At 35.0% G+C, this 67,830-nt stretch overlaps 2 protein-coding genes across 5 annotated transcripts in view; one reads left to right on the top strand and one right to left on the bottom strand.

Moving 5' to 3' along the window:
- Positions 1–7,203: 7,203 nt before the first annotated feature.
- Positions 7,204–54,934, bottom strand: LOC110457263. Of its 4 annotated transcripts, none has more exons than XM_021508463.1 (52): positions 54,856–54,934; positions 53,427–53,613; positions 52,335–52,407; positions 51,563–51,673; positions 50,542–50,666; positions 49,803–49,986; positions 49,454–49,522; positions 47,996–48,218; positions 47,330–47,442; positions 46,869–46,994; positions 46,173–46,367; positions 45,527–45,678; positions 44,946–45,079; positions 42,654–42,757; positions 42,254–42,351; positions 41,888–41,989; positions 41,387–41,524; positions 40,784–40,895; positions 40,233–40,355; positions 39,706–39,906; positions 39,270–39,470; positions 38,948–39,085; positions 37,533–37,679; positions 36,960–37,019; positions 36,073–36,227; positions 35,193–35,286; positions 34,485–34,618; positions 33,831–33,996; positions 33,341–33,438; positions 29,969–30,091; positions 29,236–29,316; positions 28,362–28,642; positions 27,643–27,821; positions 27,189–27,340; positions 26,632–26,721; positions 26,107–26,330; positions 25,732–25,900; positions 24,898–25,048; positions 24,345–24,482; positions 23,723–23,913; positions 22,435–22,598; positions 21,683–21,839; positions 21,335–21,435; positions 19,835–19,852; positions 16,310–16,458; positions 15,868–16,038; positions 15,030–15,125; positions 13,802–13,990; positions 12,678–12,756; positions 11,165–11,367; positions 10,773–10,790; positions 7,204–8,785 (listed from the first exon to the last, which is right to left on the bottom strand). In XM_021508463.1, the coding sequence occupies exons 2-52, from the start codon at positions 53,570–53,572 to the stop codon at positions 8,654–8,656; spliced, it is 6,978 nt and encodes a 2,325-aa protein (XP_021364138.1). In that variant the 5' UTR covers positions 53,573–53,613; positions 54,856–54,934; the 3' UTR covers positions 7,204–8,653. The 4 variants fall into 4 exon arrangements, with proteins under 4 accessions (XP_021364138.1, XP_021364139.1, XP_021364140.1 ...); XM_021508466.1 differs by lacking the exon at positions 10,773–10,790 and adding an exon at positions 9,569–9,590 and having other exon boundaries at positions 8,698–8,785; XM_021508464.1 differs by lacking the exon at positions 10,773–10,790.
- A 12,542-nt stretch (positions 54,935–67,476) lies between these two features.
- The window catches only part of LOC110457268 (G patch domain and KOW motifs-containing protein-like), a 10,750-nt gene continuing 10,396 nt past the window's right edge, over positions 67,477–67,830 (top strand). The window contains exon 1 of the mRNA XM_021508471.1: positions 67,477–67,674. Coding sequence (XP_021364146.1) covers positions 67,526–67,674 — 149 coding nt within the window. The 5' untranslated portion in view covers positions 67,477–67,525. The remainder of the gene's footprint in view (positions 67,675–67,830) is intronic.

Below are 67,830 nucleotides of genomic sequence, written 5' to 3'. Positions count from 1 at the left end.
CCCCCACTCTCCCTGCCCCAATCCCCCCTCCTCTGGCATTTTCTCTCACTATCAAACTTCTCTGACTTCAGAAATATGATGTGCTGCATCTTATCGACTAGCACACACGGTTTTGAGGTTGTTATTCAAATGAATTATTTACGTAATGAAAATATGCCAGGAAAACGTAATTTCTGTTTATCATTTTTAAGCACCTAATTATTTTTTTCCTGCTGTTTATTCGAAAAAATATTTCCCTAAGCTGAATTCTCCTATGTGGGATTTTCACTTTCTGTACATCAATTTGAAAAAATGAATTATATTTTTTCAACATTTCATGAGATACAATATATACAAAAAGGATTTTTAAAAAAATTGAGAAAGTTTTGTAAGTCTGTCATCTTTTAAATGTTACTAAGGCAAGCAGGCAGGAACTGCATGATCATTTGGAGAAATGAGGAGAGAAGAACAGTTAGAGAAGACAGAATGTCAAAAAGGAAGTAGATGAGGAAGACAGGAGCAGATAAAAGGAATCATCTAGATTGCCTGCAGCAAGATTACAGTATTCCATTTTGTTAGTTATCCTCATTTTATATCCGACAAATATCGTAATCATCTTGAGTCTATTTTCACAAATTTCCAAAAATTATTAACATTTCTTTATGATATCATTAAAATTGGTTACGTTTTCACATTTTGTTATTCAGGAATATTTTCGTTTCATTAACTGAGGGATCACCATTTTACATTTCTTCACCTGTGTTAATTAATTCGTACCTTGGCTTAAGGTTAAGGAAACTCGCCCCACCTTAGTACATTTTGATTTATATTAAGGTGTCATATTCCTGTCTGGAACTCTACAGAGATTTTAATCATGTCAGGTTTTTACTGCCATCACATGTAAAGCATATTCTAAAATCAATCTTGAAGACGTAAAGTCTGTATTACAATTAATTGAAGACAATAAAACCAGTATGATGGTCGAAAACGAAGTGGGTTGAATTCATGGCGTTTAAAGTACAACCTGACAACTGGGATGATAAACATGGCCGATTTACGAGATTAAACGATAAATTATGACAGGTGACTTATACAGGCACCACAAGCCTCTTTATCTACGTATAGATACACAGATCTATGATATGGCAGGTGGGTGATACAGGTTTGTGGCGTGCATCTCCTGTTTATAGGATAAATCATTGGCTATGACAATTGAAATTATACCAAACAGCCTGCTATATTTTCTGTCTAAAACTGGAAAATTTGATATCCTCTGGTACATGTGAGATATTGTAAGTGTAGATTGTAAAATAGCTAGTGACCCCAGACTGTGGGGAAGTACCTTTTGTAGTGTAACTGTCTATATAGGATCTTACATGAGTTTCCATTTCATGTGCGATTTATGAAACGAGTCTTAAGGATTTTTCAATCTAGCGAGCTTTTAGCAAGCCTCTGGCGAGCAAAAATGAAAAAAATTGTGACGAGTTTCATAAACTTCATTTGAAACAAAAACGGGTGTAAGAATATTTTTATTACATAAAGTCAAGATTTGTGTCATTTTTTCGTGTAGTACGACAATTTTCATGCAACCTTGAAATGTAAAAGGCCGCCATTTTGACTCCAGTGCGTAAGTCTGTAACATCATGTGGTTGTCCTAGGCGTGACGTCACAATTAGAACAATTGAAACTTACAACCAATCACAGGGCTGATAGATCATATTACATGGGTTAATACACAAACAAAATATGACATGGACATGTTCACTGGATCTCTTTCAATAGTTACTTGAGTACTGAAGAAGATTGTTTCAAGTGTTTTCAGAATGAAGCACTTCATAGAAGGAAGGAGGAGTGTGAAAATACTGGATCACAGGAGCCTGAAGTTCTGTCAAATTTTTTATAACAACAGTACATGAAATACAAATAATACCTATAATATATGCTAAAAAAATGGTCTATTTTTTAAGCATATTATAGGTATTTTTTTGTATTACCGTTATTATTATTTTTTTACAGAACTTCATGAGGCTCTTGTGACTGGATTGATCAGCATAGACCAGATAAACCTAGCTCAGAGTTCCATTGTTGACACAACTTGGTACCGCAGACATTTCCCCCCCTTCTATTACACAGGGAACCACACATGTCAATGGAGTATTAAATGTCACTGGTGTTCCAGCCAACACATTCTCAGTGATGAACATATGGCCCTGTACTTTAAGAACATCTGGTTTTTCCTGCACACTTCACATTCAGGTGTATCCACTCATTTCCCTACAATTAACCCTCCACCCCCCCCACCCCCCACCCCCCTCCCTTCTCCTAGTGTATAGAATATAAATATACCATATTTATCCTGCAATAGGCCCATGTTTATTACCAATAAACCCACATTTACATTTGGAAATGTCAACATTTTATTTCATTGTCGAGTGGAGATAATGACATTTACTTTGAGTCAGAGGTTATTTTTTGGCTCCTAACTGGCTTATTGAAGGATTTAAGGATTTATATATAGATACATTCTTGTAAGGTTAATTTGTTGATTTCCAAAGTCATGTTTTTAAAATAAGAAATGCCATTCAGAGTTTTTGTTACAAACTTCTGTTGATTATTTCTTTCTTTTGATTTATCGTAAATATATTAAGAATCTATCAGCTGACATCTCTGATGTAGCATAAGTATAAATTTGATTTGAATAAAATTTACTTTGTTTCATGTCGATTTTAAAATGAAGTCTTTCACTGCTGAACATACTCCATTAAGACATGTAATTTCATGATTGCAAATTAAACGAACTTATTTGTTTTAGACAAAAATACATCTTAATGATAGAGCAAATATTCAATAATTAGAAAAACACCCGTGTTTATTCAGCAACTGCAGTTCCTGTAAAATTCATTTTCTTTTAATCTTAAATAATTTCGTGTGCTCCTCAAGTTAACCCTCTACCTTAATTAAAGTTCCGTTTCAATCCCAGGGGATATTACCAAACCTTTAAAGTTCAAGTAATTTCGTGGAATATTTGTCCCCAAAGAACTTATATTAATCCATCTGAAAACTGTGTGTACTTTTAAAGTCTAGTAATCTCCTTCAGGTTTTGCCGCAGAATATTTTTGGGACAACCAGATTAGTGGTGGCTGGATAGCAGGACAACCAGATTAGTGGTGGAAGGATAGTGTGACAACTAGGTTAGCAGTGGCTGGATAGCAGGACAACCATATTAATGGTGGCTGGATAGCAGGACAACCATTTTAGTGGTGGCTGGATAGTAGGACAACTAGATTAGCAGTGGCTGGATAGTAGGACAACTATATTAGTGGTGGCTGGATAGCAGGACAACCATATTAGTGGTGACTGGATAGTAGGACAATCATATTAGTGGTGACTGGATAGTAGGACAACCATATTGGTGGTGGCTGGATAGTAGGACAACCATATTGGTGGTGGCTGGATAGTTGGACAACCATATTAGTGGTGACTGGATAGTATGACAACTAGATTAGCAGTGGCTGGATAGTAGGACAACTAGATTAGTGGTGGCTGGATAGTATGACAACTAGATTAGCACTTGCTGGATAGTAGGACAACCATATTAGTGGTGGCTGGATAGTAGGCCAACCAGATAAGTGGAGGCTGTATAGCAGGACAACCAGATGAGTGGTGGCAAGATAGTGGGACAACCATATCAGGGGTGGCTAGATAGTGGGACAACCATATTAGTGGTGGCTGGATAGTAGGACAACCATATTAGTGGTGGCTTGATAGTGGAACAACTAGATTAGTGGTGGCTCGAGTGGCACTACTAGATAAGTGGTGGCTTGAGTGGCACTACCAGATTAGTGTTGACTTGAGTGGCACTACCAGATTAGTGGTGGCTTGAGTGGCACAACCAGATTAGTGGTGGCTTGGGTGGCACTACCAGATTAATGTTGACTTGAGTGGCACAACCAGATTAGTGGTGGCTTGAGTGGCACAACCAGATTAGTGTTGACTTGAGTGGCACTACCAGATTAGTGTTGACTTGAGTGGCACTACCAGATTAGTGGTGGCTTGAGTGGCACAACCAGATTAGTGGTGGCTTGGGTGGCACTACCAGATTAATGTTGACTTGAGTGGCACAACCAGATTAGTGGTGGCTTGAGTGGCACAACCAGATTAGTGGTGGCTTGAGTGACACTACCAGATTAGTGGTGGCTTGAGTGGCATCACCAGATTAGTGGTTGTCTGTTTTAAGATGCTCGCCTGCTGTAAAGGTTTATCCCCTGAATATATCCTGTACTTATCTATTACCAAAGGTCAGGTGTTGTTCTTAGCACTAGCTGATTGATTTTTTATTTCGTTATTACTGTATACCAGAAAATTGTTTGCTGCAGTTTGATTTCCAGCATTTTTGCCCTTCATAATCAGGGCAAATTAGTTATCCCCGTGATTTCTGTTATCAACACCATGTAAATATAATCTAATGTGAAGGGCGAAATTAACACTGGGTGGAAATAGATTTCAGGGACGATGGGCAGAATTTTCTTGGTACACAGTAGAAACTCAAGCTTCCAAAATATTAAAGTCGTCTAGCTAGGTTGCAGAAATCCTGTGCATTGTTAGTGTGTGAGGCGTATATTTCTTATTGAAACTGACAACTGTAATTACATTTATAGCGAAAAAGGAAAGATACATCAATATATGTCATTGCTCAATCATCAATATGTCGGCTGTAACGTTGGCGACAAGATCAGTAAAATATTACTTTCACTCCACAAATAGAATGTCTGACTTCTGAAAGCTGAATGGTTTCGAGGCTTAAATCCAGTATGGTCGACGCTTATCATTGTGACAGTAAAAATTGTCAGCGCTTGAATCGTCAGCGGTGGACTTGTCATTGTTGGGGTTGATAGTGTCGGTAGTAATTGTAGATTCATTTTCCCATAAAAAATATCAAACATGAAACTGATTAGGATCATATAGCAAAACCAACAAACTTTTGATACGTAAAGTGGCACCAGACTTTTTATATGCAAAGAAGCCATTAAAGATCTATATTTGTCAAAATTTAAACATTGATTTCAATTTCAATAAAATGGAAATTATATTATTCTTAAAAATATCATACGAAACAAATTACAGAAACAGAAAATATCCTATATACTGTATGTACCGGTACATGTAGTTGTATTAAATATCTGATGTTTTTTCTTGGTTATTTTCAGATTAATAATGTATAATGATAACTAATCACATGTCACATGACACACTCTAAACCAATCAATGTAGTCCTTTACCTGTTTCCTTGTATAATGATATATATGTCCCTTTACCAGATCTTTTACAGATAGACGTTTTGAAACCCGTGTGACAGAACTCTGTGACCGTGTCTGATAGATCTTTACTCTACAGGTTTGGTGATGAACAAGCGACTAAATATATCACTGTATTATTGAAAGAGGCAACTTATGGTACTGGAGTCCCTTTGTAATCTGATTTTTATCTCATTGGCTGGGAATATCTAAACGTGACTCTGTCCATGCAGACGAGTGGGAAGGATTTTCGCATCCATCTTTGCATAAATGCTTGCATCCTGATGCATTGTGGGTGATCTACAGAATGCATGTTACGGAAGCTGAATTTTACACTTAAGTGATTATTACGTTAAGAAGAAATTATCTCTTGCTATTTCTATCTTTCTATAATACAGGTAATTAATTCAAGACAGTCTTTGAATTTGACCTACTTTTTAGACAAGATTGACGCCTTTAAGAAGAATTGGCGAGAATACTACAAAAGTTTACACCATGCAAATTGTGGCTTTATACATTTAGTTTGAATGATTCTTGCGGGAATAAAGAAATATGAGCTGAAATGCCCCGTATCATTCACGAATGTAAAATATGCTACATTATAACTGGGCATCTCATCATGAACTGTCTACCTACCTGGGAAGTTGATGAGGGTTATTTCTTGTTTTCTGTATCCTCTGTTTCAAGTGACCATAATTGTTCCACTCACGACATTGCAACACTCAAAATTTTATTTTTTTCCCAACTTTTTCTGCTGCTATCTTCCATGGAGTATCTACAGGGACATCCGTCATGTTTGACCTTTATGTGTTGACAGGAAGTGAAACCTCCAGAAAACAACCAAAAAGATCCTTCACATCGCTCAAACTAACTAGTCTCCATAAAATAGAAATCAAAACTACAGTGGTAAGATTCACATTTGTTTATTAAATCTGTAGTACAATATACATTCTAAAACTGGAATGTTTTCTCTACTCCTATCACAGCAATAGCCAGGCCTATAATCAACATATGCCCTACGTTAGCTTTGTAAAATATGTAAAAAATGCATACATGTAGACCATTTGCAAAATGTATCACTTATCAAATAGGATAAAAATCTTTCGTATAATGCTGTAACATGTATCTGTAATTTCACAACTTACAAATGTAGCTATTTTGTTTCACAGATACTCATTAATGCACTTAACTTATTCTTCGTTAATATGGACGGAATGCTGTTGCCATAGTGACCACCTGTCTATAAAGAAAACCTGTATAAGACAGAACTTGTACAGAAGCAGCACTAGTATTTAAATGTCATTATTTCTTTTATATCATGTACCATGGTTACAACTTACAGTTTGTTACCGTGGTTACCGCAGATCATTTCCATGGTTACAAATTACAGATGTTTCCATGGTAACCACTTACAAGGTCATTCATTTCAATGGTAACAAAATAAAGATATTTTACTGACACGACACAACAAATACTTGTATAACAATCTACATTTCACCAAAGTTGATCAAATAGAAAAAAAGATTTGCAAAACTCATTTGGGGAAAAGGCAGAATCTATTGAGAAGAACAAGGGTCGACCCCTGAAATGATGGTTTGAATCTCAGCTATTTTTAGATAATAAAAAAAAGGAAAGAAAAAAACCCTGACAACAACCTTCAAATATTGAATAAAAATACAGTAGTATGTTAGGCAATACCATTTGGCAAATATGATTTAAAGTAAATTATGTGACTATTGCTTACTTAATTAACAAAATACCAACAAATATAATCACAACACAAGTAATATTTTCTAGAACTAGGAGCAAGTACTTATACAAAGCCGATATATTACAAGTACTTATACAACAATCTATAGCTTATTATTTTTAATTTAATCACAGCTGTGTTGAAATATTATCATATTAAAAAAGAATTTCTCTATAATACATGCATAATAATTTCAAGTTATATATTTTTTATTTTTTTTTTCCATATAGAATATTTGGTTCATAAATATTCATAAGATGTATTGAATATTCATTAGCACCAATGTAAAAACAGACAACACCGACTTGAACTGATAGCTGAATACCTTAAAGATGGAATAGTCTGAATTCCTGAGTTTCAGGTAATCCTACATTTTCTCACAATATATCCATTTTTACAAAAAACAAACCATAAGATATTATTTTATCTAGTTAAACTCGCAAATTTTACGAAAATATGACATTAATGTAACACAACAATAACGTCATAAGTTATAAACACCAGACACCGTTAGAAAAGAATACAAAATTATTAATATTCATATCTTGGGTCACAATATTTACTTAAACGTAAATTCTTAACTTTTTGTCACAGGCACAAAAAGGCACAATCTTTGAATATGTTATATTAAAATATATTATCAACAAGTTTAAGCTCAAAATTTCCTTATACCAAAACAATATAAAAAATGTCTATTCAACATTTAAATAAATGTATTTATAGTCACATCTTATTCATACACACTAGCATCTTACTTATTGCATGCATTATATGAATTAAAGTAAAAAATATGTTGTGTTTTACACAAAAATCTGAAAGAACTTCATAAAAGCCACCAGTAAAATCTAGTTCAATATCAACAATGCGTTTTACTGTAGCATGCACGAAGTTTGTGACACTACTGACACATCATTTTGGTATTATTTGTGTTGACAGAAGAGAATTTAACAGACCTTATATTTCTGACCGAGAATTGTTTATAATCATCTTATCCTTAATTTAGTATCATCAAAAATGCAGGTAAATCAAATCACCTGTTTAATTTGAAACAATTATTCCTTCAACTTGTTTACATCTAGTAGGCTGTATCTTAGTACCTCAGTGTTCATCTTGATGCTTTTTTTTATAATCATATCAAATATTGAGAAAGTGAAGTATAACTAAATGTTAAACTTATTACAGGTTTTTCACAGCAACTTTGAATGTTAACTAGTAAAAAGAAAACGTTTCATCTCTCTCACAATATCTTTGCAGGGGAAGTGCTTTCAAAATTCCAAGCAATCAGGAGTTATTTCCCCTTGAACAGTCCTACAAAGTCCTGATTAAAGCATCTTGAACATTGTATAGGAATTTTTGGAAAGCAATAATCCCTGGCATATTGAGACTCTGGAGTGATATCTTTTGTTGCATGGCAGTGCTTGTTTCCCTTGATTCAAAAAGAAAAAAAAAGATTCCACAGAGCAATTTGCATGGAAAGAGCTATTTTTTTTTCAGTTTCACTATCAAGTCACGTGTGAAAAGTAGGAAATCATGTCACCAAATTCACCAGACTGTCTCATCTGTAAGACTGAGTTACGTCCCTTGCCTTGTTTCATTTATAAGACCATGAGTTATGTCCCTTGTCCTGTAATCAGTATGCGGTTTCCTTGGGTCGGCCACTATCTAACTGTAATTTCTCCAGCTGTATGATCGTATTATCATTGTCCAACTCCAGCTCATTCATCAGCTGTTCTGCAATTCTACTCCGCAGTCGACTGTGCACCTAAAAAATCATAAAATATAAGAAACATTAATTTTCAAAAAACCACTTTGATCCTGATTAAGATTGGAAATTACACTGGATAATTGAATTAAATTGGAAAAGTCTTTTAAAAGGATTCACTATTTATATTGAATTAAGGGGAAAACGGGTGAGAATGGAATTGGAGAAAATTGTAAATCACATTAACAAGTTACATGGGATAATAAGGTGTCACAATTAGGCATGGACACGAGTATCCTATTGGTGAGTCGGGCACGGAAACAAATTAAAAATTTCTAAAACTGATAAATCACAAATATAATAACAAATTGACACTGGAAGTGTATATCAAAGGTTCATTAACAAAGATGAACATAAAGATTAATTTATTACAGTTATTCATGAAGTGGAGCTGACCTCTGACCCCTTGACCTGAAGGGTAATTCTAAATCTTCCTAGCCCATCCCTCACAATCCCAAAGAATCATTACATGTGATATATAATACTGTACAGCATGTGAGAACATGTACTTCCCTTCCTTCCTAAGGTCAGAAACTGACCCATTTCAATAGCATATATATTCTTCATTTCTATTTATTAATAAATATATATGTATCATTTGGTTTTATGTTCCAACTTAAATAAACATGCTTAAGTCTCAATTAGATATAACGTTTAAAAAAATAATCATTTGGATGACCAAAAAATTGTAGAAATTAAACTTGAACCAACAGAAAACTTTAATGACAATTAGATTAAACCAAACTGTATGAAACATAAAAGTCTAACATCAGATAAACTTACACTCGGTAGTCTATATGTGTGCCTGAAATTTCAGTCACAAAATAAAATGTGGTTTAATTCATACATTCATTTCTGATGACAGGACTGTACCCCTTATAAAAGAGCACCTTGTCTTATCCCTTTATAAAACTAAAAGTGGATAAATTGTTAATACACACACAGAAGGTTTGAAACTCAGAGCAATATTATTTGTGAAATTTGGTCAATCAAACAAAGGGCAAAACAATATTTTAAATTTGTTAATACGAACATTGGAAAGAATGTGTTAAAAACAGAAAAAGGAAAACATTTGAGAGTCTCTTTCTCACATAAGTATGTAGAAAATGTATTTGTATACTTATCACTTGATCAAGCCTTCATAAATTAACTTCACACTAGAGCTAATCATAAGACCTTAGCTAATTTAAGATTTATCGGAGATAGTCCAGTATCATCTTATCAAACCATGACAAATAATTCTATAATGACAGAACACTATCTCCATAATGTGAAGGTGGTCCCTCAAACAGAATGTGCTGCAAAACAATCTGTTAAGTATGACCATCCACATATTATCAAGAAGATGTTTTTGTCTTAATTCTCCTGCATGCAATAATTTGGATAAAACAATTACTAAAGACATAGATATTTATGTGTATGTGAACAAATCCTTACTAATGTAATATATACTCTACTATAAATGATTACAATTACTATCTTCTGCTGAGGTGAATATTGATATTTATGAACCCAGGAACTTGATTTATAAATAGAAGCACAATGAATTAAAAAAGTCAATATATATATCATATACACCTGAGTACATAAAATCCTGTATTCACCCTGGCATTTAACATTAATTGTTTTATTATATGACAAAGGAGGAAAAACAGAAAACCATTCTGATTCAATATTTGAATTGTGATATAAGTTACTGCATTTCACAAGATCAATTTTAAAAGTTTTGAAAGTTGAATTTCTAAGGTGATGTTCAATACAGTTGTCAATCTCCAAACATTTTCAGAATTGTTGTCTTGTTCAGTTTTTCATGCAGAATGTAAAATATGTGTTTCATCCATTGTTCTTTGTCATATAACAAGTTATCATGCATATATATATGCAGTAAACATATATATATATATATATACATGCATACATAAATACACCGACATTCCATCATCCCACACAGTATAGATATCACACGTCACACTAAGTGAGACCATACCACTTGTTTCATGTACGACTATCAAGAAAAATAACCACATCCATATCAGAATTTGAATATAAATCTATTTTCTAGCCACCAATTAATGCCTAAGATATTCTATATTTAAAATTTAAGACAATTATCCTTTAAGAAACAAAAAACAAAATCAACGAAATTCCAGAGAACATTTATAAAAATTAAATACTATTATTTTTTGGCTACATTTTTCTATGGAACAGCAGAATTACTTTGGAATAACATTTTGTCATGCTTTTTAATCTGAAAGTCTTTGAATATACAAGAGCGATGCTTAGTTTTCCTACAATTTTGGGAGAGAAATGTTTAGATTATTTCCATTAAGTTATATTTCATTATAATGTTAAACCTTGTAACACAGGGAGGTAACTTACAGTTTTTGGTCGCTGTATGGATTTCTTGTCGAGATTGTTGTAGTCATGTGTGGAGGGTGGGACGGCGGTCATGCTCCTGTGACCCGCGGGCCAAGAGACGGGTGGAGGCCACACCCCAGAGGAGGTGGGGGTGCCCCGACTGGACATCCGACTCCGTGCCGTACCGTAGGCAGACTGAGCTCGTTTAGAGTTATTGGACTTGACTGTAAATCAGAATCAAAGGACCTTTAAGATTTTCATATTCATAATTGTTTACTTTTCAAAGATTTTACATAAACAATCATGACATAAAAATGACATAAGCACATATTCAAACACATACAAAACAAACACACATTGCATCATCATCATCATCATCATCATCATCATCATTATCATCATCATCAAATTTTCACATTTCTTTAGTTGCTATTAAAGAAAACAACAGATACTGACATACACAAAATCCAAACAGACATAGACAGACAGAGAGATAGAGAGACAGACACACAGACAGAAAGATAGAGATGTCAGACTTTCCGGGTCAAGGCCCAATTGATATATGCTATACTTATGTATACTGTATAATTATATTTACAATTTTATCAATACAAACTTTGTGGTCAGCCAGAATACTAATGTACCTGTGGCAATCTTTTGTTCTTTTTTAAATTTGTAATCATAGCTCCAATGCAACTGAGAAACCATGGATATGAATAATCTTGTTACACAGTAAGGGAAGTCGGTACAAATAATCTTGTTACACAGTAAGGGAAGTCGGTACAAATACCTCTGTTCCTGGCCACAAAATTAAACATCAATCAAAAGATATTTTCAAGATCTTGAAGGCAGGACAAAGTTTAAGCTGATCATAGCTCAGATTATATTCTTTGTATTACTTACAATTTAGTGTATGAAGGCTGCCTGAAATCACCAGATTTTGAAATTTAGAAAACAAGCCTTACATTTTTCATATACAGTACTGTATACATGTACCAGGAAACTTCAGCCCAGTCAAACTTTTGCCCTACGGCAGTAAAACCAATATTTGTCCAGTTTTAATTTCACTCTTCACATTTCATAACTATGTCTATACTAACATTCCTGTTACCAGAAATTTGCCCTCATTGTGAAGGGTGAAAAAAGTAAAAGTTAAACTGTTGCGAAATCGGTTTTGTGGATAACTCCTACACATTGTACACCTTTGTGGGCATACGCTTCACTGGTCATTTGTCTGATGAAGGTGACAGTGTACATACGCTTCACTGGTCATTTGTCTGATGAAGGTGACAGTGTACATATCGTACTAGTCATCGAAATGTCACACAGAAAATTTTATTGGTTGTGAAAAAAAGAACTTTTCATAATACAGCTATTTGTTGATTTTTGCAGATTTCCAATTGATGCTGTACTCAGTTTTGTGTCCTGACTACAAGGAACTACGTATCGTTAAAGGTTAAATGTAGATCTATAATGGCTGAAATTCTACGCCTTGATGATAAAAAATCTATTCCTCCTATTGCGTGAAGCTGACCTGTTTGGGCTGGAGACTGTGGTCGTGCTGTGATAGCTGACTGTGTCCTCGTCATAAAGGCAGATTCAATGTCGTACACCTAGTAGTGTGGGTAAATAAAATGTTCTTATCATTAAATTCATTTGCAAAAGGTACAATTAATCAATCTTTTAAAGGACAAATTTGATACCCGAAAATGAAAATTGTGTTGTCTTAGCAGAATTGTAATAACTTTGTGGTAATACACTTGTCTGTTTTCAAACACAGCAGGAAGTTTAAAGCAATCTTGAAGTACATCAACTGGTTGTATAAATTGATATGATTGTATTGGTGACCAAACGGGTCTTGGAAAAAGACCCAGATATTTCCAAGTGTACATAAAATATTACGAATTTAAAGAGAAGAAATCAAACCTTCTGTTAATACACCACTGCACTGCCTTAAGCTTATCCAGTACTGGTAATATTTAAGGAAATTTTGACAATAAAGGGTAAAGTTGTATAGGGAAAGATCCGGGCTACATTCGTGTATCCCAGTTGAAACGGTACGTGTGGCGCAGAATTTTTCTACGATAAACGAACGCACTTGGAGTGTTCTATAAGCAGAGCTAAAAATGCGCAGTTTCGGAGAATAAAAAACAGTGTTTCAAGAATATTATGACCTTCTTTCATCCGTCCACTGAATTACATAACGTAACTTAAAAACTACATGTGACTTGACATTTTTTTAGAAAGAAATAACGCAAATTGGCAATAGTCAGCATTTTAGTTTCGGTCGGGTACGTCTGGACCCCTCAATCTACACATGCTAAATTTTCCTGAGGTCAGCCTCGGTCCAGATCTGTGTCTGTCGTTTTCTTAACAGGTTCGACCGGTTTAACCGTTTCAACCAGATACACGAATGTACTTAAAGTCTTATTTTTGTCCTCCAAACATTTAAATATCCCCTTATCAGTTCCCCTATGACATCACCAGAGAAGTCTCTATACTTACATCCAAGCAGGGACGACAACTGTCATCAGAGACCACAAGTTTTGTTTAAATCTTGTTTCACATCAAACGTGTGGGAAGGGCACTTTCATTAGACTAATGGTATGACGTCGACAGCTGTGAGCGAGTCACACAGTAATTCCAAATTATACTTACATGTGTCTGGAGTTCGTCGACGCGGTTGAAGGCATCCAGTTTGAGCCCCCGTTCGTGGCTGAGCTGTTTCCTAATACAGTCCACATCCTTGCGCACTTTTTCCTGTTGGATTATCTGGAACTTTGTGTTTTTTTCCTGGACGTCCAACATGGTCTTCAGCCGTGTATCCTTATAGTCCAGCTCGTCGATCTACCAAGGTCAAATTCAGAACATAAACAATTTGTTTTAGAATATCTTAATTTTTGTTCCTAAAAATTTACAACTGGAAGTCAAGCAACTTTTGCAAAAACTTTTTTCCACAACTGCATTTCAAAATTTGCAAAGAATTTGCATTAAGAAAATGAAAGACTACATTTGATGTAATGAGGAGGCCTGCTCTAATGAGGGCACATCAATGGGGATTTAAAAAAAGTATAGCTCAAATGCTAATATCGTAAAATTCTGATTTTTTTTTTCTGTTCCAGATTTCATAATTTCTTGTAGATGTCTGGATGTCTCTGCCACCAAAATGGTGTTGTATCAGTTCAGAAGTAATTGTTCAAAAACAAAGCTGTCGAGAACCATGATTGTTGATATAGCAATATTTCAGAATGATATAATGGGTAACAAAACTGGAGTGGGACGGAGAGACCATTTAAGTCCCTGCTGCTATGGGAATATAGCCAAGTTCGAAGATACATGTGGCTGAATAAAGGCAGCCCACTTGTCATTTACCCAAATCAGTTCAATTTTTCTATTTTATTGGTAAATGTGATCTTTGAAATTCAGTCTTAGGGTTACTCACTCCCGTACCTTATTGACTGTTTAGATAACAAAGTGTATCGAATGTATTAATATTTATATATGTACAGAAAACCAAAATCTTTCTCAAATTTACTTTGTCAGATAGACTTTTGGGGCAATCTAAACACATAATTTTTAACTAGAACATTTGTTGTACAATAATGTGCACATTATAATAATTGTGACATTACTGGTTGACAAAACAATTTTTCAGTTTATCGTGTAAATGTTTCGACCTTCACATTAAATAAAACTATTTTACATATTGCAATTGTATGAAGACTGTATAAAGTACACGAAGTCATGTTTACTGTAATAAATCACCCAATTAAAATTGCAATTTCAAATTTAGTCACTAGCTTTGACATGACTGGGAATGAAGCAAGTGACCATGGGCCTGTTGAATTTCTGTTTGACCTCTGTGCAACCTCTGTGCAGAACTCACCAGTTTTTCTATGTTAGCTTGTTTAGCCATTTCCAGCTGTTTCTGACTGGCTGCTCGCTGCATTTCCTCGTGTGTCTTCTCCAACTTCTCCTTCAACTGTTGACGCAAAACAATAATACATCTTATCATACCTCATCTTTATAACAGCTTGTCTGATTGGATGATACTGGTCACATGACAAGGCAATAAAACATCATGTTGCCCTCACATGCTCAAGTTTTCCCTGATCATATTTCCCTTGTTCGGGAAATATCTGCAAGAGCCATCACAACTTATTTTCGAATGACGGAAGCAGACGACAACAATGGCACGTCAACCTGATCATCTCTACTATTGTTTAATTGTTTATAAAAAAAAAATCAGCATAATAAAATAGTTATTGCCCTTGCAATAAGAAATCACGATTCTTTGTTTCTCCTTTGTAATGGCAATAACAGTATAATGTACTAAAGTCTACAGGAAGATCTGGCCAAGTATATAAGACTCCTGTCTTCCACACAGATGGCCGGACAGTCTACAGGAAGATCTGGCCAAGTAGATAAGACTCTGGTCTTCCTCACAAACAGTCGGACAGTCCCCAAACTTGTCATAGAATGGAATTTTCAGAGAGATGCTTTTCTCCTTTTACTCTCAACTCAGATAACCCAGGATGAGTATTAATGGTCTGCAGTGGATGCTAGTGTCTGTGGTTTAACATTCAAGTGAGGTGATAATATGATAAAAGATGCTTTTGAAGGCATGGTCCCACTGTAAAACAGAACACTCAAGCATGTAAGCGGATGAAGCTTGGTGCCACTGAACAGTTCATGAAAACTGACCGATGATCTAACAGTCATACCTCTTTGTCCAGCTGTTTGCGTATCTCGTTACATTCTTTCTCTGTGGAGGTGAGAGCCTTTCTGATGGCTGACAATTGTTGACGGAGTAAAATCACTTTCTCGTCTGCTTTCATCTTAATTTGAACATATTCCTTCTTACTATGGTTAGCATCCATCTTCAGTTGGTTTATCTGTGAAAATTTCAAACAGAAAACAAATTCTTTAAAACATTTCTCTGGAATTGAAGGCAAATGTGTTGATAACCTTCTTTTTCCAAAGCCAGTTTAAAGTAACCTCCGACCTTTGAAAACATTCCATCTTCTATCCAGCCTTAGCTTAGACGAGAGCTGTATCGCAAAAGGGAAAATGCTGGATCTTTGAGCCCAATAAATAAAAACTCAGGAATTTCAATATTTTTGGATTTATCTAACGTATTGTATAGGATTTTGCTACAATCCTCACCGTTTTGACAAAACGCAGGTTGGTGTGGTTCTGTCTCCAATTGTTCATGGCCTTGATCTTGAGGACAAGGACGTTCAGATTGTGGTTCTCATTTTTCAGTTCCCGGATCTGTTCAGACTTGGCAAGGTTTCTCTGGATCAGTTCTTCATCTGAACAAGTACAAAGAATGTGAATAAGTCAGCAGGCTCAATTTGGTTTTACAAAAATATCATTTTCTCAAATAAGCTCCTTTTTTTTTTTAAATAGAGACAATGTTACAAAGGGGACACATAAACTTCCATGTATTATGTTTGTATGACAAAACATTTATTTTTAGGGTCGCAGATAGTAATACAAATTACATTTTATTAAAAAGTCACTAGAGCAATGGAGGCAGTTATCGACAGTCTAAGCTTCAAATTTGTTTTTCCAGTTTACCGTTTTGCGTAAGTTATTTTATGATGACATTTCGAAGAAGTCGGGAAACGTTCTCTATTTCATTATCTGCAATAAACGTACATGTGACGAATCGCGGGAGAAATCATTGTTTTGGTGGCATTAATGACAGGGGTAGTTATCGACAGGTGGAGGTAGTTATCGACAGCTAAATTAAAATGTTAATTATTTCTATTATTAATCTCTAATAATACATTCATTTGTTCTGACGTGTGTCCAATTGCTTAAAAAAGGTATAAACATGTGAAGTGATATGTTATGTCATAAATGTAAACAAACACGCTCCCTTTTCTGCACGCATGCGCAAACAGTCACCATCACGGCATTTTGATCAAACACATTTTCTGGTTCCCTTTCAATATGGTGTCCCACCCCAATTTCATATTATTTTGATCCCCAGTGATGCATTCCAACAGCCCAAAAATTTTGAATTATGATGCATTTATCCTACAATGATAGAGATCAGAAATTTAATTCAAGAAAACATAATTGAATCTTCTTGAAATAATCATTGTGGAAATGTTTTTAGGTTCTTAATGTTCACAAGATAATTAGTTATATACCTCCTGCCTAACAGAACAATTTTCATCAACATTTGATCTATGTAATTGATTACTTTTCAATATATATTATATTCTGTCTATATATGACTGCAGTGTCTTCAAATATTGATATTTTTCATAATTTGTAATTGCAGTTTATATTGAGCATATTTACAAGACTTATCTACATGGATTTTATTGAGAAATTTGGATTTTTTAGTATTTTAGTTATGCTTGTAAAGTTATGTCTGTTTACTGGATAGACTTTAGCCACACTATTGTTGTCGGGCACATGTTCTCACCTTTCACAATTCACGATATATATATATTGAAATCATACAGGCAACTTTGAGTTACAAGTCATTCATAAAAATATGCTTTTAATGGATAAAACAAAAATTAATTGGTATTTTTTTCACATACTGTCGATAACTACCTCCGATCCTCAAATTGCGGCAGTTATCGACAACCCTATTTCCGACCTTAACAATACCCCGGATGTAGATAATACGCTGACAAACGTTGCAGACGCTTCATGAGTGAAGTTGGATTACACCATTATGTGACAAATATTTCAGAAAAAATGTTATCGAAATTCGAAGTGCCAAACATGTCTTATCGGGGCCCGTAAGTAAAAACAGGATCGATTCTTCTCTTTGGAAAAAAAAAGTTCAGAAAATTTGTTTAACCGGTGTTGTCTGAATGGAACGGTTCCGAGGGATTCCGAAAAAGGTAAGTGTACCTATCAAAAACACTGAGTGTCTGAAAAACGGTTCGTAATCGATCCAAAACGAGATGAATAGAACTGGGGGTCGATAATACCCCCCTGTCGATAACACCCTCCGTTGCTCTACAATACACTTTTATATGTGAATTACGAAAATTATATCAATTGTTTATTTCAATAAGTTTCATTGCACAATAAAACCACAATGCATATAAGTCCAAATCCCCTTCTATAAATCTGAAATTGAAGAAACGTCTATAAAAACACACAGACTTCAACTAAACTGAAAACTCATGTAAAAATTATATCACTTACAACAAGCCCAAGGAGCAAACACAAAGAAGATGGGCTGGCTTATTACAGGGCAATGAAAATCCATTTTCTGGCTTTTCTACCGAACTGCAGTAGATTTAGGTGGGCTTATTACCAGTCAAGGGCTTATTGCAGGATAAACAGGTTACTTAACTTCCAGGGAAGGGAGTTTTAAACCTTTTGCAATATTTTAATTTCTATCTTAGAAAAGGAAAAAATATTTTGTATGTCATTCTCAAACAAAACTGGACAAAATGTTTTGTCTGTCATTCTCAAACAAAAAGTGCTTGGTCACAAAGTAATTATCACACAGTAGAATCTACATTTTGATAAATCACCATATCGGCCTCCATAGAAAACAAGTATAAAAGAAATCTGTCAATCAGAACCAAGGATACCACTTCAACCATTAACTTTTCACTCGAATTCAGATCTGGAAAAAAATGACATCACTATTTGTCGGTCTAAATCTGTTCACACATAGGAGATTCATTATTCTACTCTGAAACTTAATGAAAATAACTGAACAAAACTGAAAGCTAGTAAAGCTAAATGCCACAAAAAATGCAACGACTGCTTCTCATAGCAAAACTGCCCTCTAACATGCTGAAAATATGCCATTAACTTAGAAACAGGCATAAACGGAACGGCAGCTACAATGCTTAAGGTCACGCAGGATGTTCCCTTTCTGTGGACAGATTGGTTTTTGTTTTTGATCTTTACCTTTATAAAGTGAACACAGTTGTATTTTCTTATAATTTCTTTTTTTAACTAAATCAATTTTGTTTAAGTAGACATTTCTTTGTGAACCAGTGTCCTTATTAACGAGGTGTTTTTGTGTGTTAAAAAAATAAAAATGTTTGGAAAAAAAGTGTAACTATTAAATGTTATTTTTATTTCATAATTTAATATTCACTTCATTCCAAATCAGACTGATACATTGATTTTCTTAATAATGGTTACGTTTTTTGGTCAAGTGATAAGAAATGTGTTTTAATTGGCTTTGTTCAAATTAAAAAAGCTTTTTTTTTGTTTTTTTATATTTTTTTTCTACTTGTGTTGAGACAACAATTATTTCAAAGATTTCCCTATTTGTTAACAGCTGCTGCAGATGTCGAGGACAAGCACTTGTCACTCAGCACATGTGTGTGTGTGTGTGTGTGTGGGGCGGTGGGTGTCTTAATAACTGAAAACGGTATTGGCTTGTGTTTTAATCCATATTGACAAGTTAAACGTTTGTTCTTTTGTATATGTTTCACATTGCTGTTTGTTGGACTTAGCTAAACTTTGGAATCTAATTCAAGTTACCAGTAAGTCAGTGGGATGGATTTTTTAAGAAGAATACACAGATTCTTTCCAAGGGTGTGTAAAGTAACCACGACTGTGCCGGAAGGATTGTCACACAAAAAGAGTATCCCGAAGTACAAATGCCAAAGGCATGGTCTGGAGATAGCAAAAAAAAAATAAACAAAAAATAAACAAAAGCAACTTTTTATATAGTTTACTTACATTCCGGTTGTTTTAAGCCTTAAAGATTGAAAGAGTGCCATAAGGTGATATCCTTAAAACAAGTAACTAAATTTCTCTCATTTCCGTGTGTGTAAGATAGAACTGTCCAGGGTAAGAAAGGTGTGTAAGGAATTTCTATCATTTCACGTGACGTGATGTCACAATGGCTCGACAATGACGTGACGTCACGAAATTTGGAAAACTCTGATGCCACAATGCGGAAATGGCGACAAGATGAAATTAAATCCCTTTACAAAATATTTACCATACACATTAGAAAAAGGAGATTATTTTTTCTGCGCAAACTTTGTTTGCAAATATCGGGAATACTTAATCTTGCTGACAGATTTGTTTTTCGTCAATAAAAGTTGATATTTTCAAAATGGTAGCCAGTCCAAACGTATTTTCATGATTTATGAGCATATTCTGGTAGTTGGAATGAGAGAAAAATACTTGTTTATGCCTAAGAGTGTAGGATAGGTAAATTCCACCCTCAGAATTTTCTAATTTGGCAAAAAAACTCAGGTTTTACCAAATTTAAAAACCCCTCAGGTGAAATTTCTCTATCCTATCACCCTAAGGCATAAAAGAGTCTTATAATACTGTATAACAACAGCCAAAGTAGTTTTTGTATACTTAATAACTTTAACACCTGTAAATCAATACAAAAAGGAAGTACTTAAATATATGCCAATGTTACTTCATTCAATTGATGTAGAACCCCTCTATGGCAAACACATGGTAGGAATCATGTAGAGGATCGTGTAAGCACGGACGATACCCTTTTGTGTTTCTACACCCACCATCATACCATCTTCAGAAGTTCTATGTAGGAGTGAACTTTTCTCTTCTTTGTTTTCATCTGTTTGACCTTGTTTTTTAAAGTGAGGTTTTCTTTTGTCAGCCATTTCTGTTTTCTGATCAATCTCTAAATTTGAATAGCACAACTAACAACCATTGGGACCCTTCCTGTGAAATTTGAGAAAGATCTCTTCAGCATTTCCATAACTGTATCGGGGAAGTATTAAATGCTTTGAAAATTCAAGTAAAAGTTCTGAATTCTAATACAAATTTAGGGCAAAAACCATACACAATAGTCTTTTGGAGAAATGTTTTAATCTGTAGTTTTAATTTTATGTTATTTTCCACTTCAAATATTTTTGGTAGTTTTTATTTTAGTAAACAGATCGAATGGACCACAGTAACATGATAAACTTGGTGGCCTCATAGGTTACCAGATTGGACTTCAACAACAAACCCGGAACTAGGACTCATGCAGATCAGCTTTGATTTACATCTGGACATGAGGTATTTAGGTAGCGCTTTAAACATCGTCCAATTATCAACATAAATCGCCTCTTAGGATCCTTTCTCTGAGACTTAACGACCAGAAAATTAATATGCTGATTCAGAATATTGTAAAATATTTTATATGCGATTACTTCAAATCAGATTCTACAACAGAGGACAAACACCAAGGGGGAACAACTCCACACTTACCTGCGTCTGCCATCGTCTTCTGTTTGACGCTCTCCATGGACCTCAGTGTTTCTCGTCGCGTGTCTGTGATCATGTCATTTACGTCATCATGTAACTCATGCCTGCATTAATTTTGCAAAAATAAACGGTTTAATTTTTGTCTGACATTGACTATATGTAAGTTTAACCTAACATTTTGTCTGCTTATCAAGTAAAAATCTAAGTTTGAAGATCATATGCATATATTTATATTATAAGGAAGCAACAGAAAGCAGGAATGATTTTTTCAAAATTTCTGAATTATTAATCAACAAGAGAGGACACAAGAATTTCATGAAAAAGAAATCAAGATAAAAATGTTTTCCTTACCTGAACTCGTCAAACTTTGCCTTGATGTGGTCGCATGCCTCCATCATGTTCCCTACAAGGTCATTATACTCCTTTTTCACCTTGTCTCGTATCTCTGCTTCCTGGTTTAGACTCGTTTGCCGCATTTCAAAGATCTTAGCTCGTAGGGCAGTGATCTCTGAAGAAATAGACAACCATATTTGACTTTATATAAACAACATACTTTCAATAAGCCCAACCATACCTACTCAGTTCAGAAGAAATCCCAACAAACTGCTATTTACTTATCTTGTAATAAGCCCACCCCTTACCCGCTTTGAGTCAGAGAATGGTTTATCATCATGGCAATTAATTAAATCATTAATAATAATAATAATAATTTGAGGTTCTTATATACCGCTTTATCACAACCTAGTTTGTAGGTCATCTCAAAGCAGTTCACAATTTATTATCCGTGGTTATAGGGCTTTTGCAACCAGCCAATATCTTTCTCAACTCCCTGGGGAACATACAGCCGGTGCTGCCATTTCGGCGCTCCAGCTAGCATTCAACAATTCTAGCACTGCCAAACCACATATTCTTTTACAGCTGAGTAGACTGGAACGAGCGGAGTAAAGTATATTGTTCAAAGATACAACACAGTGCCGTGGCGCGACTCAAACTCGCAACCCTTCGGTCACGAGCCCAGCGTCCTACCACTAGACTACCATGCCTCCATTCAATTACTCTAAAATATCAGATTGGCTTCTTCACCTTTGTTGTTTTGCACCTACCCATTAACATATCGTGTGCCTGGGTAGCCAGGTCACACTGGACCTCCACCTGGACGTTATTCTGGTACATCTTGACCTGGTCCTTCAGCTGCTTCACTTCTTGTTCCTTTTGATAGAGCAGTTGGTGATGGACCTTCATCAGGTTCTCATAGTACATTGTGTAGCTGAATATAGAGAGAAACAGGTTATCATACTGCTGTAAAAATAGAAACAGGATGTCATACTGCTTTACAGAGAGAAACAGGTTATCATACTGGTGTAAAAATAGAAACAGGATGTCAAACTGCTTTACAGAGAGAAACAGGTTATCATACTGCTGTAAAAATAGAAACAGGATGTCAAACTGCTTTACAGAGAGAAACAGGATATCATACTGCTTTACAGAGAGAAACAGGTTATCATACTGCTTTACAGAGAGAAACAGGTGATCATACTGCTGTAAAAATAGAAACAGGATGTCATACTGCTTTACATGGAAACAGGTTATCATACTGGTGTAAAAACAGAAACAGAATGTCATACTGCTTTACAGAGAGAAACAGGTTATCATACTGCTTTACACAGAGAAACAGATTATCAGATTGCTGTAAAAACAGAAACAGGATGTCATACTGCTTTACACAGAGAAACAGGTTATCATACTGCTGTAAAACATAAACAGAATGTCATACTGCTTTACAGGGAGAAACAGGTTATCATACTGCTGTAAAAACATAAACAGAATGTCACACTGCTTTACACAGAGAGACAGGTTATCATACTGCTGTAAAAATAGAAACAGGTTATCATACTGCTTTACAGAGAGAAACAGGATATCATACTGCTGTAAAAATAGAAACAAGATGTCATACTGCTTTACAGGGAGAAACAGGTTATCATACTGCTGCAAAAACAGAAACAGAATGTCATACTGCTTTACAGAGAGACCCAGGTTATCAGACTTCTGTACACAGAGAAACATGTTACCATACTGCTGTAAAACATAAACAGGTTATCATACTGCTTTACAGAGAGAAACAGGTTATCATACTGCTGTAGAAATAGAAACAGGTTATCATACTGCTTTACACAGAGAAACAGGTTATCATACAAAGAGATGCAGACTGTTATACTTTTGACAGATAACAACATTATTCACGCTCCTGGGGAAATCGTTGTTGTACTACGACTAACACCCAGTATATTGTTTATCAAACTATCACCCACTGCATGCATGGCTAACAAACTTCATCCCATTTCAATAACTGACAAGTTCCCAACAACAAATACATTTGGTAATAGTCCTTACCTTTCAAAGTTGCTCTTTTCACGGCCCATGACTTGGGAGGCCAGCTCCATGATACAGCGATTGAGGTGTTCTGAGGTAAAGGTTACCTCCCCTTCCTTACCTTCCTCCCCTTCTCTGGCGTTAGACATAAGTAGGTCAACAAAGTTCTCGGTTAGGTGAGGTTTGTTGATGGTGAAACTCTCCTTCATGGCCTTAAAGAGAATGAAAGTATGTATCTAATAATGATCTGGATTGTTTCAGCTTAAATGATGATTAAAGATTTTGGAGGAATTTTGCAGCACATACCGGTATTATTAAATCATTACACAGCTTTTGATAAAAAAAATGTCATTATACCGTTATTTCTGAATTTGATACATGGACAGGACATTTAATAGCAATTTATGCTATAAATATTAAAAGATGGAGTCATTATAATGAAAGGACATTTCTATTAGCAAATTTAATGGATGTCAAATAAAAATGCAATAAAAAAAAAAAAATCTTGTAAATTCTTCTAATTAAATACCTCACTGGTTTTGAAATCAACACAATGAGAGATTAAAATGTATCCTATCTTAATGGCGTAACACAGAGAGGTCAGATGGGGTCAAATTGTGATCGTTTATGAAGTTATTCTTACAGGACGTTTCCAAAGATCTGTTGATAATGCTGACTCCTCCCGTGCCCGCTCTGTCGTGACTAGAGTCATCTCCCTTGCAATCTTCTTTCGGATCTCCATAATTTGGTGACATTCATAGGTTTCCAACAATTTGATCAGCTGTTAGAGAAGAAATCATGAGGTCTTTTACCAAACTCATCCTAGCATAGTCTTAACTCATTCACCCCTGAATTTCATAATGAACTATTCCAACCTTTGAATTGGGAGAGTTCAAATGTGTCTTCAGGGGTGAATGAGTTAAGGATTGATTCAGGGTTTATGATCAGACACCCACACTTGTCTATACAGATAATAGGATCAGTAGTAAACTTTTAAACATTAAATATTTGAAAACACAAGCTCAAGATGTTTAATTGACTCCATTATCTTCACAACCTTATATATTTCAACACATATACAAATATATTTATTTTAACTTCACAATCATTGAAATGAAAAAAGAAGGGCATTTATTGGAAGGACTTTGATGAAACTTGAATTTAAACCTGTTGCCACAAAATCTTACACAACTTACCTGTTTAGACCTGACCTCAATCTCTGATGCCCCTTTTGGCATGACAAGGGGGTCTGTGTCTAAGGCGATACCTTCGTACATTTCTCCCTGTCCGAGACGACGAGCAATGCTCGTCAACACTGGCATGAGAATTTCAGTCTTGTACAGTTTACTGTAGACAACAAACAAAAATCAGTCACTTGTTTGTTATTTTTATTTAACATTTAGGAAATTATTTCATTTACACCTCAACTTGCACAAAGTGCCTGTAAGATCAATCCAGCATCTGTTGTCTGTTCAGCTGTCATTAACATTTTCTTTAAATAACTTCTTTAGAACCACAAGGCCTAGAGTTACATTATTTTGCATATAACTTGCTGGAGTAAAGGTGGTCCAAATAAATTATGTTGTCTTACAAAGTCAGAAGGATTTACCGGTAAATGTAATGGATTTTTTTTTATAAAAGTGGTTCTTTCAGTATTCTGACCAAGTGTTAACACTGTAATTGTTTAGTGCAATAATGAATGAGATTGCCACCGTTGTCTCCAATTTGTAAAAACATTGTTCTATTTTCTTGTCAATTCAGAAACAGGTGATTTATACAGGTCCCATATACCTTTTGTCGATACAGGTCCTGCATACCCTTTGTTTATCTTGATCAAAATTATATTTTTAAGTGGTGAGTTTAGATTTGACTTCTATGTCTTCTATTTTGAGAAAAACACTTTTGAAGAAATTTCTCCAAATCTTTATTGGACTTGTTTCTAATACCAAGGAGCTCAGCTCCATCATTTAACTACCTAAACTGGGATTTAATTTTTCTCTATTGAAAATTTATTTTAAATTTTTACTTACCAAAATTCCTTGAACAGATGAGGAGACTCTATCTTCTCTACTTGTAGACGCCACTTCCCCCAATCAAACTTCAGGAACTCCAGACATTTCCATTGCATGAGAAAGAATTTGAGCAGACGGTAAGCTTCTATTGGCTGCTGGGTTCGGGATAGGCTATTACTTCCTGTGGCTGTGTCAAAGGTCAAAGGTCAAAATCAAATATCACTTTCCAGGCACTATATTAAACAATTTTGATATGTTTAACTCATTCAGCCCTGAGATTTCATAATGAACTATTCCAACCTTTGAATTGGAAGAGTTCAAATGTGTCTTCAGGGTTGAATGAGTTAACAGGTTGAATTTTTTGGTGTAGTGCAGTTTATATACAACACTTACCAATCTTGGCAACAACGCCCTCCTGAGGTTCCTTATGCACGTCTGTACGACTTGTGGCCCGTGAACCTGTCCTTGACCCCCCACGTGACCCTGGCCCCTCCTTCTTGCTGGCTTTTGACTCTGTTTCGTCAACATCGGCCAGAGCTGACGGGTCCTCGTATCCCGACTGTAAGGCGTCCTCCATCAACAGTGTAACTCCTAGGATCTCCCCGTTAGCCACGTGTCTAACAAGGTAACCAGGACAGGGTAAGTCCTTCAGTACAGCTTTCATTCATTTTTTGTTCAGTTTGAAATTTATTTTCCATTTTTCATGTACATGTATTAAAATTTCATTGGTCCATTCATTTTTCATTTCTAATTCCGTCCTTCTATATTAAGATTTTAATTTCATATATATTGGTGTTTTTTTTAATCTATCTTTAATTGTTGATTGTTTTATTTTTTTTTAAATATTTTTTTCCTTTTTAAGTAACGTATTCATTAGTTTACTAGATACACTGTACTAATATAATCCACAGAACTGACCTGTCCACCTCCTTGAGTCCCGCCAAACACAACTGTATGTAGTATTCAATCATGTGGAACTGATAAAGAGCCAACGAGAAAGGCCCGGTCCTGCATCATACACAAATTTAGTTTGAACAATATCTATAGAGAGATAAGGTAGTACATAAATACATTTATATTCAAACATATGTGAAAGGATTTGGTAACAAGCTTAATTTGAGCTTATACAAAAAACTTAGATCAATATCTGATAAAAACACCACCAATCTGTAAAGTTTACACACTATCAATCTTCAAATAGTCAAAAAAAAATTAAACAATCAATAAGCCAAATTTGATTAAATAAAGGAATACACAATATTTGTATATGGTATTCATTGATTCGATAAATGAAAATAATGGGAAAAAAAACAAACTTGTGTAGAAAGTGCTATGTTCTTTTTTAATGTTAAATCTTCTCATTAAATATTTTCCACAAGATTTTCTAACACTCCTACCAATATTAATTTAACAAAACCACAAAGACCATTTAATGTCAAAAATATTAAAACAATTAAGGAGACCATTCTACATACCTGCCAAGGAATGATCTGTATGGGAAAAGTTCACGTGCGATTAAATCCCTCGGCTCCACCGGTTCAGGAATCGTGAGTTGAGAACTATACACAGCAGGGCGTTGAATGTTACTCAGAGCCGGTAGAGCGTGATGAATGTTCTGCTTGATTGACTGTAAAAAAAAAAAAAAAAAAAAAAAATTCTTATTAATTCGCATCATTCCTAAACCAACAGTCAGAGTAACAAAGACTTGGGATAAACGAGAATAAGGATTAGAGGAACATGTTCTTCAGATATTCATAGTTTGGATTAACACTGTTTGTATTAACTATTTTATTCTTTCTCTTACACTTTCAAATAAATTTGAATTCTGAAATCTAACAGAAAATGACATAAGGAGAAAATGTAAAAACTTACTCCATGAAGATTTTTTTTGTTTTACCCGTAACTGAACAGATATTTATCATTGTCTACCTTATAAGCCTGTACGTTGCCCGTCGATAAGAAAGTATCGGTCATGCAGTGTCGGACAGCTGTATCAAACTCAAGGAACATTACATCCTTCCGCAGATTCAGCAGCTCAGCAATGGTTCCCGGGTCGTTTGGATTCGGCAAACTGTCAATCTGCTTCTGAATTTCTCTCAACTCAGATCCTATAAATGTTTGACAGCAGTGCAGAAATTGTACAGTAAAGCAGATGATTTTAAGAAAGATTACATAGAATGTAAGTCATGATATGCAAAAAATACAAATGAAATACTTTGACTAAAATATGGTCAAAGATGCACATCTCAAACCATGCTGATTTAAAGTCCATATACAGTAAAACCTTGATATAATGCCCCTCGATTCATTTGCCACTTCACTTACTGTCAATAATTTCAAGGCCCCTTTTCTATTTTTCTTGAGAATTTTGTTTTAAGATTCATTCAATTTATTGTCAAACTCCTTTATAATGCCCAAATTTCTCTAGACAAACAATGGCAGTATAAAGAGGTTAACTGTAGTAGTTAGAACAGTAAAACACCTTCCTGTATTACAAACTTTCTGTAACCTGAATATATTCTGAAGAATCTGTACTATAATTACTTTTTAAAATGTAAATGTAACAGTAATTCAAATTCTCTTTGACAAAACTCAGAATATGAGACAATTTTTTATCAATTCCATTACATATAAAAACACAATCTTACCTATGCCTTCTATTCCACCCCAATCTGCTGATACAAATTCCATCTTACGTGACCCAAGTCGAGCGAGAGAGCTTCCGAGTCGTGAGTGTGCACACAGGTACTGGAGCATATCGTGTAACGAGGACACAATCATGACTGTGTACGTCAGCGCACGCACACAGTCAGCATCGTCCAGCTTCTTGAACATGCTCAAAGCCTCCGTGTGATGTGGAATGAACCAGATATTGAGGACGTGTTTTCCATCGGTGGTGAGAAGTTGTCGGGGACGGGATTTCCTCTGCCTGTGCATAATCAAGAACACCGTTTTGTTTTATGACGACTTTGGAATTGTCTACAGCACAGGACATAAGTCTGTTGAAGATGTCCATTTGCTTTAATTTATTTGTTCATGAATGTATTGACTTTTTTGGCACTATTTGTTTTTAAACCGAGCTTATAAACAATCGTCATTCAGTATTCAATCAGAACCCTATATTTACATTTTATGTCAAAGGTACTTTCACTCAGTTGTGAATATCAGAAAGAAAAAAAATCACCTCTCCAATAAGTTTAAAATATTATCTGTAGGCTTTTACTTTCAGTTATGACTACAGTTTTTGTGATGCTCATATTGTGAACTGAAATACTCTTAAAAGATGATTCTATATTCTTTCAGGAATAAGGCAATACAGGAACTCATAATTAGTTTCTCTACATTTCGAATCGTATATTAATAGGGTAAGTTAAGTTATATATATATATAAAACAAACCTATCTGTTATATTCTATTTAACATCTCTATTTGGGTGATCTCTATTCTCCCTTGAAGCTATTGTGTTTTATAACAAAATAATGTTTTATAACAAGTTAACTTAAGCTTCTGTTTGTATTGTACCTTGGATCTGGGGTCAGTCCAGAGAGGTCGTCCACATCCTCCTTCTTTTCACTTGGTTCCCCCAGCATGAAGTAGGTGTTCCTGTCAATGTAGAACACACAAGTTATACCAAAGTCTCTATAACCATTAACAAGCACCTATAGTCATTAATGAGTCTCTGTAACCAATAACAAGTACCTAAAGTCATTAATGAGTCTCTATAACCATTAACAAGCACCTAAAGTCATTAATGAGTCTCTGTAACTATTAACAAGCACCTATAGTCATTAATGAGTCTCTGTAACCAATAACAAGTACCTAAAGTCATTAATGAGTCTCTATAACCATTCACAAGCACCTAAAGTCATTAATGAGTCTCTATAATCATTAACAAGTAGCTATAGTCATTAATGAGTCTCTGTAACCATTAAAGAGTCTCTATGACCACTATTTAATTATATAATAGTCTGTTTCTACCAGAAGCAGGTCCCATGCCTAACAAACACACTGAGGTTGAAATGACATCAATCACTCTTGAACCTGACGTCAATAGAAACTGGTTCAATTAAAATGCATAATTTACATATTTATATCTAAGTGCAAAGTAATATTATTCATTTTATAAATTCAAATTTAATTTAACGCATAATGGCAAAACATATTTATTCAATTGAGATTTCATTGTGTTTAAAATATTGACCCAACCAAATGTGATTCCAAAATAACTGTTTACGGTATAGAAATGTGGAGTTACCGTAATGTTGGAAAGTCCTCCAGCAGACGCAGTATGCTGTTGTAGTAAGCGATTATTTGTCCTCTCAAGGAAAACTGGGCCATCCGTCGATTGAACATGTAGCAGAACTCGGAAATCAGGTTCCTGTGAGGAACAAAGCACAGAACAGTAGTCTAGTGAGTTAGACATTGCTCAAATTGACATGGAAACAATTGATACATAGTTCATACTCTGAGAAAGAAAAAATTAGTTTATATCAGTAAACTCCAAGTTTATCTTCATTAAATTCCAAGTTTATATTAGTTAACTCCAAGTAGACTCTTCATTAATTTCCAAGTTTATATCAATAAACTCAAAGTTTATCTTCATTAAATTCAAACTTTATATCGGTAATCTCCAAGTTGATCTTCATTAAATTCCAAGTTTATATCATTAAACTCCAATTAGACTTTCCATTAAATTCCAAGTTTATATCAGTAAACTCCAATTAGACTCTTCCTTAAATTCAAAGTTTATATCAGTAAACTCCAAGTTGATCTTCATTAAATTCCAAGTTTATATCAGTAAAATCAAAGTTTATATCATTAAATTCCAAGTTTATATCATTAAACTCCAAGTTGATCTTCATTAAATTCCAAGTTTATATCAGTAAACTCCATGTTTATCTTCATTAAATTCAAAGTTTATATCAGTAAACTCCAAGTAGACTCTTCATTAAATTCCAAGTTTATATCAGTAAACTCCAAGTTTATCTTCATTAAATTCAAACTTTATATCAGTAAACTCCAAGTAGACTCTTCATTAAATTCCAAGTTTATATCAGTAAACTCCAAGTTTATATCATTAAATTCCAAGTTTATATCATTAAACTCCAAGTTGATCTTCATTAAATTCCAAGTTTATATCAGTAAACTCCAAGTTTATATCATTAAATTCCAAGTTTATATCATTAAACTCCAAGTTGATCTTCATTAAATTCCAAGTTTATATCAGTAAACTCCAAGTTTATATCATTAAATTCCAAGTTTATATCATTAAACTCCAAGTTGATCTTCATTAAATTCCAAGTTTATATCAGTAAACTCCAAGATTATATCATTAAATTCCAAGTTTATATCATTAAACTCCAAGTTGATCTTCATTAAATTCCAAGTTTATATCAGTAAACTCCAAGTTTATCTTCATTAAATTCAAAGTTTATATCAGTAAACTCCAAGTAGACTCTTCATTAAATTCCAAGTTTATATCAGTAAACTCCAAGTTTATATCATTAAATTCCAAGTTTATATCATTAAACTCCAAGTTGATCTTCATTAAATTCCAAGTTTATATCAGTAAACTCCAAGTTTATATCATTAAACTCCAAGTTTATATCATTAAACTCCAAGTTGATCTTCATTAAATTCCAAGTTTATATCAGTAAACTCCAAGTTTATATCATTAAATTCCAAGTTTATATCATTAAACTCCAAGTTGATCTTCATTAAATTCCAAGTTTATATCAGTAAACTCCAAGTTTATATCATTAAATTCCAAGTTTATATCATTAAACTCCAAGTTGATCTTCATTAAATTCCAAGTTTATATCAGTAAACTCCAAGTTTATATCATTAAATTCCAAGTTTATATCATTAAACTCCAAGTTGATCTTCATTAAATTCCAAGTTTATATCAGTAAACTCCAAGTTTATATCATTAAATTCCAAGTTTATATCATTAAACTCCAAGTTGATCTTCATTAAATTCCAAGTTTATATCAGTAAACTCAAAGTTTATATCATTAAATTCCAAGTTTATATCATTAAACTCCAAGTTAATCTTCATTAAATTCCAAGTTTATATCAGTAAACTCCAAGTTTATCTTCATTAAATTCCAAGTTTATATCAGTAAACTCCAAGTAGACTCTTCATTAAATTCCAAGTTTATATCAGTAAACTCCAAGTTTATCTTCATTAAATTCCAAGTTTATATCAGTAAACTCCAAGTAGACTCTTCATTAAATTCCAAGTTTATATCAGTAAACTCCAATTAGACTCTTCATTAAATTCAAAGTTTATATTATTAAACTCGAAGTTTATCTTCATTAAATTCCAAGTTTATATCAGTAAACTCCAATTAGACTCCTCATTAAATTCCAAGTTTATATCAGTAAACTCCAATTAGACTCTTCATTAAATTCAAAGTTTATATCATTAAACTCCAAGTTTATCTTCATTAAATTCCAAGTTTATATCAGTAAACTCCAATTAGACTCTTCATTAAATTCCAAGTTTATATCAGTAAACTCCAATTAGACTCTTCATTAAATTCCAAGTTTATATTATTAAACTCCAAGTTTATCTTCATTAAATTCCAAGTTTATATCAGTAAACTCCAATTAGACTCTTCATTAAATTCCAAGTTTATATCAGTAAACTCCAATTAGACTCTTCATTAAATTCAAAGTTTATATTATTAAACTCCAAGTTTATCTTCATTAAATTCCAAGTTTATATCAGTAAACTCCAAGTTTATATCATTAAATTCCAAGTTTATATCAGTAAATTCCAATTAGACTCTTCATTAAATTCAAAGTTTATATCAGTAAACTCCAATTAGACTCCTCATTAAATTCCAAGTTTATATCAGTAAATTCCAATTAGACTCTTCATTAAATTCAAAGTTTATATCAGTAAACTCCAATTAGACTCCTCATTAAATTCCAAGTTTAAATCAGTAAATTCCAATTAGACTCTTCATTAAATTCAAATTTTATATCAGTAAACTCCAATTAGACTCTTCATTAAATTCAAATTTTATATCAGTAAACTCCAATTAGACTCCTCATTAAATTCCAGGTTTATATCAGTAAATTCCAATTAGACTCTTCATTAAATTCAAATTTTATATCAGTAAACTCCAATTAGACTCCTCATTAAATTCAAAGTTTATATTATTAAACTCCAAGTTTATCTTCATTAAATTCCAAGTTTATATCAGTAAACTCCATGTAGACTCTTCAGTAAATTCAAAATCCAAAGGATGGAATAGTTCATTATGAAATTTCTGGGGTGAATGAGTTAATGTAGTTGTCATCGTGACATTAGGAGTTCCTGTGATTTTTCTAGCATGTGTAATGCCGTATTCAACCAGCAATAAGCCCATGCTTGGTAATAAGCCCACCCCCCTACTTACAGTCAGAGATTATGTGTTGTCCTGTAATAAGCCCATCCCCCCAACTTTCAGTCAGAGATTATGTAATTATGGGCTTAAATTACAGGATAACTACAGTATATAGATTTGTAAAGCTTGAAGAGCAGACTTTATAAAGTATATTACACAAACTTGATATAGATTATAATCATTAACACATTGCCATTTGTGAGATAAACTGCCTACACCGCACAACAAACCTCTTCAATTTCTCCATCTCCTCCACATTCCTCAGGAGCATACCCATCTGACTCTTCTTGTGTACAAACTGATTCAGCATCAGGTCCCGACTCGGGGTCTTTAGAAGTCACCCAAAATAATTTTTACATTCAATTACTATTTTATCATATCTTGGCTGGAGGTCCAAGGAAGTTACAAATATGTCAATAAACTCGCAATCAAATATGTCAAAATCTGTAACATGATTATAGGAACCAGTTGGTGACTATTTATCCGTGAATCAAAATCATCATCTTGATGTACATGAAGGGGAACCAATAAATTAATTACACTCACTGTCATTTTACATTTATTTTACAATCTTTAATTCCATGTCAATATTTAATTCAGTTTACAATACCTCCTTCAGTTCAGTTCTGTATCTGCCCCTGGTATTACATGACTGAATTATATTTTCTGATATGTATATTGAAATTTTCAAATTATCAACAAAACTAAACAGTCCTATACCTTTTCCAGTTTAATGGACACAAAAGACTCGGGGAGGGGTCTATTGCGGGCTGTCCTGCCTAAGCCCTTGGAGCCTAGAGCCGTGCCCCCAGTCCCACTGGAGAAGCCCGTCAACTGTGTCAGGGAACTTTTCTCACTCTTGGTTTCTGTAGGACTCAATCTTCCACTACAAACAATAAGACATATTTTTTATTCATTTTGAAATAACCAAATATTTCTATTTTCCTATTTTTTTCACTTTCCTCAGCATACTGAAACTGTTCTAATAACTTTATTCTCTAAGACACTCCGAGACGCAAAATTTTGCCTTCTCGATCTCGAGAACTATTACAAATTGATGTAAATTAAGAAACATTCAAAATTCTGTTATCAATACAATCCTTAAAGAGTGAACTATCACTTTTTTAACAAGACATCAGTCCAGATTAATTAATTTTCTTGCTCGTATCTATATTCATGCATAGCAGATATTACTTTGTTTTCAGTTTTTATATGTATCAAAAACATTACAACATTAAAAGAATTATAAAATTTCTAGTGAAATTCACAAATTATTGTCCGACTGCAGGAAGTATCTTTTTAATATCTATCTGTCAATCCAACATTTCCAATAAATATTGGACATATTTCCGAAACAGTTCTCTGCAGATGTACCTTTTGAAGTTCTCCGGCTCTTTCAGTGGAGTACAGACATCCACGAGCTGAACCGCAGTCAGAAGGGCATTCTTCTGTACGATCTGTGCCTTCAGTACCGCAGACAAACTTTCTACACCACCCGGGCGCATGACCTGTAAATGATAACAAAAATTGTAAATTGTTGGATCAGGTATCACAAATACAATCCAAGTCCTCAACTTTTCTAATGTCTATATGGACTGGCATCCACGACACTCCAGGGATTACGATCACTTTCACTCTTTGCACCCCTGAAACATATCGTAGCAAAATTGAACGCACGAAGACAGCTGTTTTGAAGATTACTAAGAGGCGACACCCGACTTCAAAGCCTTTCAATTTTTACTGTAACGTGACCGCGAGATTCTTTTGATGTACATCAAAGGATTGAACTAGTCTTCTTGCCTCATCAACACTGAGCCTTCAATTTTGCTATGACATAAACTGCATTAATTGAAGTTTCTATATATAGTTTTCTACTGCATATATCATGAGTGCACTAATTCTGTTAAAATTCAATGATGTGCTGAAAATTTAAATCCACTAAAATAAGTAACTTTACAGTACATATTTCAGAAAGAACAGACTAGCAATACCAACTAAAAAGTTTATATTTCAGCCATTCATAACAGATTTGTCCATTTCTGTTGATTTCATAACAATACAAAATGTAGGTGCTCTACTTACCTGTAGGACGCCCTCTCGGGTCCGGAAGCTGAATCGACCAACGTGACCCTCATCCAACTCGTGTATACCAAGAAACATGTTGATTGGCACATATCTGTTAACACAACATAGTCAATCCATGAAACAGGGTCAGATATGGTAGAACTGTCTACCTGCCATTTTTTCTAAAGGTCTTCAGTGATATGTATCGCATTAGAAGGTAGAAATTAGGAGAAGTATGGGACAAGAGGACTGATATTATTTCTGTGTTTTGGGGGAGAAAGAGATAGTTAATAGGTTTACAGTGAGGCTAAGATGGCACACAATAATCTTACAATTAATTTTATTATCATTATATACTATCAGGGGGTTTAAAAAAAGAGTTCAATATTTATACAAATGTTTTTTTAAGTATACCGGTACTCGTAATTTACAGAAGTATCTACCAAACTTGTCACTGTTTTTTTTTTTCAAACTCAGACATTTATATCACACAGAGGTTCTGACACTGTCAAACACACTAAGCTTCACGGCCTTCCCAGACAAGTTGGTTACATGTCTGTGAATTCAAAGGATAAATTATAAGCCGAAGCTTCAACATTGTTCTGATGACATTTACCCTAGCTAGTCAAAACATGTAAACCGATAATGAAACTACAGAATCTAGATGTTGAAGCTCCAGCTTGTATTTCCTTTACTTTCCGTTTTGGGCTATACTGAATACTGTTGGGTATCCATCTTTGATTCATATAACTTCCTACCTACTACCGTAGACAACCAGGACGTTGGTTCTCTCCCACTCCGATAGTAGTCCGACTTATACCTGTGCATCGTAAAGCTATCTGTGTATGTTTTGTGAGAAGGAATGAGAAGGGGGAGGTAAGCTGTAATAAATCTTTACCTGTCAGCTGCTGATTCATCGTCTTGGTCCTGGGTCATGAAGGTGGGTGGAGGTTTACCAGCGTCCTCCTTGTACGACGCATACTCAAACTGGACAAAGCGTATATACATGTGAGATTCGTGGTATCCCATCTCCTCCGCCTGCTTCTTATAGATCTGTAAACAAAAACAAACATTTTGATGTACTTTTTCACAATTAGCTTTTTTTCGTCTATGCCATGAATGGATGGAATTTGTTATGGTTCCTCTTAACAAATTCATAACAGGAAACATTCTGAATTAATGCAGCCTTAATGACGACGTTTCTGTATAAGACCAGAACTTAGAAAGTATGTTTTTCAGATCATCATATGTAAGTATTCTATATTATCATTATCAGCACAGTATATTATCATGATTTCATTCTGCAATGTTCTTATTGTTAAAATAAGAAATTATTTAACTTTTCCATAGTCCAACAATTCACTTTGTTTGAAGACAAATCCAATTACCATAACCCACAACCGATCCTATATAACATTAGAACAAGATTAAGATTATTCAAAGTTGACATGAATGTATTTCCTTAATTTCTAAACAATAATATACAACTAGGGATACTCCACAACAAATTTTGTCAAAATCCTCTTAGCCTTTCTTGACTAGTAGTCTTTTAAATGAAAATTTGACAGACAGACATTGTATGCCCTGGCATCAGCTCACTTTACTTTCAGGCAGTGAGCTCATGATTAATGACTTCAAATTACACTGTAAATGTATATATCTTTTTCTACATATTTTGAATTTAAGCTTAAAAATTCAAAAATGTACATATATACATGAAGTACAAGTAGGACATTTACTCCCTTTTCACTCCCTTACTTTCACTTCATCTGTATAAATTCTTACCTTGGCAAGTATGTCGGTTTCCCAGGCTGAGTCTATCAGTCTATAACGGTAGGTCAGCGCCTGTAACACGAAGGTCAAGGTCACATACAATCAATTACATAAACAACCATACATATACTGAACTACAACCTAACGTGTGTGGGGAAAATAATATTACAGAATAGTGAGAACACCAAATTTCCCAGATTCATCGAAAATTAATTATCTTTATCAATATTACAGTTCCTGAAGGGTGAATATTCCAGATTAATGAGGTCCTGTTCAAAATAGGATTATATAGGCAAAAAATAACCATAGTGGATCAATGGGAATATGTTTTTCTAAGACAACAGATCAATTCAGAATAATGTTTGTTTGTTTGTAAGACAACCGAGGCTGACCTTAAAAAAAAAAAAAAAGAGGAAAATAATATGCCCGTCATACATTACGGTCCCATAATTGCGGTTATCGAAATCGTCCAAGCTATTATGGCGATGAACTGTTCTATGAAGTTTGAAGTTAATCTGTTGAAAACTATTTAAAATATAGACCGGACACCGTTCGCGTCTGCCCACGTGATATAATGTAACTTGCCTCCATGAGTCTGCCGACAGTAGCTACCATTAGTGCCTGTCTCTCCTTGGCTGGCTTTCTCTGTGCCTCCTCTGCACCCTGGGCAACCATGTTCTGGGCGATCTCGCACATAAACAACGGATCGTCGGCAAACACTTCAGAAAACAACTGAAACAACATAAAAAGTTGTTTTTTTATAGAATCAATGACAGCAAAAGTAAAGCAAGTCTGAAGCATCCTTCAGGAACTTTTTTAAATTTAGGTTTTTTACAATGTTTACCTTTTACTTTTAAGATTGAAAAAAATATCTTAAATCAAAAGACTGTTTAATCATGGTAAATTCTTCTTAACAATGTCCAAATATCAGATGTCTGACCCCTGACTGTTCCTTAGCTGAAAATTTTCCCATAACTTAAAAAACAAGAGGCCCAGGGGTCCCACTAATCTGCCCCAAAGAAGGGGAATCCACACACCTCAGTTTAAACAAAATTGATTCTTTTCTCCCTAAGCATGCTTCAGACTGCATTTGGTTTAAATCCCTTCACTTGTATAGTAGGAGAAAAAAAATCCTCTATTTCCCCTATTGGGCCCCGCTCCTATGCCGCCAGAAGGCCCACACCCTCCGTTTATACAAACTTGAGTCTCCTTTGTCCAAAGATGCTCTAGGACAAATTTGGTCAAAATCCTTCAATTGGTTGAGGAGAAGAACATTTTTAAAGATTTACCTTTTTTCCCCTTATTTAGCCCCGCCCCTCTGCCCCGAGGGGGGGCTATACCGTCCGTTTATACAAAACTGAGAACCCTTTGGCCAATGATGCTCCTGACCAAGCTTCAGACTGCATTTGGTTTAAATCCCTTCACTTGTATAGTAGGAGAGAAAAAATCCTCTACTTCCCCTATTTGGCCCCGCCCCTCTGCCCCCAAAGAGGCCACACCCTCCGTTTATACAAACTTGAGTCTCCTTTGTCCAAAGATGCTCTAGGACAAATTTGGTCAAAATCCTTCTATTGGTTGAGAAGAAGAAGATTTTTAAAGATTTACCTATTTTTCCCCTATTTGGCCCCGCCCCTCTGCCCCCAGGGGGGTTATACCCTCCGTTTATACAAAACTGAGAACCCTTTGGCCAATGATGCTCCTGACCAAATTTGGTCAAAATCCTCTGAGCCATTCAGGACAAGTAGCATTTTAAAGGAAAAAGTTGACGGACGACGGACGCTGCACCATGGGATAAGCTCACTTGGCCATTCGGGCCAGGTGAGCTAAAAATGCTTTTATAATGGAACTCCATCTACAAGGTACTGCCAAGTACGAGTGACCTTATATAGCCTTCTCACCTAAAAGTGTAGCTGACCGATAACATTCAGCTGATATGATTTGAAAGAATGACCCTAATACCCTTTAAGGTTAAATATGTTTGTAGTCGTAACATTACATACATCTTTCTCCAGCTGGTCGGAGTAGGACTTTCCTGGTCGTGGCATCTTACTCCATTCCTTGTTTGCTGCCTCTAACATCTTCTTTTCTATGATGAGGGCGTCGTACACAGACTCTGGTCTGTGGGCATGTATAAGTTCCTACAGAGGAAAAAAAAATATCATTGTGAGATATAGTTCAAACATCATCAAGGTTTAAATTGACACTTTTTCAAATTTCTAAGTAATCAAATCTTGAGAATAAGAAATCTGCATGATTTCTGAATAAAAACTCCTTAATATATGTACATAGTGTTTTTGTGCGCCCTAAAGAGGAGCTACTGACCTGTAGGGCATACTTTAGTGCCTCCGGGATCTTGCTGGCCATGGACAGTGAAGTGTGGAACTCAAGCATGTACACATTCTTCAGGGCTGGTCGGCTCAGGTTCACTGAGATAGGCTGTTTGGGGATAACACACAGGGGCAGACCAAACTCTGTGTCACCCTCCCGGCACACTTTCTGGGTATACTCTCTTTGTTGCTCCACCTGGTGGGTGACAGAGAAAATATTATTGAAAATCCTTGAAAGGTATTTGTTAAAGTTGAAAAAGATAAACCACAGTTAAATATAAAGTTCACAAAACTAATTGGGGTTATAGAAGTAACAAAATAGATCCACAAAAAACATAAAGGACATTCACCAATACACTGCACAGCACACTTGAACTAACCACGTATGAAGAGTTCTTCATAAAGAGAATGTAACGTATGGTCAGTATTACCTGTCGGTCAAGCATGGCCTTGACCAGTGATGTGGTCTGTCTCATTATGACACACTCCGTCCTATAGGTCTTCACGAAGTAGGTGGTATCAAAGTCAAAGCGAGGCCGTTTGTAGATGAGGTTGGTGATGACTTGTGCTAGCGCTCGCTTCTCGTCCCGATCAAACACGTGTTGATACGCCTCAATGTAACAGTCCAAAAGCTACGGAATCAAAATTAACTCAATTATTTCTTGAAATTATTTTCTTGTTGCAATATTATACCAACACAGTGTTTACAACCCATCACTTCTCAAAACAGCTATTTCCACTATCAAGTGTGCCAATAGCAAAGGTTTATGCTCCATATATTTGGAAATTAAGCCATGTTACCCTGCTTTTTTTATTCAAAATCAAATTAAATACAAAATTTAAAAAAAAATACTATTTGAATAATGCTCCAGAAAAATGCCATTATGTTCTATACTTCATTGATTTTTTTTTCTATTGAGAACTTTATTGGTGTCATTCCCTGTGCAGTCATGCATACCTCACGCTTACACTCCTGGTAGGCAGCCTCGTTTGTCCACAGGTCCATCAGGACCCCGAATCTGTCCACCTCTTGGTGTGCATAGCTGGCGATGTCGAAATCTCCGGGACCCATCTCTGATATCTGAACCATAAAATTATCTTGTCAACAAGAGACAACTATTAATCAATTCAAAATTTTATTTTAATGTCCACATAAGGAATGGTTTTGGTCAGTTGATCACATTCTCAGTTAAATTTTTAGGTCATTTATGTTTTAAAAATTATCAAAATGATCATGTAAATTCAAAGATATAATATCAAATAGAGATATGTTAATAATCCAGATTAATATTTACATCTTCAACTCTTAAACTAAAGAAAGGAAGAGAAATCAATTGAAAAAACCCACCAAGAATTAAGCATAAGTTTTATAAAATAGATATTTTTAATGAATTGGGTGTTTTTTTTCGGTCTCTCTGATTTGTTACACTAGGTTTTAATGTACAATGATTTGCAAGAATTATTTAGAGTGCTTTTCTGGAAAATTCATAACTCATCAGTGAATTATACCTGTCTTCGTTTCATGGAGTCTGACGATCTGACGATGCGTGACTGCTGCCTGAAGTCTCGGTCCTTTTCTATGTAGTGGGTTGCTACTAGTAACAAGTCCTTCTCAAGATCTCTGAAAACGAAAGGAATCCATGTTTTCATCAAGAACCAAAACACATCAAGTGATGCCTATCTGAACCAAATGACCCATTAATCCCCTTTCTTGATTTGATTTTATCTCAATAGAGAATATTAACTCATTCACCCCTAAAGACACATTTGAACGCTTCAAATTCAAAGAATGGAATAGTTCATTATGAAATTTCAGGGGTGCATGAGTTATATTACACTGTCAGCTTTAAGAGATGACTATTTGGACTTCCAATGGGTAGTCTCTGAACTCATTCACCCCTGAAATTTCATAATGGGCTATTCCAACCTTTGAAATGGTAGAGTTCAAATGTGTCTTCGCTAAGTATAAATTTGCTGATGTAACGACCTTCACCCCTATATTGTTACCTTGCTTTAAGTGAGAGTAAGTAAAATGACCTTGACCTCTTTTATATGACTTTACATGAGGTTGGTCTAGGTACATTGACCTTGACCTCTGAATTGTAATCTTACTTGAGGTCAGCCTCTGCAGCATCGTAGATGATGAAGTACCCACGCTGATCATGTACATGAACACGCCCTTCCTCGATCGTGTAGAAATCATCATGGTTATCCACATCAGCATACTGGATAAACTCCGATTCATTCAACCTTGATGGAAAAGAAATCACTGAATTTTAATCCCAGACTTTGTAGTAGACTTTAAAAATTAAAAACATAATATCTGTTTCCACATGGTGGTGCAGTGGATAGTGCACCTGCCTTTCACCAAGGTGACTGGGGTTTGATTCCCCGATTGGACGTGAAAAGGTATGGGGTCACCTGCCCGACCATGTGGGTTTTCTCCAGGTAATCAAGTTTCCTCTCAAATAACGTTACCCCCCCCCCCCTCCAATCACAGATAGATCATTTCTTCACAGAAACTTTCGATCAAATAGAAATCCAAGTACAAGATTAAAACTTCTTAAAATATTGACAATGCACAGAATATAAATGTTTGATTGGATATCTTACTTGTAGTCTGCTGGTGTGTTGTGGATGTAACCATGGTTACCGATACCTCCACCTCCTCCAACTGTCCCATCATGCTCTGTCGATCGTCTATGGTTCTGTGGGCTATATGTGTGAGTAGAATTATATAATTTATTTTATCAATGACTGCAATAATGTGATACCTAAGTTAAATTTGAATGATGATAACATTTAGCTAAATTATTTTTAAGATTCATTAAGGAGCCAATAAATTGGAAAAGTTGACTTACTAATATTTGAGGGACAAAAATGCTATAATGATATGCAGCATAAAAATAAGAAGGTATTAATACATGTAGTCCTAAGACTGATGACACTACAGACAGCTGATTGGTCCGTACTACTTACAATGTCTTCTTGAAATCGTTTCCCTCCTGCGTCAGACCAGCATCGTTTATGGAAAGTGTTCTTTCTAATGAGCGGTAGTAGTTCAAGCAACTCAGAACCTGTAAGTTACCCAAGCATTATCAGTGAGTACGGTGAGACAGCTTGCTTGTTACATGTATTTTACATCACGAAATTACGAGCAATAAAGAGTTCACATGAATATACATATAATTACCGCCTATACTATATTACTTCAGTAGGTTTATTTTTATAACTCCATGTATTTCTTCTCATGTTTACCCATCTCCTACAATTAACAGGATAACAGTATCTTTAATTTTTTTTTAAAGAATTGTTCAGCTAACAAATTGTTGAATAATTGTGTCTCGAGTTGTTAATTTCAGATTGATATGTCACATACTGTTCGGTGGAGGTCCCGGAGTCTCAAATGCCGCAGGTGTAAAAAGGACAGGTAAGCCCCCTGAACAGTTGCTGGATCTGTGTCCTCCTTTCCATCATCCATACCTACGGGGAAAAGACATGTTTTATAGTTAATATGGGTGACTGAAGATGATTTGTTAACTGTAAGACTCTCGCTATCAGAAAAATCTGCTCCAAACATCTTGTAAAGCATATATATATAGTATAATCCCCATTTTTCCATGTATAGGCTTTCCTGTACTGACAGATCTAAGCCTCCCTAGCTTGTCCCAAATTACACCTGCTGCTGAAAAATGGATCATATGTTAACATGAAATACTCAGCTCATATGAAAAAGAACAAAAAAAAAGAGAATTGAGAATGGGAGTATATTTACAGAAAAACATTTAACACAATAATTATCAAAAGAAGCAATAACCAGGACATACATATAAATAATTGCAAACAAAACAGGCACAGATTTCAAATCAGGACTAGATACATGTTATTAATTCATCAACAAAAAAACTTTTTATTTTCATAATGAACAACACTCTGCTACAGGGGCTGCTGAAAACATTGTGTGATTACCAAGTTAGAACCTTAAATGAACCAGTAATCTAATGTACATATAAAGGTTTCTATTAGTCACATGACCCTTGTGACGAAAGACTATTTCAAAAGAGAGATACAGTGAATTTACTTCATTTAGAGGTGTATTCAAGACATTTGCACGCTTTGTCGTCATGTACCTTTAAGCCCATTCTCTCTTAACTTTTAACCAATTTAACATGTGAAGGTTCTCTCCAGTCAAATACTCCTTCCTGTATATAGTGTCGAAATTCAGTAATAAGTCCGGTACAGTGACAAGCCATTTTGCCCGATGCTAAGTAATTAAGACTTATCAATGATGAAATGTGATATACTTACTTTTCTACCAAACCTTCACCATTGTAATATACCATAGACATTACCAAGTAGTTCAGACTTCTTCCTAACTATGTTTCACATTCAAATAAAGTGAAAACGTTTTTTTGATATTGTCCACATGATGCTTAAACATTGGCTGTTGTCTATTTTTTCCCCAACATCTATACCTTTTCTCACATTTCAATAAACTTTTCGATGAAAATCTTACTGTGGATAATGGTTACTCCATGATCTAAATATGTACCTGTTTTTCTAACATGGAGGTGATTTTCTCTACAGTAATTCTACTTTCACACACTAGCTTTGCTTCTTATGACAAAATGAAAATTTTCTTCTTTTCTTAGCCTAAATCTAAATCAATGTTAACACAAGCTATTTATTTCGATACTTTCAACCCATACTAAAACTACCATCAACAGATCAAGTTAGTTACTACAGATGAGAAAGATCAGCCATTACCACACAAAGACTTAAAGGCCATAAAGCCTGTCAGCTTATAAGATATTCCACGCTTGGAATTAATTCTCCCCGTCATTCGTTGCTAACTGACAATGTAATTTAGTTTTGACAAAGATCTGAAACTAAGTAATTAATATAGTCTAGCTAAAAAAAATCAATTTTAAATAGAAATATAGTGACTCAAGGGGATCACATGGTAAGACGTTAAAAGATGAATTTGACTAAGCCTCCTCTCAAAATCTTCTGTGTTGAAAATATATGTACCGGTATGTAATCATTTGAATATTAAGAACCTTAGAATAATTTCCTTAAGATTAGATATGGCACTATACAACCTATTATTACAATTTCAATTATTATTAGCCCATCTGAGGTTAAACAGATATATTAGTAAAAGGAGAATGAAGATCAATAAGAATTATGTTTTTAATTATCTAACAGACCTTGAGCCAATTTTCGTCTCCAACTAGCCGATAGTTTCTAATTAACTAACTGTGCATTACATTTATACCTTCTTTAGTACCAGCTGAAAATTCTGTAATTTGTAAAACAAATTGATTCGTTCTTCTTCAATAAAATCAATTTTTGTAGGTACGTTATCAAGTAAAAGCATAAGTAATAATTCACATGAAATTCTTCATTATCTTATAAGATTATTTTCACAAAGTCACCAGTGAAGGAAAACAAAATGGAAAATGTACACTTTTCAAATGCATATTGAAAGTCATAATAATGATTTCAGGACACGAGGATTTTAAGTTTAGATATTAGTTAATGTATGGTTGCAGAAATCCAATAAGCAATTTAGATATTTCATATAAGCTGTTACATAAAGCAATTTTTAAAGCGTTTTTATGAAACAGATTTAATTGAATTCCAAGCTTTTATAGGAAGCAGATCTTACCCAGCATCCTCACTGTGTTCATGTAGTCATAGCTGTCTTTACGTTTCCGTGCACTTGAAGCTCGGGACTGTGTCAGATCAACATTTTCTATTTCTTTGTCATCAAGCTCCCGGCTTTCGTCATCAGCATCCTCACTAAAAAATAAAATACAGATATATTAAATAAATTACTGTTGTATCTAAAACAAGAGTACAGAAAAAATGATGTTTATTAGTTAAAACCTTAAATTATTGGAAGTAATTTGAAGTAGAAAAATATGTACAAACATAAGTATGTAATAATATCAGTAGTAAGTACTAGAGTTTGCGATTTGGTACAAATTTAATTACATGAGAGGATCGGTCATCAGAGGCGTTTAGTGCTTACAACATTGCAAAAACAATTTATACATATATACAACAAAGCATATAAAATTAAATCTTTTTTTTTTTTATAAAAACTGTCAAATAACCACCCTGTAAATATGATTTTATCATCACTCTAGTCAAACAATATATATATATCTTTCTTCCAAATCAATCTTTCTTTAGATCTACAATAGTAAAAATATTCTAAAGGCCAAACAAATTCATTTAACTTACTCTGTATAGCGATCTGGATTGCTGTAGATTTTCCTCCAGGTGGCAGCAGTGTTGTAGCCAGAAGGGGTCGCATTTGAGGTTACGTAGGCTGGGAACACTGGGACAGGGTCGCGGACAACTGCTGCGTGGTCTCGTAAAATATCCTGTACTCTCTAAATATCAAAAACATTTCCTGTACTCTCTAAATTCCAAAAACATATCCTGTACTCTCTAAATATCAAAATCAAATCCTGTAATCTCTAAATATAACAAACAAACCATGTACTCTCTAAATATCAAAAACAAAACATGTACTCTCTAAATATAACATTCAAGTCATGTACTCTATAAATATTACAAACACATACTGTACTCTCTTAATAAAGCAAACAAACTGTATACTTTCTAAATATCAAAATCAAATCCTGTAATCTCTAAATATCAAAATTAATGGGATGTACTTTCATGTTAACGAAAAATATATGTACGGTCTAAATATCAAAATTTCTGTAGTCACTAAATGGTAAAAATATGTGCATAAACTATACTTTTTAAACAGGAACATTACCGCATCATTTCATACCCATGCAAGTACATTAAAAATATGGCATGTTGAAACAAAATGACTAGATCTAGTTAAAAAGTCCTGATGGACTCTATTACAAACCTTAGGTTCACCCATATTCAGGAAACCATATTTGATTTTGAGGATCTCATCAACTTTGTTGGACTGACGTAGCTGTGTCCATTTCTTCTCCTGAATGGGTTCCTTTTCGGGACGAAGGCGTATGTAGGGAACCCAGTTTGCTTCCTGTCTGAGAGAGTGTGTCGAGGAATCTGAGCCCCAGTTCTCCATTCCAACCTAAAATATATTTTTTTGAAACTGTATCTCCAAATTTCAACAAGGTCTCTTGCCTTGCTTCATCTAATTTAAACTCACTGTGATAGAGATATTTAATATTGCTTCCTTAAAATTACAAAGAATGCTACTATGAAATAAGAAAAGGTACGGTATCTTCAGAGTAACTCCAGAAACCTAAGGACAAATGTATCAGCATAATTGTACCGGTAAGCATAAGGTTTGAATTTAAATACGATGGGATATACTTTTTTGATGGTCAGAAATACATCAATGTCATATGGGTTTCACGAGAAACACCATGGGAAAGATTGCAAGAGAAGTGAAAACAAATTATCACCATTTTAAGCATTACAATTAATGTTGTCATATTAAACAAGTAAAAATGAAATTATTTCCTTGTCAAGAAAAATTCAAAAATTGTGCTGTAATACATTAATCTACCCGATGAACAATCAAGTATTCACATATATTTTGCAAAATTGAATACTGATGTATTCATACCTCCAAACGGTCATAGGCCTTGAACGTTCTCATGCTTTCTTGACGCAGGAATAGGAGTCGGAATTTTCTGTTTACGGCTGCGTACAACTCCATTTCATCAGCAGGTGTGTGTATGCTCTCCAAATCCTGCAATCATAATACATGTACAACATCAATGTTTGTATCGAAAACATGAAATGACGTTTTGTTTTCCTGGCGCTGTTCCTAATTTCACATACATTTCGTACCTATATAAACAACACATCTGAAACACACATGTTGTTCTTGGCATTGGGTGTTTAACCCTAGATCTCAGTCTAGGCGAACTGATGCATATATAAGCACACCATGTCTCAAACATTGACAAACATTAATCTGTAAATGATTGTTACCTTGATCTGTGGTTGATATATATAATTTTAAAATCTTTCTCAAAATCTTTTTTAAAAATATGGTCGATGTAAAAAGTTACCGGTACATACATAATTGATTCCATAAATGTTGAGGAGGAAGCTAAGATGAGGCTTAAGAGAGTCGAAGTCAATCACGTTGAGTGGAATCCCAAGTGAGCCTTCATCAGTTGCGAGGCCGCCACCTACAAGGGAAAATGATTATAACACTGAAGACATCATGGCTCTGTTGTAGAATCTCGGCAACTGAACTACAGTAACTTAAGATTCAGCGTTTGACTTTCTTGTTTGTACCATGTGTGTTGTTTCTTTAAATATGGCACTTTACTCCCAATAGTTGCACTCTATTAAACTGCACAAATGAGATCAGCATGCTAGAGAGTAGTACCTGGTACTGCTAAAAACTAGTTAAAGCGCTATGGCCCATTAAGCTAGGAAAGCTACTAAACTTCAATGTTTTGTTTTCGTTTTGGTATTATTTTCTGGCCCTTGGACAATGCGAGTCATTCAGGACTAATAAACTTTTTTTTATTTTTTTATTTTGGTATTATTTTTGGCCTATGGACAACATGAATCATTTAGGGCCAATAAACTTCAATGATACACATGGAAATTCAAAGTTAATTATGGAGATTCAATTAAATCACATCATTCTAATATTTACTAATTTGAAAATGAAACTGTAAAAAAAAACTCTTTTACTAATCATGACTTGATTTACAAGTTAACAAGACTAACCTGCTGCAGCGGCAGCCATTGTGAAAGCCGATGATGGAAGTGGCGACGTTGTCAGGAGATTAGCACTGATAGGTGGCGCTGGAGGTACAGCGTTTGAAGCTTGTGCAGACGCCGCTGAGCCAGGACGGGATGATGAACCAGGCTTCGGCTTCTGGAATAAGCCACCCCCCATGTTGTCGTCCTGATAACGGGATGCGATTTTAGAAGCACTAGTTGTGTCCTCCTGAAAATATACATCAGTCAAACCTCATTCATCAAGACACTGACAACCTGTAAGAGTTGAGGTAATAACATGAAATGATTTAAGGTTAAAACTCAAATCTCATGCAGTTCTTGCTCTATTTTCACTGTAATATAGTTTGACCGGTGTCCAGCGAAGAAAATCTATATAAGGAGAATCCATCCACTGACTAGGAAACGGAGATGTCAGTGAAATGTGTCAAAATCCCAGCTGTCAAATCTTTGTCCTGGTCAACTTTTTTTTGTGGTTTTATAACACCAAAATATTTTGCGTCATTTCTTCATGGAAAAAGTAGCATTTCACATTTTCTTGCAAATTCTTACTTTCTAAAATATCAGACCCTAGTAATGGGGATAGGGTTATAGAGAGTGATACTGTTAAAAAAAACGGGGAAAAAACACATAAACCCCATTCTGTCTTTTGTATTGACCCTCAGATTGAGGTTTTGAATGCAGTGCACAATACATATTTATTTACACACAACAATTTATCAAAATATTTTCAGATGTTCACAATCACTCGAAAATTATTATCTGACTTCTAGGCGCTTATTCATGAAACCATTCTCATGCTCAAGCATTGATTCTGTGCTCAAACCAACTTTCTTGTACCTCACTGAAATCATGCCAAATGATCAAAAAGTCGAAAGTAAACATTGAAAACAGTATTCCGCTTTAAGTCTGTTCAATTTTTTCTCAAATAAGATTGAATTATGAATTTTTAACCGAAACAAGATATGAGGCTTGAGCACAAACTTGATGCTTGAGCATGAGAACAGTTTCATGAATACGGGGCCTGGCCTCTAAAACCTTACTCAATTTGTCTCTACTTCTAAGCTGAAGATTGCTAGTTCCATAATTTTTTTCTGAATCAAGATAATACTGAATGGTGATTAATTTTTGCTGGGCTAATATTTTGCTGTCGTCCCAATCTGTGACAGAAATGATCCATGGGGATTTTAATTTTGCACAACCTATTGCCAGCATTGGTGTTTTATCTTCATTGTTCAACAGTAAAGGGTAAACAGGTCTAGCTGTTCTTTTATAATCTCTGTATATTGTGGTATCAATTGTCAACACTGGGTATTTAATTTCATGCTATCTTTGTTAACGTTTAATGAAGCAAAAGTACATGTATATCCCACGAAGGCATATGTGTATATGACAAAGTTACAAAAAACTTAATGAAAAGATCATATAGGTATTTGTCAAACCCACCATATCCTCATGGTCTTTACTTGGGGGAACTGTCTCAGCTTTGTACAGGATCGGCAACCAGTGAAGTATCTGTCAAATGGAAATATTAATGAGTCATATTTTTGTTTGTAACATGCAAACCTTACAATGAACTGAATGATCATTTTAATTCAAACACATCATGGTGTCAAATTTTTATTTTTTTTGGTGTGTTTTGTTTTTTAACAATCATTCATTATTGTAAACGTTAAGTTTTACAAATATTCTGTCCGTTTCCAGTGTAGGATTAGAGTTAAAATAACCAAGAAATTAATAATTTTCAGATTAAAAAAACTCAATGAACTCAAAGGAGAAAGATTGTGTATTGTACCTTGAGGAACTGGTTTGGGGTCCTCATGGAGTACATGTGACAGGTGAGCCACCTCAGGTAAATAAGAAGATCTTCAATCTTCACGTAACTCATTCCCGTGTCGCTACCCGCCAGAAATGCCTCTCTAGCAGCACTAAGCCTCTTTGCTCTTGCAACGCAGTCATTGAACTCGGCCACTATTCGGCTGTATAACAAAAAAACAGTGTTCTGCTAAAAGTTTATCTAAAATCCTGGCTGTTACAAGGCTGTCTTGAAGTTATATGATATTCTGTTCATCATAAAAGCTAGTTTCCTCCAGCCTTTAATGTCAAGTATTGTTTCTGGTACATCTTTACTCAATGGCTCATAGCAAAACATGCTTACAGCCAAGTCGATTTGATTAAGACCTTTTTAAATACATATAACTATCATAATGAATTCAAAGCGGAAGTATATTGTTTTTGGAACTCTACCATAAAGTAGAATTTTACAATGTTAAGTTAATGTGTGAAATATAAACAGAGACATTCAAGTTCGTCACATCGTTGCACAAGTAAATAATACAAATCGCTCACTAGGTCATAGTTTTACAAAGGGACCAGTCGGGTCTTGAAACGTTGCCACATGTTTAATATGTAAATTCTTTGTAAAACTTTTTAAAGATTTTTTTATTTATTCTTTTTTTGGAAGACTTAGGAGGAATGTTATACATATCTATTGATCATTTCAGAGGTGAAAGTGACTGATTATCTGTACATACGTGAGGCGCTTGGTATAGTGAGGGTACAGTGTCTCTATGGAACTTGTGTGTTCACAGAACCGTTTCCATCTCAGCATGTGTAGATATTTACAGTGAATCAGCTGCTGAATTCTCTCCAGAAAATACTGAAATAATAATATTAATAATTTGAAGTTTTTATATACCATGTTATCACAACCTAGTGTGTAGGTCGTCTCAAAGCGGATCACAAATTATTATCCATGGTTATAAAAAATAAATAAATGTAAAAGTTAACCATGAAATAACAAAATGAACATCCAACCCAGTTTCTTAAACATGCTGGGCAGGAATTTTGTTCAAAAGAAATGACCCTTTGGCTATGCTAAGTGGTTTTCATAAAATATTTGGTTGAAACTGAAACCTGCAGTTATAATATACATGTTTCAATGTTTATGAAGACAGGAGCCTTTTAGATGATTTCATGGGAATAATAACTTTGTCAATACAATACATTAACTCATTCACCTCCGAAATTTCATAATGAACTATTCCACCTTTGAATTGGAAGAGGTCAATTGCGTCTTCAGGGGTGAATGAGTAAAGTGTGTTAAAAGTTTACTACAGTAGATATAATATGACAACCATGAAACTCTGTATCAGGAAGTATAAATACAGACCAAATCAGCTGGTCCTCGACCACTAGATTAGGAATATTTCTTGCCATGTAATGATTTCTAAACAGCAAACGAAGTAATTAGACCAAGAACATTTCTTGCAGTGTAAGTATTACTAAACAGCAAATAAACAGTTCTTTTAAAAGTGCCCCATCACAATTTTCTTTTTAAATGATCTGATCTAAATGCTTAATGTTCTTACTCAAACAGCGACCTTATTATTGAAGATGACATTTTTAATTACTAGTTAATAAGGAAGAGACAAAATTGAGTATGCCATTGACCTAGTTATGACAGTTACAGTGACCTAGTTATGACAGTTACAGTGACCTAGTTATGACAGTTACAGTGACCTATATATGACGTGGCCTACATATTGTACTTACCTGGTGAAGGAGGAGGGGCAGACTTTTGGGTGTATATTCTAGTGAATCACATGTCATCATCTCCTCCTTCATCAGATCTGCCTGTAGCTTCAGTGGCTGGGACTCGCTCACCTGTATAAAGATAAACACTCATCTCATAAACATTATAGAGGCTGAGACTCTCTAAACTGTATCACAGGTAAATACACTACAGAGGCTGGGACTAACTCACCTGTATCACAAGTAAATAACAAATAGTTAACACTATAGAGGCTGGGACTAACTCACCTGTATGTATCACAGGTAAATAACAAATAGGTAACACTATAGAGGCTGAGACTCTCTAAACTGTATCACAGGTAAATACACTACAGAGGCTGGGACTAACTCACCTGTATCACAGGTAAATAACAAATAGATCACCATCTCAGAAAAGAAATAGTACACAGGACAGAAAAATATATACTTTTAGAGAGGTCCTTAGTGTTGCAGTACGGGGCAGTAGATCAATTCCTGCAATATACCATGAGCAAAGGGCACAGAAAAAAATCTACAGGGGACTCAACATTAGATACCTCTTATAATAACACGCAATGGGATACCACAGATTTATCCCTAGTGTGATAGTTCTCCCACATTTTGTCTCTGCAAGGTTTGCATTGGATGATCAGTAAGCTGTATATTCATTATAAAAATATTGTATCAGAACATTTTACAAAATTTTTCTTTATTCAAGCAATTCCTACTTTTTTTGTAGATATCAAACAAATTCAGAAAAAATAATCTACCATACCTGGAGTAGTCGTGATATCACCAGCTTTCTTTCCAATTTGAAATGCTCTGCATCCTTAGGAATGTGTACAGTACTGAAAATATAATGAAAATTATAAACTCCATAAGTAAAGGTCAAACCTTCAACTCATAATATCTATCAGTGATGATTAAAGTAGACTACATTTATATTGCTAAGATCAAATGTTTTAACTACAGGGCAACTGACACTTTTTCATCAGTTGAAGATTAGATACAAAAAGTCACTCTTTTGAACCTTCAGGTATTTCAATGGGAAAATATGTAGAATCCTCAAGCAGACTAAAATTCACACAGGGCGTTTTCATTGGAATAATTCAGTTGAAATTTTGAATAAACTCTAATGTGCAGTTGTTAAAGCATTATTCCTGGTAAACCTTGTTTTAAATAAAATCAATTTATTCAGAAAATATGAAGTAGTTATATATAACCTGTCTAAACCGTTGTCAGTATTATATGTGATCGGGCGAAATGCGGTGCTGGGTGCCTTCGGCATGGTATTTCAGTGAGATAGCACTATAAAGTCGGCATCAGATATGCGCTATCACAAGGAGGCAAGTACACAAACATACTCTGTCTCCTGCATACACACAGGCAAGCACGCATACAGAACACACACAGAGACACGTCCTTAAATGACCTTAGCTGTTAATAGGACGTTAAATAAAATTAGACCAAACCAAACCAATCTAAACCATTCTACATATAATCAAGAAACAAACTACTGGTAAACACAGTTATTTGTTTCTACTGTACTTTAAATTAACCTGTTCATAAATCAAACAAATTCATGTTGGTGATCGTTTAGAGAAAATTTACTGTATAGTCAATCTTGTACTCAAATGCCATCTTCTGATAATCCATAAATGTCTTCTAATTGCAGGTGGTCTCTTAATACTGGTCCAGTTCACATGAAAATAATTGCTATGGGGAATCAAAATTTTGTCTCTTAACACAGGCGGTCTCTCAAACAGATCTGTTGGTTATTTACATGAAAAGTATAACAGCACATTTTCCTTTAACAAAGGTACTCCAGAACTACATGTTTTATTTAAAGACAATAACACTGTCATACCTGATGGGTTTAGCTGGGGTTTGAAACAGGAGTTCAAACTCCTCCACTGCACCTTTCAGTTCATCAAGTTCCTTCTTCAAGTCATGGTCCAAGTCCTGTACTTTCTCTGAGGTACCAGGCTGGTACAAATCAGACAAGCTCATCATCTTGGCAATCTGTCGTTGTCAATGCCACCCTGTGTGTTTGTCTGTAAATTAATAATAATATTTATTCAGGTAAAATAGGCATATTACAATACATAAATATCATAGAGTAGAGTAACAGTACAACATTAAATTTTGCGACAGTACTTGTACCTTAAAATTACAACATTGAGCACTAGTTAATATATGAGATCAAAAGATTAGAATTTTTTACCGAAATTGCAGCCTTTTACCTAGGATAACCAAAAAAGCTGAAAGCTTATTTCCATTGGGGTCCTTTAAAAGAAACTAAAGTACAATTTTAAAATTGAATATTTGTGTTATACGTTATTTGATACATTTGTGGACATTATTCATAAAATAAACTGCTATTCCATTAAAACATGATGGTCAGTTTAAAAGTACACATATTACTTTTCTTCTATTTGAATGTGAAACATACAGTAAAATATTTAATAATCTAAAACATAGAATCATTTTAAAAGTACACATATTCACTTTCTTGTTTTCCTTTCATAAGCTGTAAATGACTCTTCACCTTATATTTAAAAATAAATTTATTATTTTCACTTTTGATGCTTTCAGGAAGTGAATTCCAATCTTTGGTACCAGAAAAATAAAAAGTTGCAGATTCAGAACCTTCCTTTACATTAGGAATAATAAAATTACATGGATTTGAGCGAGTACTATATGGACATGGATTCCTGTTAAAAAATTGATACATATATTGAGGAGCTTTTCCATGGAAAATATTGAACATATGGTTAAGTCTAAGTTGTCTTGCCCTGGTATTGATATCAAGCATGTTTACACAAATAAAATCTTGGTATGACAAACTGTCTATTATGTACATTTAATATAAATCTTATCACCTTGTTTTGTGCCATTGATATATATGTTTTGAATACATGACTTTCTTTATCTGAAATTTTAAAATCTGTCTCCAAATAACACGCCCCCCCCCCCCTAAAAAATAAATATTTGATACTTTCATATGCAGAAATAGAACAACAGGATAAAAAGGGAATAATATATCACAGACATTATACATAACCATCATTTCTAAAATCGCGCCACGTGTACGTCATTCGGGGTTGCAATTACTGCTACGACAGTTGAAATCGAAAACCCCGGGGATGGATGCAACCTCCTCGATTGGGTTATCAAAACACATTTTTGACCTATACATGCTTGCTTTCCCCTTAACATTAAACTAGCGTTTCGTTTATGTGTGATTATTGTGTCGTAAAGTTCAATCCTTTACGGTTTGTTATTGGAATACATACTCTTAATTACATCCTGAAGTTTGTAGAAATTCCCGATGTTTACATACTGGCAAGTGCGTTCCGAGTCACTCAGCAACGGCGATCTGCGTCAATAAGGTCTCCAATCATACTAGACATGCAAGTACGAGGAAGTCAAACATCTCAGTGATGTCGGGTAGATATTCAGGAACGATAACTCTTACAAGAATTGTAGTTATTAATTCAGGCACTAGGAACCGACATGTATACATTGAACCTAATATACCTTATTGACTAAAAAAAAGGACAATCTGATAAATACGTTTGTCATCTTAATGTGAACCATAATGGAGAAAGCTGGCCGGGTTTCTAAAAGCCTTGTTATCTTGATAAAAACACACACATTTATTAAATCAGAGTTCAATTCAATTCAATTTTGTTCGGTGAAAAGGAACAAGTTTTGAGAACATATCAATCACAATATAGAATTATCGTTATCAGTTATAAGACGTTTTTGCATACAAAATTGCAATTCATTCCTATTACTAACAAATGAGTTCGGTAAGTATGCCGAGGTAAAACAATATCGGGCCATTTAAAGTACCACGTTTTGTTTTATAAAAGTATTGCTTTTTGATATAAAAAAACATATGGCACTGGTAATCCTATAAAAAAATGTCTCTATCTAAAACATGTTACAGTTGTCCCTAGAACCAGAATGACCCAAAATATCCTAAGGTTTATTTCCTCTTGAGTACTGTGTATACTCACGGACTTAGATAATCTAATTCCGTGGTATACTGAAGAGGCCATGCGTCTAATTTCATCTATGATATTTGCGAAAACATCGGAATCTATCTCTACCCTAAATATTCTCCTGTTGTGCAGTTAACGTATGTCTAGTCCGCATGATTTAACGTACGACATAAAATATATGTTTGCCCATTCAAATGTCAAATCCATGTGAAGTATAGGCACATCACAGTTAATGCAGATCTAGAGACGTATATACTACATGGCTTTATATGTCTCTGGTTAATGTAGCCTAGGCTATATACTATTGAGACCAATAGCTAGAAGAAAATTCATGAAAATTGAGAATAATCCTTAACAATATTATTCATTGTGTCGATATGTTTCAATCAGTGTTTCGGATGAAACCATCCTCGATACTCCAGGGGTTACGCCCACTTGGAATATAAATATGTCATAGCAAAATTGAAAGCTCGGTGTGCGCCACCTTGTTGATGAGACAAGAAGACTAGTTCCATCCTTTGATGTACATCAAAGGAATCTCGCGGTCACGTAACGGTAAAAACTGTCAGGCTTTGAAGTCGGGCGTCTCTCCTGTGTTATCTTCAAAGGACAGGTATCAGTCGGAAGTGTAACATATTCAAGGAATAAAGTTGGAGTGTCATAAATAGTTTTGAATATCCATCTTTTAACATTAAATAAAAAGCTATCATTTGTCGGGATCGACTGCTTTTGTCGATACTGACGACGGGTAAAAGTTGATCATCCATGTTTTCGTTTCTAGACGAGTTCATTCACTGTCTATATTTAAGTACATAAGTATTTTATTCTCAATCGCAATATAGATACAATGTACCTGTGAACACAGCAATAAATTACCAGGCGGTTCAAACACTAGGCATCATTTGAAGAAAAATCGATGAAAAGTGTAAGTGGGCAATGTGAAAGTATCATTGATTTTATAAAATTTTAGTGAACGAACGTTTAAAAAACCCATCAAATATCACGTCTGCAATCAGTTTTTCATTAACACTGTTTAGCTTGAAGTAATACACAAACTGACGGCTTACCACAAAGCTTGTGATAGACGGTCTTCGGCTGAACACATATTTGCATCTGGGTCCTCCTCGAAATGGCGGGTATGGAAATGGCACGAAGCATGTGTTCATGAATGCAAATTTTCTGAAGGTACTTTGAAATATGTTATTTGTTGGTAATTTGGAGTTTAAACAGTAAGAATAGCATTGTTCTATAATTATTCGTCGATAAGAAAAACAAAAAATCAACGGGAAGGGAGATACACTGGCAATCATTAACAACTAGTACGAGAATCTGAATGAATTATGCACTTGATAAATGGCGCGAGAAAGTTTCAGCCAGACAAAAAGGATATATAGGTGGCTTTGGATTATTTTACAGTAGTTATCACTTTAGATATCAATCGATTTCATGATATACACAGTTTCATTGTTGTTCATTTGAAATTAACAGGTATTTCGATATTTGCTTTTATCTAAAAGTATCACCTCCCCTTCTTTTTCATCAACACATTTTGATTTCCACCTTTTTATCCCCAACTAACAATCAGTCCTAGAAGAGCCAAACAGGTAGCAGTCGTCTTTGAAAGCTAGCAAAATAACTGTTTAATTACTGTTTGTATTCAGAACAAACTTAGCACGTAGTATTAATACACACAGATGAATCTCATTCCATTCATCGTAATCCTGAGATCAACTTCAGGCACAACTGCCCAAACGAACAGAACCTTCCTCTTGCTGAATAAATAGCTCTCTCACGCAGTGCTACACGTGTGTGTGTGTTTTCATTAAAGGTTATGAAGTTGAAAAATACTGCTCATAAGCAATTCAGATTTATTTATTTAAATCTTATAAAATCTTAATAAAATATGAAGACACCATTGGATTTCTAAGAGATAACTCCAAAAGTTCTTTTGTATTTCGGGTTTAATTCCGACGAATGCTTTCTATGACATATATGACGTCAAAAACGATATAGACCAATAAGAATCCATGATTAATCATCACCATCAACGTTTCATATTTATCTTCTTCATCTTCCAAACGCTTACGTCATTCACTTTATACAAGTCAATGGTTTATGAGAGTATATAAATAAATTGAAAATAGTAACAGTACCAGCAGAGCAGACTTAGCTATTCTATGGAGCAGACGACAACATACCAGATTTTGAAGACGTCGCTGTAATTCTTTCACATCAAATATTTAAAAAGACATAAACACACGTCTGCGTACCCATAAACCATTACTGCTTAGCTGGTTTTTATATCATCATGAATGCTCAACAAAAGACATGCAATTGCCGAAGTGTCGCTGTGAAGGGCGAGAAGCTGAAAATGAAATCCGGCCATCTCTACATGCTGAGGTACGTGGATGGAAATATTGAAAATATCCCCGTGTTTGTTCAGTTGTATTGGAACAGTTTAGAACATTATGCTATAGTTTGTGAAAGTCAGACTGAACAAAACACATCCCTACATATGAACCTGCAGAACAGCGAAGTGTTGTGCAGTGACCGGGACTTTATGGTTGTCACTGAGGACAGTCACGTGACATTTCGGACATTGACATCCAAAGACGTGATGGAATGGTCGTCAGTTTTTCAGCCAATATCAACGACAAATAAAAAGAAAGTCAACAGAACAGTTTCTGTGTTTTCCAAACAGATGTCAACTATAACGGAGGCGTTTGAAGAATAAGAAACATGTTTTGAAATCACCTTCATGAAAGACAGACACACGCGATAGATATGCACAATTGTGGTGATGCAAGGACTTCTCAACTTCAAGTTAGAAGCGCAGAGACATGCCAAATAATGGGCGATATACAATATTGTTTTATTAGACTTGTGTTACTACAATGTTGATCTAATATGTATGGTGGTTTTTTTATAATAAAATATCCGTAATCAAGTGAATGCTCTTTTACTGATTTTATTTATCTGCCCTGACTGTTTTGATCATAAAAGTTTTTTGCATGAGATACAATATTTTATTGATAATTGCACTATACCTGACCTTCATGTCTCGCCCGTTGGTATATCAAGCGATATTGCATGTATCAATGTCGATTCGCCTACGCTGTAAGTAACTATTATTGTACATGTGCTTACAGCGTAGCCTAATCGACATCTCGTACATATTTTACACCTTTGTGTGCATGCGCTTCACTGGTCATTTGCCCGATGAAGGTGACAGTGTACATACCGTACTAGTCATCGAAACGTCACATTGAAATTATTATTGGTTGTGTAAAAAAGAAAATTTCATAATCCATACTTACCAACCTGAAGTAAATGTTTAGAAAATCCGAACAAAGTACGGACAAGATATTGTCAAAGATGTGCGGAAGTAAGAGAGCCTAGAAAAGAAATTAGCGAGACACAGAAATCACCTTGTGTTTACGCTGAGATGTAGAGACTTACATAATTCTAACACCTTCAAGTCTGAATATTAGGAGCCCAGTTAACACAACAAATTCTAGAAATATCATCAAGAAAGCACAGAAAGATCTTTTGAAAAAGAGAATACGGGTTGTAAACAAAAAAAGGGACGCATACAAGCACGAGGTAGCAGTAATCACCGAAAAACTGACCCAACGCTTATCCAGTGACAATGTAGGGGATATGAACAAGCGTTCGACACAACCAAACAACGCCACTTTACTAAATTAAACCTTATTGTAGAGAAATCAACATAACACAACACCAACACAGATGCAGCTCTGAATGATTCTATGCTTTAAAAATCGGTAGTCAACATTTCTTATTAGGAGCTCACCAGTAGCGAGAAACATTACTCGCTAAGGGTATGAACTATGCCACCGTTCAACATAAAAATCCGAGTTGATGATTTTGTTATAGCCACAGAACAAGCATGTAAGAAACTAAGCTATGCTGAGGCTGATCAACTGAGATCCCAAGTGACGGGGGTTTTGAAGTCCACAAAATTACCAACAAGTAATATGACGAAAGAAAAACGGGTCGCACTCCAAAAATTAGGCAGAGACAAATCCATTACCATACTACCAGCTGGCAAGGGGAAGGCAACAGTTGTCATGGACACCGATAATTATGAGGCCAAGGTCAAAATAAAGCTACAAGACAACAAGACATATGAACAGCTGCAGACCAATCCAACTCAAAAGTTTAAAAGGCGTCTTATAGCCATCCTGGCAAAGTTAAAGCAAGAGAGTAAGATTATCGAAGGCCAATACAGATATCTGTATCCCACAGCAGAGAACACTCCTAGAATGTACTGTACACCCAATATATACAAGCAGGTAAATCAACTGAAGCATAGGATGGACTACACTGGATCCCTTGCTTACAATGTTTCCAGATCATTAGCAGACATTCTTGGACCGCTAGAGGGTAAATCGGAACCCCATGTAAAGAACTCGAAACATCTAGCGGATGCTATGTCTACCATCATGATTCAGGAAGACGAAGAATTCACATGGTGTTGTCTTTCTCTTCACCAACACTCCCATTGACGATGCACTTACAATCATTCGGAAACGCTTAGAATTAGACAGATTCTGGCGTAAAAACACAAATACATATTCAGGACATCATGGAGTTGCTGGAATTTGTGCTGACAACAACATATTTTAGTTTCCAAAACAAGATCTATCAACAACGCTTCGGCACTGATATGGGTAGTCCAATGTCTCCAATTGTGACCAATTTGTTCATGGAACATCTGAAGCAAGAGACAATAGCCACGTCTTTCATAGAATGCAAGCCTAGCTTATTGAAACGATATGTTGACAACGTACTTGAGTTAATCAAGAAGGAGTCACAGAAGGATTTGACCACACATATCAACACCTTAGATGCCACCAACAACATCAAATTTCCATGTGAGGAAGAAAGAAGACGGAACAGTGAAGATATTGGTCTTTAGAAAAAAAAGACCCATACGGACCAATACTTGAACTTCAAGTCTCACCATCCTTTGCACCAGAAGTTAGATATCGTACGCAAATTGCACAATATATGTGACCCAATAGTCAAAGAACAAAAGGGAAAAACTTCAGAGTGGAATCACATCGCCATGACAATGAGAACAAACGGGTACAAAAAAAAGTGTCAAAGTAAGGAGGGGAACAAGAAAAGGCCAATCAAAGATAAGAACAAATCAAAAGGTCAAGTGGTCATCCCGTATATAAAAGGTATATCTTAAACCATCCAGAGGATATATCACGGGCATGACATAGCAACAGCCATGTTCTAGTACAACCTAAGGATAAAACACCTAAAGAAAACGTCGTAGAATGCGTATACAAAATCGGATGCAAAATCTGCGACGAATCGTATATTGGAGAGACTTGAAGGCGATTTTGGGTCTGCCTTGGTGAACACGGGAAAGATACGGAAACCCAAGTAGGTAGGAAATTCACCAGATCAGAAAGGAAGCAGTTGGAGTTCCGGATAAATATATCGGAATAACACAGACCATGTCACACAGAAAAATCATGTGATTGACTGGGATAACTCTCAAGTATTGGACAAAGAGAGCAATCTGTTCAAGCGGCAGATAAAGGAAGCCATCTGGATACGCCACAGTGAGCCAGTTCTAATTTGAGATGAGGGGGCTCAAGACTCTCGCACATCTATGACAAAGTATTAAACAAAGCGTAGCTGAATCGAGTCATTTAGGTACATTTATAACAACTATTGTGCATACGCTTACATCATAGCCGAATCGATATCGATTTTGTGGACAACTTGTACACATTTTACACCTTTGTGTACATACGCTTCACTGGTCATTTGACTGATGAAGGTCACAGTGTACATACCGTACTAGTTATCGAAACGCCACATAGAAACTCTTATTAGTTGTGTAAAAATTATATAGCATGTATATGTAGTCTTAATTGGTGTTTTTTTCCATCAAATTATTTTATGCTTATATGAGACGTGTTTTCGCGAATAAATGATTCAACAAAATATTTCTGTGAAAAAGAAGCATCCACTGATATTTTCGCGGATGCACGGTAATGTAAATCGTTTCCTGAGGTCGGGTAACAATGGTCAGCCATTTGTTTAGTTTTATTCGGTATAGTGACCTTTTTACAGCTAAGGATAATTAATGTAGTAACAATGGTTTGTGTCAATGACTTATCATACTGGATAGTATTATCCCATCTGAGCTAGTCATTATTTAAAATATCTTATATGATACGAATTTTGCAAAATTGACAGTCAACTTAACGTGTGTTCAGCGTTACAAGATATTATTACAAAAATATTATTTTTCTTTGGGGTATAGCGTCCTATTAACAGCTAAGGTCATTAACATCTTAAGGTCGTAACAAAAATCGTGTTAGATTTCTTAGCTACGTGCAGTTGCAATGCTAAATACATCAACTGAAGAATATATCTGTTCAATGATTTGTCATACTTGATATTATTTATTAATTATTAATCACCTCTGAGCTGGTCTAATTATTTGAAACAAAGTGGCATCTATATTAAAGTTGAGCTTGGAAGATAACGTTTCCCCCCCTCTCAACTGTATTATACATGCAGAATTCGGAAACAAATTACCACACTACCAAGTAAGGCGTGATGTACTTTTGTACGGTTTAATCTTTCTTTAAGTTGAAGTGTTTCCAATTACTGGAATTATTTCTTTTATTGTTAATACGCATTTATAGTAGTTTCTAGAGTAAAAAGCAACTGTATGAACTAAAATAAAATAAAAATTTAATAATAATAATTATAAAGAAGATGTAAAATGTATGCCTAATGTATTGTAAATGTCCTCCTTGACCGTTACACATATCGACACTTAAGTTTTGTAGAACATTTATATAGATTTTACACGCTAGCTATATGTGCATTTCCCACGGATATATATACCGCTCCTATAATAAGCTCCGATTTCCGAAGCTACATGAGCACCGAAACAGAAAACATAATGGTGATGATCGTTTTGCGAGCATTTTCGGATACGTACGTCATAATAATACAGACAAATTATGTTTACTCTCTCAGCAAAATATGTTAACTGTAAGTTGGAACATTTTCATCACACGAAATGTTCCAAAAAATCTACGAAAAATTATATCATAAAAAAATCGTTGTTAGGCGTAGATGATCATGGTTAAACGGTTAATCGAAAGACCCAAAAATCGGTTATAAATGTTAATAACCGAATAGTCGGACCCAATTGGAAGAGCCATGTTTACCTGGATAAGACGTACCGTTTATCCATTAATTAGTCGATGAATAGTTTTGATATCGACAAAGGTCGAAAGAGATCGATAACACAGAACATAGGGCAATCGTGTAGGATGTTTTCTATTCAATCATTAAGTTATCGGTGATAAACATTTGTGGGCAGTGTTGAAGAATCACAGTTTTTGAACAAAGTGAACGAACGTTCACCTTTTCATTAACACTGTCTAACGTTAATAGATTTTTATATTTTAGGATATGAGTGTTGCAAACATACCGTCATCGAAAGGTGTGTTCAGCGTTACAAAATATAATTTTTATTTCAAGTTTCGGCAAAACAAAGTTACAGCAGATTCTAGCGTACATAGCAATTATATAAACTAAAATCAAAAAAGCTCAAACAAACGCACACAAATTAATGATCAGATGAAAGATGTATTTTACAAAATCAAAGATGATGAACAATGTATTTCTAAATGTATGGTAAATAATTTTGCTTTCGGTTTTCCCTTGTCCGTCAATAAATATCGACAAATGACACACAAATGTGTTATGTAAGACATTTATTTAAAGTATACACGCTAGCATATTTGTATTTCTCAAAGATGTTGATCGATCGGATAAAGAGCTACGATTTGCGAAGCTAGATGAGCACCCAACAGAAAACACTATGGCTTGAAAAATTGGTTGATACTGTTTTGTATGTATTTTCGGATACGTACAGTACGCCATAATATTTCAGAAAAAATACGTATTCTCTTTCAGCAGAATATGTTAGCTTTAAGTTGACTCCGTACATTGAAGATCCGGATACTTACAATCACACTAAGTGTTTCGAAGATGTGAAAAACAAAAAACAAAAAATATCGTAAAAACCTCATTATGCATATAATTATGATGATGGTTAAGCGCTTAATCGGAAGACCCAGAAACCGGGTTATAAAATTCCATAATATTGCACATAGTCGGGCCCAGTAGGTAGCACCAAATTTTCTACTCACACGCCTGCATCTACTTTTCACTTTAATCAGAACAAAGACTTCACGAAAACTTATGATACCCGGTCTTCAGCTTAATATAAGTTCGTCCATATGTCCGGAAAATCTGGAGAAGGAACTGTTTTTTTTTGTGTATTTCCCTTCAAAGCTGTATCATTCATTTAAACTGTAAATGCCATATCAATACAATTCAATGTTTTTATTTACAATTTTGGAGTGTTCTAATGCCGAAGAAATTAAAATCTGATTTATGCTTTTTCGGTATTCAGGGCCGGGTTTTCCCAAAATATCACGAGTTTCTTGATAGCTGTGTCGTATGCTTACAAGAACTAAACTGGACCGAGAGAAGTTATGACTACTGAACATTTCTTGGCGGAAAGCTAAAAGGTTGTGTTGCTTTCAGAGGCTCTTAGACACCGTAGTGTATTTACACTGTGTGCAACAATACCACATCAAAATGAGATACACGTTATTAATTTCTCTGCGGCTTTAAAAATGACATCCTCGATACTCCAAGGATTACGCTCACTTACACTCTCTGTACCCCTGGAGTATGTCACAGCAAAATCAAAGGCACGCGGCTAACTATTTGTTGGTTTCAAGTAATAAAAACCGGACCAATCGCTAGGCTGATACCTGTCCTTTGAAGATTACAGAGAAGCTACACCCGACTATAAAGCCGGCAAGTTTAGCCGTTATGCTGCCGCGCGATTCTTTTGATGTACATCAGAGGATCAAACTATTCTTAATGTCTCATCCACATGGTGGCGCACACTGAGCCTTTGAATATGCTTTGTAATGTTAAGTCCGAACATGTTTTACAAGCACCATTTAAAATATACATTTATCTCCAATAAATCTGAGTCCAATAATATCTTAACTGCATGGCACAATGTGTACAACATCCCACCCATGAAGGTGAAGTCCTATTATATCAACCAACTGGTTTTCACAAAATCTTAGAAGAATGATGCTTTAAACACGCTTTCCAAGATAATGCAGCTTCGGATGCCGAGTTGAAATATGTCATCAAGTCGTTGGCGCCATACACGTGTACGTCCCAGTATGGCCGTTCTGCTGAGTCGCCAGTCGCTGTTGACATATCTTTTGAGCCATACGTACGTGTCGCTAAACCTGCTGGGTTTGATAATCTTTCCTCATTTGCCCATCTCACTTGCGTTTTCAAATGCCATCTTTTTTTCAGTTCCTTGATGTTTTTGGTTTAAAATTCAATTTGCAAACTTACTGTGTAAAACGTTTCTTTGGATGAAACCTAAAACCCACCAGTGCTTTGATGTTATTGTGAACAACAGTTTACTTAATATTTTTTGTTGGAATTTGACCCGATAAAGGACATCCACATATAAGTTGACCGGTGAACGAGAGAACATTTCAGAAAGACTAAACGCAGGGAAAGAACGTTTGTTACGAGTGCTCCTGTGGACAGAAAACGTGTTCGCTCACGTGTGTATGAATGATAGGTTAAGGACAACTATTACAAGGTTGGACGCAAGTGGCATTTAAATCTTTGGTGCATGTAACATTCCAAAAATAATCCCAGGGTTTCCAGCTTTATCAGACTGGCTAACGAATATGTTGCTATATCAGCCACAACAAAACACTAATTTTCACTAGGCCTGCGACAAATACAGGCTCCGATACAATGAGACAGAGATGAAAATTTGTTATGACTTTTACGTAGCGAAATAATGACGACAAATATAAGGGTTTTGAAGCAGTGATAATGGTTACTTTTCGGATTTTAATTACCTGTGTTGGACACATTGAACCACATTCAATGAATGAAAAATTAATTTATCATACTTGATCGATAGAGCGTCCGTTTAGAGTTCGGAGGGTCCTGGTTCGAATCCTGGTCACAGGACCGTGTATCCCCCCCCCCCCCCCCCCCCCCAGCTTTGCATTTAATTTTGGCGCCCAATGAAATATACCCAAGGAATTAGCCCGAGTCTCCTCTGGCCCTAACAACAGACTTAGACATTTTGACATATAGATGTCTGGGGTGAGACATCTATATGTCAAAATGTCTAAGTCTGGTGTTAGGGCCACATGAAACGCAGGTTAGAATGGAATTTGTTAGAGGGTCGCGAGGGAGGAATGTAGCGAAACTGGACCGTTTCAAGTTGTTGTTATTGTGCCAGAGGAATCTCGGGCTAGACATTTCAGTAATACCATTATAGGTTCCTAACTAGCGTTCTGAGAATTAGTTTTTAAGGGTTTATATCAGCATACAGTTCCTACATTGGATTTTCAACTAGGGATGTACTTCCTACTTCCGTTTATCAATACACTCCTATGACCTTTATTCCACATACTACAATTGGTCCACAACCCAACTGAATGTTACGAAATGACATGTCATTTGAAGATCATTTATATACCTAGGTCATGCGGGGCTTTATTTCTCCATAACTATGTGTGGAGAGGCATGCCGGCCTCACAAAAAGATGATTGTTGCTATGGGAATGTACAAAAATCATAGTAAAACGTCAGAGTAACATATTTTACCGGTATATATGTGTAAAACCATAGACATTTGACCATAAACACTACTTAAACTTCATATAAAATGTCTTTTCTTAACAGTCAATGTTATTATAAAAGAGCTAAACTTGTTATAATTCTTTTTAACCTGAGACTAATCAAACAGCTATGTCCGTGCCTTCAATTTTGCTTCGACATATTCCAGGGGTGCAGATAGCAAAAGTGAGCGTAACCCCTGGATATCGAGGATGCAAACGAAATTGACATGTTATAAGTCCAGTGAGCTATCTTTATGAAGACATTAGCCTTAATGCCTTATTTTTAACTTATTTATTTTTTGTATAGCCAATGTACAAGTTCAATATATACAAATAACATATATGAGTTCTGTTTTTTTATTGAGGTCTTTGAGCATGACTTATCAAGGGGTTGGAACACATTGGTAACGAACCCCTGTGGTTGGAATTTTAGCTGACAACAGCATCTTTTAGGGGGCTTGTTGAACCTTAAACGTTAGACTCCTATGGATCAGTTCAATCACAGGGGTTCGTTACAAATGTGTCCCAACCCCTTGATAAGTCTTGATCAAAGACCTCAATAAAAAAACATAACTCATATATGTTATTTGCATATATTGAACTTGTACATTGGCTATACAAACAATATGTGTATGTTTATGTGTGCTGAGACCCATACCAGTATAGCATACAAATGTATGTGTATTTCAGACATTTGTAACGAACCCCTGTGGTTTAATCACAGGGGCACGGTTCAATGATCAATTTATATCTGAGGTCTCCTTGTTTACCATGGGCACGGTTCAATTATCAATTTATATCTGAGGTCTCCTTGTTTATATATGGTAAACAAGGAGACCTATATGGATGGTAAACAAGGAGACCTCAGATATAAATTGATAAATTGAACCGTGCCCCTGTGGTTCAATCAGCTAAAATTTCTATACAGATACAGATGTTCTCCACAGTTGGGGACCTTCATGATCAGTGTCCGGCAATGAACTTTGTATTTTGAATGTCTACACTATGAAGATTAATATAGACGTGCATGCCTAGTGACGGAAAATACCAACAACATGAAAGGCGTAACATAATGAAGGTGAAAGTAGCTGATTTTTCTACTTTCGATTTGATACTACTTCCGGTTCAAAAATACGAAACTATCGTCAAAATAAAGCTGAACCCATTTCAACGTTTACTGTACGGACAGTCATGGCAGAAAGGAAGGCATTGTCGTTCGGCTTTTCTAAGAAGGTAAACAGTCGACCTCTGGAAAAATCTAAACTACAAGAGGACAATGAGACGGCGAGTGATCAACATCCAGATTTCGTTACATCGCTTGAAGGACGGGAAGTGAAAGGGTATAAATGATTAGTATGTCTATCTGAACTATCCAAACGGATCTAACAGGTTGGGCACAACAGCGCATATATGGGTAATAATCCCTCATTTGGGTAACAGTTTCCCATTTCAGTAAAAAAAATATTACTGGAATCGGTAATAAAGTGAAATTACAA

The sequence above is a fragment of the Mizuhopecten yessoensis genome, unplaced genomic scaffold (assembly GCF_002113885.1).
Source record: "Mizuhopecten yessoensis strain PY_sf001 unplaced genomic scaffold, ASM211388v2 scaffold9073, whole genome shotgun sequence".
In the NCBI taxonomy this organism is placed as follows: Eukaryota; Metazoa; Mollusca; class Bivalvia; order Pectinida; family Pectinidae; genus Mizuhopecten; species Mizuhopecten yessoensis.
Note: the sequence above shows the minus strand (reverse complement) of the source record. Positions and strands in the feature narration are given on the sequence as shown.

What these genes read in the sequence shown, in the direction of transcription:
- LOC110457263 (XM_021508463.1), bottom strand. Translation starts at nt 53,572, where the DNA reads ATGATGAGCTTGTCTGATTTGTACCAGCCTGGTACCTCAGAGAAAGTA. An exon ending in GCTGCAGAGGCTGACCTCAA is followed by an intron (nt 40,896 to 41,386) that starts GTAAGATTACAA and finishes TTTCGTTTTCAG; the next exon opens with AGATCTTGAGAAGGACTTGT. An exon ending in GGACTCAAGGAGGTGGACAG is followed by an intron (nt 26,331 to 26,631) that starts GTCAGTTCTGTG and finishes TTACCTTGTTAG; the next exon opens with ACACGTGGCTAACGGGGAGA.